The sequence below is a fragment of the Myiozetetes cayanensis genome, unplaced genomic scaffold, assembly GCF_022539395.1.
Source record: "Myiozetetes cayanensis isolate MyiCay16 unplaced genomic scaffold, myiCay2020 scf7, whole genome shotgun sequence".
NCBI lineage: Eukaryota > Metazoa > Chordata > Aves > Passeriformes > Tyrannidae > Myiozetetes > Myiozetetes cayanensis.
Genome location: NW_026087964.1, coordinates 42339107 through 42400054, shown reverse-complemented (window position 1 = coordinate 42400054; position 60948 = coordinate 42339107). Strand labels below are relative to the sequence as shown.

General features: G+C 47.7%; 5 protein-coding genes across 10 annotated transcripts; 3 read left to right on the top strand and 2 right to left on the bottom strand.

The window, feature by feature from the left end:
* Window positions 1-388: 388 nt before the first annotated feature.
* On the top strand, window positions 389-14280 carry SRP72 (signal recognition particle 72). The gene is made up of 19 exons (XM_050338203.1): window positions 389-553; window positions 1532-1652; window positions 3460-3583; window positions 4350-4493; window positions 5248-5359; window positions 6398-6429; window positions 6978-7102; window positions 7197-7254; window positions 7435-7566; window positions 7970-8098; window positions 8610-8682; window positions 9260-9324; window positions 10313-10408; window positions 10879-10982; window positions 11602-11679; window positions 12320-12457; window positions 12699-12736; window positions 13055-13214; window positions 14027-14280. Exons 1-19 carry the CDS (start codon window positions 445-447, stop codon window positions 14199-14201), a joined length of 2013 nt encoding a protein of 670 aa, XP_050194160.1. The 5' UTR covers window positions 389-444; the 3' UTR covers window positions 14202-14280.
* Window positions 14281-16433: 2153 nt separating this feature from the next.
* Window positions 16434-22132, top strand: ARL9 (ADP ribosylation factor like GTPase 9). 3 transcript variants are annotated; one of them, XM_050338205.1, is made up of 4 exons: window positions 16434-16561; window positions 16955-17175; window positions 19698-19873; window positions 20954-22132. In XM_050338205.1, the coding sequence occupies exons 1-4, from the start codon at window positions 16434-16436 to the stop codon at window positions 21131-21133; spliced, it is 705 nt and encodes a 234-aa protein (XP_050194162.1). In that variant the 3' UTR covers window positions 21134-22132. The 3 variants fall into 3 exon arrangements, with proteins under 3 accessions (XP_050194162.1, XP_050194163.1, XP_050194161.1); XM_050338206.1 differs by having other exon boundaries at window positions 16434-16599; window positions 17014-17175; XM_050338204.1 differs by lacking the exons at window positions 16434-16561; window positions 16955-17175 and adding an exon at window positions 18293-18367.
* A 407-nt stretch (window positions 22133-22539) lies between these two features.
* Window positions 22540-32052, top strand: THEGL (theg spermatid protein like). 2 transcript variants are annotated; one of them, XM_050338601.1, is made up of 8 exons: window positions 22540-23215; window positions 25381-25431; window positions 26422-26544; window positions 27519-27632; window positions 27943-28054; window positions 29161-29292; window positions 29807-29982; window positions 30547-32052. In XM_050338601.1, the coding sequence occupies exons 3-8, from the start codon at window positions 26471-26473 to the stop codon at window positions 30659-30661; spliced, it is 723 nt and encodes a 240-aa protein (XP_050194558.1). In that variant the 5' UTR covers window positions 22540-23215; window positions 25381-25431; window positions 26422-26470; the 3' UTR covers window positions 30662-32052. The 2 variants fall into 2 exon arrangements, with proteins under 2 accessions (XP_050194558.1, XP_050194559.1); XM_050338602.1 differs by having other exon boundaries at window positions 22540-25431.
* A 657-nt stretch (window positions 32053-32709) lies between these two features.
* On the bottom strand, window positions 32710-40269 carry HOPX (HOP homeobox). Of its 3 annotated transcripts, none has more exons than XM_050338604.1 (3): window positions 40006-40269; window positions 35341-35516; window positions 32710-32958 (listed from the first exon to the last, which is right to left on the bottom strand). In XM_050338604.1, the coding sequence occupies exons 2-3, from the start codon at window positions 35482-35484 to the stop codon at window positions 32881-32883; spliced, it is 222 nt and encodes a 73-aa protein (XP_050194561.1). In that variant the 5' UTR covers window positions 35485-35516; window positions 40006-40269; the 3' UTR covers window positions 32710-32880. The 3 variants fall into 3 exon arrangements, with proteins under 3 accessions (XP_050194561.1, XP_050194562.1, XP_050194560.1); XM_050338605.1 differs by lacking the exon at window positions 40006-40269 and adding an exon at window positions 35807-35890; XM_050338603.1 differs by lacking the exon at window positions 40006-40269 and adding an exon at window positions 35764-35809.
* Window positions 40270-53530: 13261 nt separating this feature from the next.
* Window positions 53531-57990, bottom strand: SPINK2 (serine peptidase inhibitor Kazal type 2). The gene is made up of 4 exons (XM_050338373.1): window positions 57931-57990; window positions 57551-57588; window positions 56877-56986; window positions 53531-53693 (listed from the first exon to the last, which is right to left on the bottom strand). The coding sequence occupies exons 1-4, from the start codon at window positions 57977-57979 to the stop codon at window positions 53618-53620; spliced, it is 273 nt and encodes a 90-aa protein (XP_050194330.1). The 5' UTR covers window positions 57980-57990; the 3' UTR covers window positions 53531-53617.
* Between the last annotated feature and the right edge of the window lie 2958 nt (window positions 57991-60948).

The following is a 60948-nucleotide window of genomic DNA, read 5'->3' as shown; positions in this document are numbered from 1 at the left end:
CTGGACGCTCTTTAAGAGCTTAATATCTTTCTTACATTGGTGGCACCCCAAACTGCACACAGAGCTCGAAGGTGAGACCATCACCGGTGCAGAGCAGAGCAGGACAATCCCCTCCCTCGACCGGCTGGCGATGCTTTGCCTGATGCCCCCCAGGACATGGCTTGGCCCTCCTGGCTGCCAGGGCACAATGACTCAGATTCAACTTGTCGCGGACCAGGACGCCCAGGTCCGTTCCCACTGCTCTCCAGCGTGTCGCTCCCTAACCCGTCCGCTACGCTCAGGATCGATCCCCGAGTGCCCGCTGCCCGGGCGGGCTGAGGGCGCTGGGGGCGGCGCTGGGGGCGGGGCTGTCAGAAGGCCGGGCGGGGGGCGGGGCCTCTCTCGGCTGTTCCGGTTCCGGCGCAGCCACCGCCCCCTCGACGTGTGTGTGGCCCCGGTGCCAAGATGGCGGCGGCGGCGGCGGGGCCGGCGGCGGCGGCGGGGCTGTGGAGCGAGGTGAACCGCTGCGGGCAGAACGGGGACTTCGCCCGCGCCCTCAAGTCCGTCAACAAGAGTGAGTGCGGGCCGTAGTGCCGCCCCGCGGATCCGCGCTCCCTGCCCGGGCGGGCTCGGCCTGGTGCAGGGGCGCTGCCGTGTGGCGGGGAACGGGGGGTGTCCGTCCGTAGGCTCCGTGCCGGGAGCAGGGCAGCGGGCAGAGGCCCCAGCGGGTCCGACTGGGCTGGGGGAGAGGCGAGAGGGGCTGCCGTGACCAGTAGGTGCTTCTGTTGCCATCGCATGCATCCCAAAACCTCGGAGCTGCTCGTGGGGTTTCCTTCCGTTTTGATCGTGGGAGAAAGGAGTGCTTTTCCCCCTGGGAACTGGAGGAGCGGTGCACTTACGGGCCGACTGGCTTGGAAGCGCCAACTTGCTCGGAGCCGAGAGTCCACTTCGGGTTGTGTTTTTTTGATGTTTTGGCTTCCAAAACGGGATTGTTGTATAAGGCACTTAACGGTGAAAAGTTCTGTCTTTGCTGCTTGTGCAGAGCAGGGACTCCTCTCCTCTCCTGGCAGAGCTGGGATCACATGAAAAAATCAAATGGTAAAACCTGTGCCTCTTTCCTAGTTCTACTTCCCTGTATTCCAGTGGCAGAAATTGATAGTGCGTAAAGTGCCTCCCTGTCTAGAGCCACACTGTTCTTCTGTACCAGCTGCTGGCCTTCCTCAGTATGCTTTATGAGGCACTCAGGCCTTGGCACTGTGCTCTCTACCTGGAAGTGAAACGCCAGTGGAAGGTTTGTCCAGGTGTTTGTCCAGTCCCTTTGGTGCAAGCTCTCTTCCAGGCATGTTAGCACAGTGGTCACTTTGGGTAACTTCTGTATTTATGCTGAATTCTTTTATGAACCAAACTAAGCCATGCCAGGGCCCTTTTCAAATTGACCTGACCGCTCTCTGGGGTGGGTTTTTGCAGCTGTAACAACACGTGGCTCTTAGAGAAGCCTTGGTATGTTTGATAGTGAGTTGGATCACTGTGTTGAAACTGGTTTCCCCTCCAGTACTGCAGATCAGCAAAGATGACGTGACTGCGCTTCAGTGTAAAGTAGTGTGTCTTATCCAGAATGGGAACTTCAAGGAAGCCCTCGGCATAATCAATACCCACACTAAAGTGTTAACCAGGTGAGTTGTGTTTTGCTGTGCTCTACAAAAAGTGAAATCCTAACTCCTTGAGAAGCTGCCACAGCTTCAGTAGAGGGGTCTGATAAGGCAGCAAAATAGAGTGCAGGAGGTGCTCAGAGACACTGGGATTGGTCTTCTCAGTGAAACTGATTTATTGTGGGTCTGGATGAGTTTGAGGCAGTCTAACATCTTGCTCTCACTGCTGAAGGGATTGTCCCTGATGTAGCTCAGCCACCTCCATGTGCTGATGCTGCCTGTTGGTGTGGCTGAGTATCACAGATGATAGATACAAGGGAAGGGGACAAATCTCAGTGAGAGTGAGGAGAGAAGGGAGAAGCCTTTGTCAGTGGCAGGGAACTGTTGGCTTTGCTTGGCTATCTCACCATACTGCTCTGTGGGGTCCTTATCCAGAACCTTATCCTTATCCTTTGCCAGCCTGAAGGTACTGCCTCAGCCTTTGTGGTGGTGCAGCCCTTTGCACATCCTCTCAAAATCAGGACCTTGGAGACAACTTGTGTCTGAGGACAAGTCAAACTTTCCATTTGAGTCATTAAGAAGACTGATTTTTTTTTTTTCCTAATAAGGATGCTCTTTTTGCAATGACTAGGGTGAAAATTTCTACCCAAGAACTGCCTGGCAGCAAATTTCTTGTATTTCAGATGCTGCTTTTATTAAGGAACTTCCCAGGAAAGTGTGTTGAAGTATCACTGTGATGAAACATACCATTAGTTTACAATTATTCACATCTGAATAATTACCTTATTTGCTAATTCTTTCTTTCCTGGGACAGAAGGGGGTTAATTCAAGTTTTTTAGCTTAGTTTTTAATTATATGATAAGGAGGAGGAATATTTTCTTTAAATCCAACTGTCTTCAGAATTCTTCCTGTAATTTCTTTAGCCTCACTCTGCTCTGTGTCTGTCTCTGTCCTGCAGAGCAGGGAAATTGGTGGTTCCTTCTCTGTCTTGAAGTTGTCCCGTCCTGCGCTGAGGGTGGCCCACTGCTTTTCTTTAATTCTGAATGCCACTGATTTGTTTTCAAACTTCCTTAATACTTGGTTGAATCGAGATCATTTTAAATAGGCAAAGAAAAGCTGATAGCAAGTGGCCCCAAGCATGAACTAAAGGAATTACTAATTAATTTTCCTTTGGTTTAAGTGGTAACCCAGGGAGTAGGTGGAACATAGCATTCAAGGCTCTGCTTTTTTGAGAATGCTTCCCTGCTGGTGTGAGCTTGCTTTGAAGCCCATTTTACGTTAGCAAACGTTTTTGCTGCAGTTCTGCTGCTCTGATGTTTCAGCATAGGTTAATGTTATGTTTGTCTTCATATCAGAATGTAAGAGGTATTTGTATTTTATACCTTTTTCTTCTTCTCTTTGTGTGAGTAAATTGTCTTTAAAAATCAGCAGTAACAACCTTTTGTTGTAATGATACACCTTCTCCTTAAGGAAGAGTCATGGAATGAAGTTTGGTATTGTTCCACCTTTTAAGCATTTGATTAGCATAATCAGTAGGAGGTGGGGGGCGGAGAGGACTTGGAATGCTGTTTGTCTGGAGACACCATTAAAAAGGAACCTCTTTTTAGTTGAAGTTTTGATATGCTTTCTCTGTTGAACACTAAGTAGATTTAAGGTATTTTCAGTGCTCAACAGATACATACTTCAATAATCTGGGATCATGTGTTTGGATTTTGGGTTATGTAGCAGTCTGTGACTAATTAGGGCTGATTAAACAAGTGTGCTTATGTGGGTGAATGCTTTTGAATGCAAACTACAGTGCACGCTGTCAGCCTTTGTCTTGTCCTTGCAGTGACATTATTGCCTTTGAGAAGGCCTACTGTGAATACAGGTTGAATCGTATTGAAAGTGCTCTCAAGACCATTCAGAGTGCCAGTCAGCAGACAGACAAGCTGAAGGAGCTTTATGGACAAGTGGTAATTACAAGCTTTTCTTCCCAGTGGGAGTTTCATATGCTGGATGCCTTGTCGCTCCTCTAATGGGGGGCAAGTATGGGGACAGAATTTCCCTCTCTGCCTTGAAGGTAAGGACAGGTACAGTTCCAACTGCTCAAACTCCTGTGGAGCTTCAGTTGCCTATTGCTGGAGGCAGAGTCATCGTTTTATCCCCACTAAACCAAAGCAATTTGTGACTCCCACTCCCTCCCTGGGTCTGGCCTGGTGTTAGCCATATGGCTGAGGATGCAAGAGATCTGATGGGATTTGTTTGTGTTTGAGCCATTTGTCCAGAAATGGTTTGTGGGACCCGACATCTCAGCCGTTAAAAGTGAAGTAGGAAAGAAGTTATGTTTTTTCTCTCATTTCTCCCTGGTTGATCAGATCAGTTTTGTGAAGAATTCTCTCAGCTGCATGAAAGACCATTCATTTAATTTCTTTCTTAGAGAGGCGATCTAAGTTGGAAGAAGGCTGTTTGAGGACAAAACTGTGTAAACTGCTGCTTTTAAAGAAGCTGTTTTAGGAGTAAGAGCTGTGTCATTTTTTGCAGGTATCTGGTGTCATTGCTTGAGTCCTTGCAAATATAATCTACATAGTTTGCCCTTAAAGGTAGATGCAATATTAGTAATGTTCAGCATATCGTATGATGCTCTGCTGCCTCTGTCCATGGGGAGGGAGGAAGGAGGCTGTAGTTACCAGCATGCTCAGGAAAATACTGTTCCAAAGGCTAATCCCTTCCCTTTCTCAGTTGTACAGACTGGAGCGTTACGATGATTGTCTGGCTGCATACAGGGATCTCATCCGCAACTCCCAGGATGAGTATGAGGAAGAGAGAAAAACAAACCTCTCTGCTGTTGTGGCAGCACAAAGCACATGGGAGAAGGTGGTGCCAGTAAGTGAGTGTGTGTGTCCATGTGTGTGAGAGCCAAGGAATGAAGGATATGGAATTATAGATATTGAACGGGACAGAAATGTGTTTCTCTCTTAATGACTTCTGAGTGTACTGAAGATCACCTAGTACATTTTCCTGTATGGAGTAATAAATGCTGTTATTGTTCATGAGTTATACTTCACCTTTGATCTCTAGGAGACTTGTAGATGTTACAGCAGAGCACAAAGAAGATCTCTCTGAGCATGCATTGGGCAGAACACCTGTGGGTGACTAGAACTTTTTTTTCTCATTACCTTCTTGCCCAGGGTAAAAGCTAACTGCTTGGATCACACAGCCATGCTTGGGAATATTTTTTTAATGAACAGTGCAGATTGTAATGTTCACATCTGTTTGGAATTCTTTGTCCTCCAAGGTGTACATAGCATGCTCAGCTTTCTGTTCAGCACTGTACATCCACTTTCTAACTCCGTAGAGCAGCAGTTCTGCCCTCTTGCAGCAGTGTAAGCAGTCCTCAAGTTCAGGCTGGAGTTTCATTTCTGCCTCGTCAGTTACCTCTGATTTGTACAGTGTGAGGGAAGGTCCTTTACACTGAGACTTACTTGCCAGGTGTGTGCCCTGTTAAAATTGCCTCTTACATTTATTTTGCAAGGATTAGTTTAAGTGTACATGAAAACTATAATTTTTGTCCATTGCTTGTCAGATCTGTATGGATCAGTTGGTGTTTATCGAATGTTACATTTGCTTTTCATTGTAGGAGGATTTGGGCCTTCGAGAAGCTACCTACGAGCTGTGTTATAACAGTGCATGTGCATTGATTGGGCAAGGAAAGTTGAATGAAGCAATGAAAAAACTACAGAAAGCAGAAGGTAAAAACATGGTGAGGTTAGAGGGAAGGTTTGTGTGATACGAGTAGTTGCTCTCTGTAGACACAAATCAGAGGAAAAGAGGTTTTGAAAATTTGAAAACTGCCCAGCATCAGGATTTGTTTTAAGTTCCTGACACAACTAGTGTTTTTGTAGAACTGTTCCTCTACATCTCTTTTCCAGAGCTGTGCAGCATGTACCATCTCCTGGCTGTCTTGCAGCCCCCTGATTTGTGTTCAATAACTTTGTGCAGTGTTTTAAAGTAGGAAGTAGATGTGAGTGTAATCTCTTCTTGTAAGCGTGAAATGTCTCCTCTATTCTAACTCCTGATTTTGTTGTTATGAATGCATATTTAAACGTATGCTATAAAAATTAAAAATACTTCATGGTATGAATTAGGTATGAAATTAATATAAGCCAATAAATGAGCTTTTTTTGCAAAGAGTTTTTTTTCTATGGGGTGGAATAGGGATTTTATGTGTTAAAAAAAGGGGTGAGAACTGGAAAGGACTAGTTTCAGTCTGATCTAGTTGCTCTTGCAGATAAGTAGGTCAGTTCTGTCCCAATTTTGATGAAGAACCTATATGCTTTGACAGTCATCCTTTGGAGAGCAAACAAGTGATGTTCTAGTGAAGTATATGAGAAAGTTAAGAAGCGACTAGTATGGGTTCTGAAAACTAACAGAATTGCTGTCCCATAAAGGGTGATATAATCTCAATATTGCAGGCTTGCAGCATTTAACTCCTAAGATGGTGTGCAGTTGTAGCTGAGTGATCTGTATGGAAAGGATCAGGAGCCAAGTGTAAGGAAATTTGCTCAGGGGAGAAAACAAGTGTATCACTTTGCTCTCAGAAGGCAGCTCTAGGAGGGACGGTATTCTCAGTCCCATCTATCATCAAACTTGAAGTCTGCTGTGTCCTTCTAGTGCTGCAGAAGTTTCAGCAATACACGAAAAAAGTTATCTATTCCTCTATGCTTCTAGCCTTTCTTTCCCCCCTAAAGCCTTCTAAATTGTGGTTTTCAATTTGTTTTTCCTTCTAGAGCTGTGCCGCCAATCGCTGTCAGAAGACTCTGTAAGTTCTTGATGTTCTGGAGAGTGTTTGCTTTGCATCATGTGGTCACAAAGTGCAGAGAGCCAGTGCTGCTCTGCTGGTACCAGCTTGCTAGGTTGGGGCAGAAATCATGAGTGTTGCAGAAGGGTAGCAATCACTGCAAGATGTTTGTGGCTGTGCTCCTTGCAGAGTTGCCTGTGCTGGTGCAGGTACGATGGGTATAGGTTGTCTGAAACCTCCCTGTGACCTATTCCTGCTGTGGATGAACATGCTGAGTGGGTGGTGAGAAACAGGAAATTTGTAATCAGTCACTGGTTTGAGCAGAGGGGCAGATTCAATGCACAAGTTAGGAGTATTTTCAGGTTCTCACAGGAGTAGGTGAAGCTTTTTCTCCCAGTTTAACCCACATATGCTTCTGTTTGTGCTGTGGCTACTTCATCTGTAGTAGCTGAAGTACTTTCCTGCTAATACTGCCCAAGAGAGCTCATAGACATTTCCCAGCAGACAGAAGCCAGGGTAAGAGAGGTGAGATAGCAGCTTTTTTACTTTTTACTTTGATTTGTCTTCAGGATGTGACAGAGGAAGACATTGAGGCTGAACTGGCTATTATTCATGGTCAGATGGCTTATATCATGCAACTGCAGGGTCGTACAGAGGATGCTTTACAGCTCTACAATCAAATAATCAAGTTGAAGTAAGGCGATTTTTAAAAAACAAATGCTCAACCTCCCATCTGTAGAGAGACCACTGTTTAATAACAGTATGCTTTCTGCTTTTCTTGTTTGCAGGCCAACAGATGTAGGACTCCTTGCTGTCATTGCAAATAACATCATCACAATTAACAAGGTATAGAATTACCTTGCTGCTTTCGATGCAGTTACTCAGCTTGCTTCTTTGCTTCTGTGGAGAGAAGGGAAATAACCAGGAAAGATTTTTTTCCTAAATAGTAGTTAAATTGCAGACCCAGGGACCTTTTCTTCTTCAAGGAATATAGTGAAATCTTCTCATGATGTGCAATTTCCCCAGGACCAAAATGTCTTCGACTCAAAGAAAAAGGTGAAGCTGACCAATGCAGAAGGTGTTGAGCATAAACTCTCCAAGAAACAGCTCCAGGCGATTGAATTCAACAAAGCCTTGCTGGCAATGTACACTAACCAGGTAGGGGAAACTGATCAGCAGTAAGTAGCTACAGATTTACTCCACAGGAGTTTGACTGTGCAAAAATGGAGATGCAGCTGTTCTGTGTCAGAAGACAAGACCACTTGGTTTAGGCACATAAGTGAGCAGAAAAATAAAATCATCCCTAAAAGCACAACTGGGTGACTGTTTAGTGACTTGAGTATTGCTGTAGGGAGAACTGTGTGGAGATTACTAGAAGATAAAAGGGATATGAGTGGTCTTAGATGCATCTGAAGTGCCACTAGGAAGACTTGTTCTTGGCTCTGTGTACTCCTTTTGGGGAAGTCATCACCAGCATATCTGAGGTACTGCTGGTATGTTAGCCCTGTGTTAGATTCTTGCAGAGGTTGAGATAAGTGTATTTTCTCTTCCCACTCCTCAGGCAGATCAGTGCCGCAAGCTGTCAGCGAGCCTGCAGTCGCAGAGCCCCGAGCATCTGCTCCCTGTGCTTATCCAGGCAGCCCAGCTGTGTCGTGAGAAGCAGCATGCAAAGGCCGTGGCGCTTCTGCAGGTAGGTTAAAAGGAAGTCTTGCAAAGGTCCATTTAAACTCGTGCTTTGTGTTCTCCTTTGCCGTTTTCCTTTAGTTTGTTTTGTTTAAATTTCCAGGGGTATCTGACTGCTTATTTTGGTTTGGTTTAATGCTGTTGGAAGGCCTTCACACCCAACTCAACAATGCTGCTTTTAAAGGGAAATAGTTCCCTTACACCTCTGATTTTTATGCTTAAGAAGCTGTAGTACCCTTCTTCTAGGGTAAGCAGTAGTCTTAGCTGCTCTGCTTACAAGCAGTTTGCAACACCCTCCTTTTTGGAGGGAATGAGTGGCTTGGGACAGAAAACTGAAAGGACAATGGCTCACTGGCACGCTTCGGGACCCTCTTCTGCTGTGTGCTGAAGCCTGCCTGCGCTGGAAAGCTTCCCTTGGTTCTTGCCAGCTTGCTGTGACTGAGCATGAGATATGATTCACCAAAGCAACAGCCTTGTGCCCACACACAAGTTGAATTGTTCTTTCTTCTGACTCTCAGGACTTTGCAGACCAGCACCCTGCTAATGCAGCTGAGATCAAGCTGACGATGGCCCAGCTAAAAATTGCTCAAGGTATTAATTGTCCTCCTTTGTTGGGAAGTGTCTGTACATGATAACACTAAAAGGGATGAGAAAAACAGACTTCAGGGCAATCTTTGCTGCAGTCACTGTTGTGACAGAGGTGTGGAGCAGAGATGCTTTCAGTCAGGTAATGTATATACATGGCTCTGGCAGGATAGTGCTTATAGCTTAATGGCCAGATATGCAGGCTCCACAGACCACTGCCAGAGATGTCCACAGTCTTTGTGCATAATAGGGGGCAGGAATCTCTTCTGGGGCAGGATAATCTTGGGAGCAATATGGGGCTCCCTAATGGTACCAATCAATCCTGCGTACAGTCAAGCAGCACAGAGTTGCACCTGGAAGAGAAGACCCTACCTGCAAAAGCTTGCTCCTGAACCCTTGTGGAATGTGACAAGGGCAGAAATGTCCACTGTGTGGAGGCCCGTCCTTAACTCTGGAAGTGGGGAGATGATCTGAAAAGGGGAAATTGCTCTGTCCTCATTGTTTACCTTTGGCTCGAAGTTTTCTGTGGGGATGAAGTGATGCCATGCCACTCAGAGTGTGTTCTTCCCTGTCTCTCTTCTAGGCAGTGTCACCAAAGCCTGCATGATCCTGAGGAGCATAGAAGAACTGCAGCACAAGCCTGGTATGGTAAGCAAAACTCAGTCTGAACTGTGTGAGGTTTTTCCCTTGTAGGACAGCTTTGCACTGCCTGCTCCCTTTTGCTTCTTCCCTGTGGTTTTCACTTGACCTGAGTGTTTGCAGGGATTTTGAGCCCATCTTCCTTCTGTTGGAGAAAGGTGGGATTATAACTTGCATCAGGTGGCCTGAATTTAGCCAAAGAAGTACTCTACCTGTCAGCAGGGATGCTCTCTGCCTATGTTCCCACTCCCTCATAGTCTCTGAGACCTGCATGTTGCCTGGATTTACTTGCATAACATGACTGGAGCAACTCGTTCCCTGGTATGTACTGTGAAGCAGCTTTAGGACAATAGGCCTTAGGGAGAAAGTGCCATATGTTTCATCCCCACAGCACCACCCCAGTCTGCATGCATATCCACACCTGGTATCCAGGAAAGCTTGATGACCTTGTAAGTGCTCACGTGCTCAGCATAAGTGTCTTGAGCAGGGGGTGGGTCTGACAGCTGTGGGTCTGCTCCAATTGCAAGGGCAAATGATCAAAGTAATTTGTAGGGGCAGTCAACAATAGCAGCTCCTTGCCCTGGATCACCTCTGGTTGTGCCTGGGATGTAGGCAGACAGATTATGTCTGTATTGTCTCTTCAGTGCTGATTTCTTTTTTCATGGCTCTTGGGATAGAGAACAGAGGAAGAAAAAGGGTTTCTAATGAAAGTGTGTCCAGTGGTAAGCAAATAAAGTGGCAAGACAAGAAGGTTTGTTCAGTGGATGCAGTCGTAGACTTGTACCATAGGAGAAAGATGGTAGGGACATTTTTTGGGGAGGGACCTGGGTAGGAAGATCTTGGCCTCGGTATCCTGCCTGTTACCACAGGTTTTTTTAGGGACAGAGCAGAAAGTTCACATCGACTCTGCTTTTGGAAATCCCATCATTTAACTGCTGACCTCCTGGCTATAGACAACTTGCATGAAGATCCGTATACTGCTCTTGAATGTTTGCAGGTGTCTGCGTTGGTGACAATGTACAGTCATGAAGAGGATATTGACAGTGCAATCGAGGTCTTCACACAGGCTATCCAGTGGTATCAGCAATTCCAGGCAAGTCAGACCAGAGGAGCTAACATGCAAGGATGTGTCCCAGTTTTTTTCTAGCTAGTCCAACTCAGGTTTTCATGTTGGTGCATAGCCCAGCAGCTATGCAGTTGGATTTATGGAGACCTGTGAGCTTCTGTTTTGTGAACTTGTGAATTTGTTTTATCAATGTTACATTATTTTAGATGTTTTGGAAACAGGAGCAGCAGTTCCTGTCAGATTAGGAGAGTGGTGGCAATGGATGCCCGAATGTAGCAATCAGAACTTCTCCCTGATGAGACAGCATGGTGGAACAGCAAGCTGCCTTGCCCCATGCAGTTCTGCCTCACATCCCAGAGTGCAAAGGCAGTCTCTTTTCTGCACTATAGGATGCTAACTCAGTTCTCCTTGGCCAGGTCTCAGGGCATTAAAGCCAGCTAGAGCTGGGCTCTATGCTGTGAAAATAAGGAACTAATTATGGCTGCTCTGTCTTTCAGCCAAAGTCTCCTGTCCATTTGTCACTGATAAGGGAAGCTGCCAACTTCAAACTAAAGCATGGCAGGAAGAAGGAAGCAATCAGCGACTTGGAGGAGCTATGGAAGTGAGTTGGGTGGTTGCTGAGCAGCCGGTCTCAACCCAGAGTCCTCTACAAGCTGTCTGGTGGCAGGCAGTATCTGACACAATTTTTGTTGACTGGTAGCCATCCTTTAGAGTTGCTTCTGCACAGGGGCTTCAATGCAAAGCCATATTTTGGAAGGAGGAGAGAGAATTAATTTGATCTACAGTTGATGTTCACTTGAAAACCTGGTAGACTTGTCCCAGAGGCCTCTTGTGTACAGCAAAGATTGCTTTGGGGACTGGGATGCACAGTTTTTTCTCGTGCTACATAAACATGGATGTTTACGGTTTAGTTTTTATTGTGCACTTGATGGGGATTTTTTTTGGGGGGAGGGGAGGATCTGTTAACTTGCCTTTGCTATTGAGTTTTTCATCTTTCATTGCCTGCTTCATGACACTGTGGGGTTGTCTGCACCTCCTTTTGTCCATACCAGTGATGTTTGGTGATGTGCTGTGGAAGAGACCACAGGCTGATATGCCTGTCCCCACAGACAGCAGCTGTGCTGCAGCAGCAAGCTCTTGTGGGGTGATACCAGTCTTTGGGATGAGTAACATTGGTCACTCGGTCCTTTTCTGTTTTGTCTTTTTTTTCCCCTGGAAAGGCAAAACCCAAAAGATGTGCATACTCTGGCTCAGCTCATCTCTGCCTATTCCCTGGTTGACCCTGAAAAAGCAAAAGTGTATCCTTTTGATGGTGGTATCAGACCAAAGAAAGAGGCATTTGGGTACTGCTCCCTTGAATTTTCAGCTCTGTGGGGACTTCAGACTCACTCTCGCCTGAGGAAAGGCAAGGAACATCTCCAGAACAGCAGCAATCCAGGTCAAGTTGTCTGGAGCTACATTATTCCCCAGTTGGCTTGATTACAGTGAGATCTTAGGCCCCTTTTGTCTTTGGCCGCCTTCTCTTTGAGAATTGATAACTAAAGACTCAGTGGAACAAAAAATAAGAACACCTCCATCTTTTCTGTTGGAATCTTAAACCTGTGGTAGTAATGCAGGACTGTGCCTGATAAATATGACTTAGGTCTCACTCACCCAAAATAGGATTCACACACTGCTTTTGTCACTTGAGCTGCATTCATGGGAAGTTGTTCCTTCTGTTCCCATATTAAAGAGGGGAAAATGAAGCAGATGGCAATTAAGCAGCTCATCCCAACTTGTGTAAGAACCTGGGGAGAGAGAGGCAGAACTAGACCAGTAGGCCTGTCTGGTGTCTGCATTGTTAACAGAATTTATTCAAGCTGAAGTTGCCTCTGGCTGTCTGGGAAAACCTGGGTGTTTATGCTTGCTGGTTTGCATCCCTGAACTCTTCCCTTGCAGTCTTAGCAAACACTTGCCTTCCTCAGACACCATGTCACTGAAAGTAGATGTTGATGCGCTGGAGAACTCCCATGGAGCAACCTATGTGCGGAAGAAAGCTGGGAAGCTCACTGGAGACAGCCAGCAGAAGGAGCAAGGGTAAAGCAGGCTACTGTAGCTCTGGTGCATCCTTCTTTGGGGTGGCACAAGAACCATACCTGGTGTGGTGGGGGCATAGCTGTGGAAGGCAGACTGGTAAAAAGGGAGCCTTGTTGTTTAACTGCAAGAAGTTTCATGTAGCAGCAGACCAAGTTCTTAGAGAGGTGGTAATGGTTTTTAGTTGACTTGTCTGCTCTGTCCATGGTGTGTCACAACGTCTGTTCCCCTTCTTGCTTTTCAGACAAGGTGAAGTGAAGAAGAAGAAGAAAAAAAAGAAGGGTAGGTTGCATTTCCTGGCTTTTGACATAGCACAGCTCCAGAGAGCTCTCCAGATTGTTTCTTCAAATAGCCAGACTCCAGCTCCTCAGGTGCTAGAGCCCCTTGTTAGGACTGGGTCCCTGTGAACACAGATCTTCATGATTGCTTGTTTGGATGGGGCGTTTTTTCACAGAAGTGAGAGCAACACCCTGATAGGATGATATGGGTTGCTGGGCTCTTTGCACTGCCTGGCTGCTGACATCCCATGCATGTTCCTTGGTGATGCCTGACTAGTGTGTTGACTCCAGTCTCATTCTCTGACACTCGATGTTCTTGCAGGAAAGCTGCCTAAGAACTACGACCCCAAGGTGACTCCTGACCCTGAGCGGTGGCTTCCAATGCGGGAGCGTTCCTACTATCGTGGACGGAAGAAGGGCAAGAAGAAGGAGCAGGTTGGCAAGGGGACTCAGGGTTCAACCACAGCTGGCTCCTCTGAACTGTAAGTACCTATTTTGCAAAGCTTGATATGGGGAATCAGTCTTGGGCTGCTGGGAGGGCTGGGTTTGTGCTGTTTTGCTGCAGCTCCTTCCCCACACCCAACTGCAGGTAGCACAAGTGAAATTGTATTTTGCTGCTTCGATCTGCTACCAGCTGCTCTCCACAAAAATCCCTAGAGGTTGCTGAAAACCAAAATGATGTGATAGGCATACTTGAAGATGCCATGGTGCAAATAAAATTCCCATAGTCCTTTAATGTGCTATTTCTAGCTTTGATGATAAGATGAATTTTGCATACTTTCTCTTGAGCTATTTGCTTTCAAGTCTTTTGGCAGCTGGAGAACCAGTAGCCATGATTTGAGAAAACACTGTACTTCCTTCTAAGTTGACGCATTATTTGAACGGGAATCAGGGATTACCTTTAGCTATGGACAGCAAAATGGTGACTTACTAGCATCTGAGAGAGAAAGGATGCTAGATTTCCACTGCCTAAGATTGAGGGCCTGAAAGGCTTCTGTGTTGCATGAGCTGTCACATATTCAAAAGTTAGACTTACTTTTGTTGTTGAGGACTTAAACTATTAGTGAACATCAACTAGAAGGTGACTGCATTGTCTTTGAGACATGTTCCCATTATCCATCAGCCCCTTCTGTATGTTCAAGCTTATTTAAGATCTTGCATGAGTGCCTTCCCCACACGTAATGCTGTCTTATGGGGCAGCTGTATATTTCACTGTCAGCTTCCTGCATTAGTACCAAATCTTGCAAGGGGTTGTGAACCCACGTGGTATCTCCTTCTCTTGTCTTCCCTGCAGGGATGCCAGTAGAACTGCCAGCAGCCCACCTACCTCCCCTCGGCCTGGCAGCGCCGCAGCTGTATCGGCTACAAGTAACGTCATCCCTCCCAGGCACCAAAAACCCGCTGGTGCTGCAGCCACCAAGAAGAAACAGCAGCAGAAGAAAAAGAAAGGGGCTAAAGGAGGGTGGTAAAAAGCAGGATGTGTAACCTCTCTCCTTCAGTAGGTGATGCTGGTTGCAGAATAAAGATCAAAAGAAAGTGCTGGTGAAAGACTCTTGGCATTGGGATCTCTGTCCTGCCTGTCACAGTGGTCTGGGAGGAGGTGGGCTGGTATAGGTGCCGTGATGTCTTTGTCCACAAACCAAGTTCCCTTGATCACATTTGCCCCCATCATGCCTTGGATTGTTGCCAAACTCGAATGTAGCCCCTATGAAGAAATCTTTCCAGGTTGCCAAACATCTGAGAGATGTAGGATAATCCAAGTTGTTCTTGAAATGTAGTTTTATGCTCCTCCTGCATATGTTAGGTTAGGCCTTCAGCAGATTTATCTGATAATGCATCTGATGGTGTGTGATGAAAGCACTGTGTTTTATGTCTTGTCCCAGACAGTCGTTGACCCGCTTAGAGCGCAGGCACAATGCATCTTGGAAAGCATCGTTGGTGCTAGATCATGTAGGAGAAGATAGATAATCTGAAGGGGGATAATGAGGCTGTTAAAGAGAAAGCATGGAGAAGTGTATGGCAGCTGACTCAGTGTCCTGTTTTCTGCAAGCCAGCTGTCTTATTCTAATGGACTTGGCAAAACAAGGGGGAGCTCAAGGTGTGTTTTTTCCTCCTTTGGGCTCAACCATAGGTTTCCCATAGTAGAGTCTTAGGTGTTGGGTTTATAAAAATAAATAATTTGAATGGTACAGCAGCAGGTCAGGTCAAGCTGGTTGACTCTGGAGAGGGACCCAGAACAAAGAAATCCCCAAGGAATTATACCTTTGAGACTTATGCACCTGCCCTACATGCACCTTGCATGTGCCTCTTGGTCAATGGGTATTTTTGGTCTGGATCTTTAACACCTTAGTGAGGTATTTCTCTGTGTCCATGCAGGAAGGCTGTTAAGGGTTCTTGTGAAGTTGCAGCTTCTGCTGATGGTTGTTGTCTCCTGTTTTGTGCTTCTGGTACACCTGCTTGCTGGAAAAGCATGTGAAACTAAAAAAGCTGATTTAGGATAAACATATTTATCAACAATGAAAAAAACAGTGTGTTATCAATATGCTGCTTGTACTATAGACAGAACAGCAATGTACCAGCTACTAGAAAAATTAGTAAGAAGACTAACTCCATTCCAGCTGAAAAGGTATCTAGGTGTAAGTTCACAGCTTGTGGCCCGAGGCCTCAGCAAATCCAGCTAAGCAAGTAAAGCTAAGCAAACAGCATACTAAATCACACAGAATTATAACTCTCTAACTTTTCCTGCCAAAAACTTATTCATGCTTAACAGTTAACTCTCAACACCTGTCTTGAAACTTCTGGTTTCATCTGAACATAGCCAAAACATTTTTCCAGATATGGACTGTCAAGGTGCAAGAAATACCACCTCAGAGAGAGCTGCCAGATGTCAGCCCAAAAAGGCAAAGGCTTCTGTTTCTGAAAGGATTTAAAGCAAAGGCCTGAAAAGGCAGGGGGCGAGGGAAATGTTACTGTGGCTTAAAAAAAACCCAATCCTGAGTCCTCACCAAGTAAAGATCTAGTAAGTAGAATTCAGTTTTTATTCCCCTTTACCCTGGGAGTATCTGGAAGGGGGACTGACACTGTGTTGTCTGAGTGAAAAGAACGAGCACAGAGAAAACAGCTGTATGAGTGGCTGCCAGAGTCATTTGCTGCCAAGTGAGTGCTGAACAAAGAGTATTGTTTTTAAATTACTTCCCTGGGCGAGGTGCCTCTTCTTAGCAAGCAGCTGGTGCCTACAGGAGAGAAAGCATTCCAGTTTCTGGAGGGTGGTTAGGAGCGGAGGAGATACTGGAGGAGAATGCAGCTCTGTTCAAAAGGCGCTGAAACTGGCCTGATGGAAACACTGACTGACTTGTGGCACTGCTGGAGCCCTGCCTGTCCCGGTGCCTGGACGGTGCGCGGACTGCTATGCCAGAGATGGGCGCGCAGGCAGAGGCAGGCTGGGAACAAATCCCGTGGGACAGGGGTAAGGAGAGGGCAGCAGCAGGCGTCGGGGAAGCGTGGCCTCCCTGACAGCGGAAAGCCACCCGTGTCACGGGTCGCTGCTTCATCGCCGCTCGCGTGTGCCCAGCCTGGCCCTGGGAGCGCGGCGGGCGCGGCGCTCGGGCTGCGGGGGGCGCTGTCCGTGCGCGGCGCGGGTGCGCGCTGCCCGCGGTGCCCGCGGTGCCCGGCGCGGTGTCGGTGCACAGAGCGGGGCAGCGATGGGCTCCCGCCTGCGGACGGCCGCGCTCTGCGGGGCGGCGCTGGCCCTGGCGGGCGGCGCGGCCGTGGCGCTCCGGGCCTGGGCCCGCCAGCGGAGCCGCGCCGCGCTGCTCGCCCCAAGTCTGCCGCCGCTGCCACCGCCGCCACCGCCGATCAGGTACCGGGGCCGGGTCGGGGCAGCGGGCGAGGCCGCGGGGTCGGGGAGCACCCACGGGGACGCCCGGGGCCTCCGGCGTGGCTGCGTCGCCTCGGGGCCGCCGGGCCCTCGGCCCCGCCGCTCCCCGCAGCTCGGCGGCGCCCTGGGCCGCGCCGGGGCGGCCGGGCCGGGGCCGCTCTCCCCGCTTTCCTCCCCAGCACCGCCCGTGGCCGGCGGGTGTTCCAGGGCTCCCCCGTCGCCGCGGCCGAGCCCTTGTGCCGCAGGAGCCCGGCGGGCATCTTCCACCTCCTCACCACCAAGTGGCCTTTGCTGTGCCCTCCAGGCCCCTTGTTCAGCCTCCTTCTTTACCCTAGCCCTGCTTAGCTTTGCACTTGCCCCGGCTGCCCGGATAACGGTGCTGCCTTTCGCTTTGCAGGGAAAAGGATACAGTAAGCAGATCCTGGTGCTGGGCCTGGACGGGGCTGGGAAGACTAGCGTTCTCCACTCCCTGGCAACTAACCACGTCAAGCGCAGCGTGGCTCCCACCGAGGGCTTCAATGCCATCTGCATCAACACCGAGGAGTCCCAGATGGAGTTCCTGGAGAGTGAGTAAACCTGTTTTAGTGTGGAACATAAAATAAGTTCTATTTTGTGCCCTAGGGATCAGGCACATATTTTAAAAGCTCCACGTTCCTGCATGCCTACTCCAATAACATGGAATTATGATTATTTTCACTTTGGGGATCCTGTTTTCCTTCCCAGCCTCTTTGAAGGACACAGTGGTGTTAGGTCAGTTTTCACTCAGCCCTGCCCACCGGGGAGCTCAGCTTTCAGAGAGAGAAGGGTAACAAGCCTGATTGGCTGAAACCAGCCCAAAGGAGAGGTTTCCCCTGTAAGGCCTGTGTTGAGGTCCATAGCTGTCGTACAGCTTCTCCTTGGTGCTCATGCCTGGCCAGGGGCAAGAGCCACAGAGGAATAAGTAATAAGTGAAAGAAGAGAGGGGGAAGAGAAAAGCTTTGTATGCTTTTTGTTCAAAAGCCTCATAAGTGGCGTTTTCTAGTCTTTAACAGCTTTTGAAGATCTGTAGCATTTTGCTAAAATTTCTGTATTGTCCTTTGCACTGATTTTGGGTGTACTGTCCACGCCTGCAAAGGGTATCTCCTGTGATGCTTTTGGGATGTCATAGCTGTTCAAGGTGCAGCTAGCTAATGGGAAAGGTGGAGGCCATGAAGTCAGGTCAGTCCCTGGTACAGAGAGGCTGGCATCCCAGCCTCATCAGTGCCTGCTTTCTGTGGAGGAAGAAGCTGCCCACTGCTTCTGCTGTTTCTGCACTGTACTGTACCACTGCTCGACTGTCTCAGTTGGCAGCTAGCCCATAGATGCCTCTGTACCTTTGTCAGCAGGCCTAAAGGAGTTGTGCTATTCCCAGGTAAGTTTTTGGGGTGTGAGGATGAGACTGTTAAGGCAGAGTTTCATTCCCTGTCTTGATAGCATAGGAGTCTCTGCAGTGGCTTGGGGAAATCATCTCTGTAGATATGCATGTGGTCTGTGCCCCTCACCTAGTAGGTAAGAGGATGTTTCCTACTGGGATGTGCTTTGCCTGTCTGAGCCCAGAGAACCCCACAGTATCTCTTTTCCTGCCTGGGGGTGGTCTGGGCCCAGCACTGCACACCCCACAGCAGAACCTGTTGTTTCTGAGTCGTCCTTCCCTCTCTGGTCCAGGTTGGTAGTGACTGAGATGTGATGGCTGCGATCTGACCCATGGGAAATGCAATGTCTCAGGCCAGTTTCAGCCAGGTAAATCCGTGCATGGCTCTCTAATCTGGTTACTTAGTCTGTACCATCGCCTAGTCCTGGGGTTAGCAGCCTATGCTGTGATCACATGGCACAAGTCGATCAGCAAACAGCAGGGGTTTTATTTTGCTGGCTTAGACAGATAGAAAACTATTCTATTTTTTTCTTTGTACCATCATACAGATAAATGGGTGGTATTTAGTCTCTGCAAGGCACAGGAGCTCCTTGCTTCTGCTCAGTTCCTACTGGTTTGGGAAAAGAAAATGTGAGGTTGCTGACCCCTGGGTTATGCTGTGCATGAATGTACTTAACAAAGGGAGTGGTGCTGAGCCCCCACAGTATCACAGTACAGAATCAGAGGCTTCTGTCCCAAGTGTTATGGGTCTGTCACAGCCTTTTGGCTTCTTTCCACAGTGGCAGACTTGCAGTTCTGCCTGCAGATACACCGGGGTGCTTGAAGAAGAGGCAGGCATCCATAGCGGGAAATGTTACTTCCCTTTCCATATTCTTGAAACTGCTGAACCCTTTTGACTTTTAAGTGAAATTGCTTTGAAAGAGAACAAAGTCACAGAGGGCAATAAAAGATGGTGGACTAGCAAGGCAGGAGACAATTATATGGAACCCCAGATATATTGCTTTGAGAACTTGCTGCTTTTGAGAGGCTCACCCATGCATTTTGAGCACCTCAGTACTCTTTGAGCAAGTGGTCCTGCAATATAGCTGGAGAAGACCTGGAGACCTGAAAATACATCTGAAATACTTAATACTGTTAGTTGTTGAACTCTTTTCCCCAGATGGGAACAACAATCTCAAACAACTTGCTGCCACAGAATTGTTGTAAGGTGAACAGCTTTCCTCTGTACCAGAGAAGAGCTCAGGTAGAAATGCATCCTGTGCGAAGATTACTCGGGTTGCCTGAAGAGTCTGCTGGGACTTGATTTTCCTCTCTTCCTAAGCACCTCTGGTTATTGACAGTATTAAAGCTGTGGGAGTTTTGAACTGGTTCTTAGCGTCCTACAAATATGAGAGAGCCTCATATACAGAGAGAGCCTCTCAAATATGAGAGCCTTCCCCACATCAGAGCTAAACTACTTCTCTGGAAATTGTAGACCTGCTTTGTCGTAAGATGAGACGGGTGTGTTGGAGGTAGGTTATATGGGGACATTCTCACATGGTGTTTATGGACACTGAACCTCCTTCTACTCTCCCTTGAGAGCAATAACCAACAGGCAGAAAGCAAATATAAAGCAACTGAACCCAACTGAACTGCACCTCTGGGAGCAGTGTTGCTTGAATCATTTGGTGAATCCTGTGCTGCTGTCTTCTCTTCCAGTCGGGGGCGGTGAATCTCTGCGTACCTACTGGAAGATGTACTTGCCCAAAGTGCTGTTGCTAGTCTATGTTGTGGACTCGGCTGATCATGCCCGACTGCCTGTGGCGAAACAGCTGCTTCATCAACTGATCCAGAACAACTCCACCCTGCCCGTGGTGATTCTGGCCAACAAGCAGGTAAGAGTTCCCTGCTGCTAGCTGAGCTTGGGCTGGCAGCAGCTCTGGAAACAGCAAAAAAGCCTTTCAAAGGAGGCTTTGTGCCTTTAAGGAGGCCGCATGGCTGGGAGTCGTTCTGACACACCTGTTGACCACAAAGCAAAATAATCTGAGGTTGAGTTTTGGATCTGCAAGATGCAGGTCCTGTGCTTGGTAAAGATGCAATCAGAGCTGTGGGTGGAAACTGCTGCACAGGTTAGAGAGCTGCAAGGGAGACCACAGTCAGATCTGAATTTAGGTTTCTGTTCTGAGTATCTGCCTAGAAGTGCCACTCTACCTAGCAGCAGCTAAAGAGTGAAGTACCATTGTTTGCCTTCAGATTGTCCAGTTGATTGCTCCTAAGGCTGCTGCTGAAATCTGAGAGAAGGAGCAGCTTTCTTCACAAGGCAGTGCTTCCTCCTAAGATCTTTGTGAAAGTGTTGATGATTGGTACTGTACCTGGAACAGAACTGAGCCTCTGGAACAGGCCAATGACAGAACAGACCAAGGCTTTTAATCACAGATTTTCTTTTACCACGGCTGTGTGCTCAGTTTGCTGTACATTGTTACCTCCTAAGTTTCTAGGAACTGAGGCGTGTTACTAGTCATTTGTGTTACTCTTGAACACAAGTGCAGGCCTGGGCTTCATCAAACTCAAATGCACCAGAAACAGTGGTGACTAAGAAGGTAGGTAGGGCACAACTGTTGTACGTTTGCCCTGGTCTTATAACTCTCTGATGGACACTCGGGGTCTTGGACCAGCCAGGCTTTTGTTTGCCTTTTACAGGTGGTCTTACACAGTTATCAGAAACACTGGAATTAGTACAGAAATAGAAATCAGAATTTTACCCATATTTCTTTGTGAAGAACTTAGGTTAGGGATAAACTCTTTTCCCCAAAGCATTTTAGGGCATGAGAACTCAACCTCGTAGAAGGTATGTAAGAATGGTGCCCCAGGGCCTTTGAGATCCTTCCCCTCCCTGGACAAAAGCAGTGGCTCAAAATGGGAATAATGATGCCACCTCTTGCAACTAACAGGCTTGTTTTATTTTTGTGTATCAGGACGTTGAAGGCGCATATTGCATCACTGATATCCACGATGCTCTGGCACTGTCTGATATTGGGGACAAGAGGAAGATGTTCTTGATTGGTACCCACGTGGCAGAAGATGGCTCTGAGATCTCCTCCAGCATGAAGGATGCCAAGGAGCTGATAGCGCAGCTGGTTTTGGAAACACAGTGACAGCTCTTTTCCTACACGGTGGTGTTTGTGGCTGAGGGAGAGCAGGTGTTACTGTACGGTCAGTTTGCCATGTGGCAACTGAAATGTACAGATATGTTTTCCTTGTGGGTGTGGAATTCCTCTGAAAGCAGTGTCTAGTTGGTAAGAAAATCTAATTTATGTAGTGGTTTGAAAATACATTTGAGAAGTAGTCTATTTTTAGCATGTTTTTAGGGGGAAATTAGTCTCTCAGGCAGTAGAGTTCAGGGGATATATGGCTTAGATGGGCTAGATAGCTTCATGCCAGGTGGGAATCAAGAACTGACGTCAGTGGAACAAAGTTGCATCCAGTGAATTTAACCTGGCTTGATGTCTCAGGCTTAAACTGAAATATGTTTACTTCACAGATTTTATAGAATCCTGTTAACAGGTGTTCTGTTAAAAATGAGACCTCACTTCTTGTCAGTGTCAGAAATTGAAAGTGCTGGGACTAGTATTTTTGACAGTGACAATTCTTGTTGCTGTATTGGAGCCGGCTGTTAAGGGAGTGGCAAATTGGTAACCTCTGGAAATTGGGTTGGTTACTGCTTGTTTAGTGGGTTAGAACAAGAAAATGAAAGCAGTAATACATTAAGCGTTTCTTTGCCTACAGGCAAAAAACCAAAATGGTGTCATTTGAGGTAGTGACTGGAAGCATTTAAGTTAAATTGGCACCAAAGCTGGGAGATTCCTTCTTCAGGCTGAGCGGCTTATTTCAGCTTAGTCCGGGATGTCCTCGAGCAAGCAGTCTTAAGTGTGAAAACGCTGTTGTTTCTTGAAAGTGGTCTCTGTTAACACAGCAGGCGGGGATGGTGATGAGCCGCTGACAGTGTCACTCTCTCAGTGTCCTCCTAATTATACTCGAAGGAGGGACCGTGAGCAGTCCCGTAAAGGACCTGTTTTGCAACCGCGTCTATTGTACGAGGCTTTTGTAGTTTTGTCCTTTGTAACAGATGCATAAAGCAGAAAATTCCACTCTAACCCGTGGTCCGGGCTTCATTTACCCGAACAGCTGGGCTGCGGGGCACTCTCGAGGCGTCTCTGGGTGAGCCGCCGTGGAAACAGCCTTTGTCACCTTATCGCCATCGGTGGGGGCCGGGCCCCGTGCGCTGCCGGCCTTCCCCCCGTGCCTGTGTGCGCCCCGGGCCCGCCGGGAGCCGGGCGGGGCGGGCGGAGCCGTTGGGGCGGGCGGGGCGGGGCCGGGCCATGGCGGCGGCCGGGCCCATCCGAGGTGCGTGGGGGCCGGGGCCCGGGGCCCGCGGGGCGGGAGGGGCGGCCCCTCCGCTCCGGCAGCGGCTCCGCCGAGCCCCGGCCCCGCCCCGCCCGCCCCAACGGGCCGCGGTGGGGCTCGGAGGGAGGGAGGGTTCCCGGGCACGGAGGGGCTGTGGTGCTGGCAGGCCCCTGGCACCGCAGCTGGGAGTGCTGGATGCCGGGCCCGATCCGTGGCCAGCGTTGCCCTCGGGGCACGTGGATGCCTGAAATCACCCCTGGTTTTCCCACAGTGCGACTGTTGCACTGTCACTGTCTTTCCTGTCATCCCATACCACACCCCCACACTTGCCACCTTAAAATACGGCCGGTTGTTTTCTATCGGCACCAAGTCCCAGTTTAATCCAGCTGCTCTTCCCCCGAAGCTCTGAAAACCTCCCCCTCCCCGGAGGCTACTGAAGTCAGTAATTAGGGGTAGCGACACTGAGTCAGGTGGGAGCCCGCGGGTTGGTGGCCACTGGTGCCAAGGAGGAGGATGCTGATGAGTGAATGTGATGTTGGGGGTGCTCTGTACTTCAGCCTTGAGGTCTGCCAGCATCCCCCAGTAAGGGGCATCCATTGGTGAGCACTTCAAGTGCAAGGTGCATTGCCAGGCAGCTACACTGGGAAGGGACCAGGGAAAAACAATACAAATACCTGCTGAGCAATTGTATTCTAAGAAGATGCACAAACTTCATCTGCCATATGATTATTTCATGCTAAAGAGCAGGCGGCCCAGGCCACAGGTGTTACCAAGTTTTTGAATTTACCTGTTCTTGTCTTTGCAGTTTCTTCTTATTCATCTGTACACACCAGGTAAGAAACCCTCCCAGCCTCAGCCCCCTGGCTGGGTGTTGAGACTGTGCCCCGTGTCTCATGGGAGGGCTCAGTCAGGGATTTACACCGCACAGTGAGTCAGTATATTGGATGCCACAGTGGTAAACACTGAGAGGAAACGATGCCTGGTTTTCCCCTTCCCTCGGCTTTTCATGACAAACATCTGATCATCCTGCTCCTTAAAAACAGAAGCTGTGACTGTTTGATTTACAAGGAATTGATCTCAAAGGGAGTTGATCCCCCTTAAGCAATGAGTCTGAGAGCTCAGGCAGCAGAGGGGAGGTGTTTCTTTGTCTGGCTGCAGCAAGGCCTCGTTTTCCTTACTGGGAAGCATGAGCAGGACCAAACGACAAAGCGCTCCCCCAGTGCTCTCTCATTGTCAGTGAGGTGGCTTAACTCCTTCAAGTTGCACAGCTTCTGCAGGTGCATCCTGTATGGGGATGCCTGTCTGTCTAGAGATTTTGCCATGATAAAAAAGTCAAAAGTAATATTTTTTCTTATTAAATGGGAAAAAAAGATTTAATACTTAATGATTGTCGAGATGAGGGACCTGATTTGAACATAACGTGCGACTCGTTCATTGGCTAGGTCATGATGCGAGCCTTGCACAGCAGTGTCCAAGCCAGCAGTGCAGGGCACTAGGACCGTGTGCACGCTGTGCTAGATTTGGCTCTGGCCGTGGGGTGGGTATGTGCCAGCAGCAGAGGAAAAGCAGCAAGCTTGCTTGCAGAGATAGTGCTAGCTCTGTGGTGCAGCTAGGCTGGGGAGACCTCTGCCTGCTTATCCTTCACCCTCTTGCAACTTAGCAAGGAAAAGCTGCTGGGGAGCCACTTGGGAACTGTTTTTTGGCTCCTGAAATGATCTCTGCCTTCCTGACTCTGTCCCATTTGGAACTGGTGGCAGGGGGCCAAAGTCCTGCAGGCACAGTTCCCTGTGTGGGATCTCAGTGGGAGCTGTGTTTCCAGTGCTGTGGCTGGCAGTTGGGTGTGACAGGGAGATAAATCAGCAGGCATCTTGCATGGAGTGTGTGGTGAAGGTGCTGTAACAGCAGCCTGCCATTGTTAGGATCTCTGATGTTGAGTGCTCTGGCAAGCATTTGCTGGGACTTGGCATCTCAGTAGAGGTATTAGCCACATCAGAGAAACCACAGGTGTGTCCCCAAAGCACAGACTATTTTCTACCAGCAAATATCTCTCTCTCTTGGTGTCCTTGTTTTCTCTAGGTCTATGCTACCTTATTGAAGGGTGATACTGAGGAGGGAAGCAAGGCCCCAGGATTTCACTTTCTGTGCTTTTTCCATGATAGGACACTTCCACAGCTGCCTGCACAGTGTGGTTGTTCACCAGCTGGCTGGGGGCAGGCACTTGCAGCCCCAGTGGGTGGGTATGGGCTTGGTCTGTGACATCCAAGTGTTGTGCAACACACTTGTGGCACTGGGTCATCTTGTTGTTCCCTCTGTACCAAGGCTCATAAAGCACAAGCACTTCCCAGCCACTGGGATTTCAGACCTGGTACTCTTGATCAGCAGGAACAGCAGTGATATCTTTATGAAAAGTTTTGGTCTGTTGTATATTCAATAAAAACATTTTCAGAGCTGCTCCTAGGCCAGAGCCCATGTATGTTCCTGTGTCTCTAAACATCTAAGACCTCTGTGCTAAATGGACTGAAATAAAATATGCTTCTAAAGCCATGTAGCAACACTGCTGTCTCCATGATGCCTCTTAGTAAACCACAACAGTGTTGATAACAGGTATTTTTGTTCATCTGGGCTCCCATAGGCTGGGAGATCATCCCTCTCCTACCTGCAGAGGTTTCATGGCATATTATTAACCACAAAAGTTCCTCCCCACTCTACCTGCCATGTCCCAAAAGGACCTTGCAGTGAAGGCAGAATTGCAAATTTGCATCTCTACAATCCAAGAGAAAGCACAAAAATTCATGGGCTGGTGAGTTCCCCAGATTGAATGAATGGAAAGTGCTTGAAGAGAGAGATCCTTAAATGCCCTCTCTCAAGGGAATGGAGGCAAAAGCACAGGGGTTTTAGAGTGTGTTATATGGCTTTGAGTAGAGCAGTGGCTTCTTTATGCTTTGTTTGTTTAACTGTATGTTTAATGACTTTTTGTCCTTTTCTGCAATTTTGACAGGATACATGTACTTGCAGAACCCAAGCAAGTGGCTTATGAAAGCAGTCCCAGGTAAGCAGGTGCTGAAACAGCCCTTGTTCGGGGGCTGGGGACTGATGGGGCTCAGGCAGATCAGACCCTTGGCCATTGTCTTGCTACTGCTTTCCTCTCTGTCTCCAGGAAAGCAGACTGAGAAATTCAGTGCTTGAAGGGCTCACTCCATTTTGCCCCTTCTTGTGTTCAGTCAAAAAACTGGGCTTGACTTGCATCTTGCCTTTGTTGCCCCATCTGAGCTGCCTAACTGAGATGCTGCAGGGTAGGATGGTGCTGTGGTGCAAGGTGACTGGATCTTACTGGAGCCACAGGCTGCTGTATCCTGGAGGACACAGTCCAGCTTTAGTAACAGAGTTGCTGTCTGCATGATGTGGTCAAGCTATAGCTTGACAAGCTAGGGCAACAGTCTCTTGATAACATCTCTTCTCCACTGTCTGGATGGATCTCAAAAAAGGCTTGACAAGCCCATTGCCCTGGTGTTCCCTATCCTGACTATTCTGAAACCCCCTCCCACTATGGCCGCTCTCTCACTGGTGGATGAGCAACTCCAAATTAGCCCTGGGCACAGAAGAGTAACCACTAACATGCTGTAAAACCTCACCCACTTTCCATGGCACACCTTGACTGTAACATTATTACTGTTTTTACTGTCATACCTGTGGTGTAGTTAGGTGGTAATAGTGAGGCAAAAAAAATGTAATCATGAAACTCCCTCAGGGGTTTCAGAGATGTAGTGAAATGACCCTTTCTGCACATCCTCCAGTGACTAAAACCAGACATAACTTGAAGGTTCTTTTGTTTTTGAGTTGACAACCACCACCTGGAGAGTGTTAGGAAGTTCAGTGCCACAGAAGGTGAATGCTCAGGTGGTAGTAGTGGCACTTTAAAGCTGTGGGGAGCCGTAGGGAACGTGTGTGTTGCATCCTAGGAAGGGAAGGACAACACCAGCGAACACATTTCACCCCTGTGCATATTACTAAAATTTCACACCCTTTCTGTTCTTTCTAGGCTTGAGTGGGGAAACCAAGAGACCATCTGGCCCCTCTCATGGGGGGCTATGACAGCTCGACCATCTTCAAGAATAACGTTACTGTCCAAGTCCAGGATAGAGTTTTGCAAACACCAGCGAAGGTCAGTGATGCAGTACCCCAGCCTGCAGAAGGAGGCAGCTCAGACATGCTGTCTCTCAGGGGAAGGGGAGATGCCATCTCCTCTGCTGCCACCACTGCCCCACAGGGAGCTCCACTGTGGGCATTGAGACTCACCAGACTGTTTTGTGCTTGGAACAGAGGCTGCCTATAGTGGGGAAGAAAGTGCTATGGGAGCATAGTCACCCTGAGTGCTTGACTTCCAAAAGGGTTAGGAACTGGGAATTGCTAAGTTTTGGTGCCCTTTTATTTCCTCATGCCCACTTCCTGGTTGTGGGAAGGACTTCTGCAAGACATGGTTGCTGATCTGATGATGCGGTTCCCATCAGCGACCATAGGAGCTTGCCTTGATCTCAGTCTTCTAGTACATGCCACTGTTCACCATTTATGGGTTCTCATCCTCTTGAGAGCTTCTGCCTCTTGCTAATGGTGTCCATCTGACAGCCCTTTCTGCCTTTCTGCTTACCTCTGCTTACTTCTTCCCTGGTGATGACAGGCATCTTCCAACAGTTATGCCTGATGGAAAGTTGGATGGACAGACCACTTTTTGAGCCTGGGGAGATGAAAGGAGCTACAAGGGCACAAGATACGAGATACAAGATCAGACCATTGCAACAAAGAGGTTTCTAAATTGGCAGAGCTGACCAACAGCTGGGTGTTGGTTGTAGAGTGGCTTCTTGAAATGATCCAGGAAAAGCCTAGCCTTTGAAAGCAATGCACTGAGGGTGCTTAAAAGAAAGCTCTTCAGATTCGAACAGCATTTACCTTTTAAGTGAAGAAAAGTCAAGTGTAAATGCCTATTGGTTTGTGGGTTTTCCATGTGCATCAGGGCCAGCTTTTGTCCATGCAGCAGGCATGGACCCATCTTAGGAAATCATTTGCCAGGATCATGTTCTATGTCAGTTGCCTTTTGCTAACTCTTCTGTGCTGTTCCTCAAAATCCTTCTTCTTGTACAGCTACAGATCAGTGATCGGTGGGCGTCCCCCGCTAGTGAAGTTTGCCTACCCTTCTGAGCGGCTGCTGAAGTTGTCTGAACCTAAAAAAGTCCACCCGGCCTTCCTGCAACAAAGGTGAGAGGCTAGAAAACCTATAGGGTGCTACAGGTAGGCCCTTGGGCCTTGCAGCATCAGTGCAGCTTCAAAGTAATAAATGCAGGAACAGAGGATGGGTGTAACAGAGGGCAAAATGCAGAGCAGGGTCTGTGCTGGGATTAGAACTTCTGGAACCTCTCCCGGGATGAGTTCTACACTGGAAATGGCCACAAGACAAAGCTGCCTTCTACTGCAGCAAACATGAGGCTTAAACGCCCCAGCGGCAGCCTGGTTAAACCAGAGCGGGGGAGTGTTTGTGAGTGGTGGTGCTGTTACTCTCTGCTTCCAGATCCCCCGAGTGGCCCGTGTCACTATCCGCACTGACCTACAATGCCTCCCCGCGGATCCTCGCGCTTGCCCGGCCAAAGTCGCTGCACCCACAGTTCGTTCCGCCCAGAGAGGTGAGGAGGTGGTTGAGTGAGATTTGGAGGGAATAGTGATGCAGCAAACTGTCCTGAGTTTTTACATCCTGTATCCTGCCCCTGGATGTGCCCAGTGTGTGCTATGGAGGAGAGAAGCTGTCTGGTTCTGCTGGGATTTATAATACTGAGAGAAACTGCCTTCTTGGAGTGAGATACTGTCTTTGCAAATCTCCCTGCTGAGAGAAGGAAAACAGCCAGGCTGGAGCAGCCTAGTATAGCAGGAGAGCCAAGGGAGGCATCTGGGCTGCATCCCCTGATAAAGCAGCCTGGGGAACTGGAGAAACCTGATGGGAATGGCCTGTTTAACTCTTAGAGAGTACAGTCATGTTTGTATTTGGGCAGCTTTCCTCCTATCTATGTATATAGGGGGCGTGAGATTGCAAACAATATGTATATTTTAACAATGTTTTACTAGAAGCCTAATTTAGAGACTTATTTCTGAACTTGTTCCTTTTAGGTGGGTCATTGGTTTGGCAGGGGTGAAAGGGCTTGGAGCAGTCTCACATTACACTCATTTCTGTGGCAAAGGCTAGTCTGCATGAATGCAGTCTCTGGGGCTGGGAAATGGGAGGCTGCGCTGGAGCAGGATTTGGCAACAGGAAAAATAGGGAAGAACTCCCATGCCGGAGCAGCAATCACTTTTTCCATAGGAATGCAGTTAACTGTATGAACACTTTTACCCTGAAATCTATGTGTCTCTCCTTAGCAGGGAAATCATTTGATTCAGCCAGGAAGATATACGTGAAAAACACGGAAGAAATTTCTCTGCTACAGGGAGAAATTTACTTGGCTACACAGGCTCTCATTACTGGCATTCCTCTCCTGGCTATGAGTAGGCAACAGTGGGGAAAAGAAGTGATAGTGCCTATAACATACAAATCCCTATAGCACTGAAATTACCTTATAGTTCAGGTGAAAAAAGAACAGTGAGTGCTGGGGAAGTAAGAGTGCTCCTTCTTGTGACCATGTTTGCACAGGAAGGGTCCTGAGGTGCTCATCCTCGTGGAGGAGGGAGTGTGTCCCTGTGGGCTGCTGTGGACAAGTTCTGTATCTGCACATCCTTCCTCTATTCTCAACCCATGCAGGTGCCAACACAGGTTCCAACTTCTGCGACCTTGGCCAGCGCATCTCCACGGATAGAGCGTCTGGCAGAGCCCTGTGTCAGGCAGACGACCTGCTGCTATAAGCACAGCTATCCTGAATCTGTCATTCGTCAGGTAAGGCAGCATCACCCGGGACCCTGTACGGAAGGGACACTTGGCAGAGGAGAGGACATGGGTGCTCAGTCCCTTGTGGCTCTCTTCATGGCAGCCCTGAATGTGCTGCTCTCTATAAGGCTAATGAACTTGAACTGTAAAGCAGGACTCATCCTCCATTCAGAGCATGAACTGACTCCCACAGATGTCCCCAGAGAATGGCAGAGCTGAGCCTAGCCTGCAGTTGTGGGAATGGGGAGAGGGGGACAAGTGTCTAACCAGGATCTCCAGTGCTGCGGGGTGGGTTGGACAAAGGGCTATGGGTAAAGGGAGGCTGGAGGGTAGGTTGTGGGAATGGCCAGGCAGAGATTTCTGCTTCTACAGTTTGCCTGGTGCCAAACACATCTGAGGACAGATCGTCCCATCTGCTTGTAGTCAGTGGCTGTGAACCTGGGTACACTGAGTTAGTGGAGGCTGACCACCCATGAATGCCAGGAGCACCTCTAAGGACCTTTTACTCCTAATTCTTCCACAGGTTTCCAAGTCAGCTCAGCAGGCAGTTGCGAGCCCTCGGACCATTGAGCTGGCTAGGCCAAAGAAACTCCATTCTAAGTATGAGGCCCCACGGAATCCTGAGTGGCCAGTGTCAGAGGCTGCCAAACGTGCGGTGGCTACACCAAGGATTGTGGAACTGGCCCAGCCTGGCAAAAGGTAGGTACTGCTTCCCTGTCACGAGGAAATTATCAGCTGCCAGCCCATTTTCTGCAGGCCATAGCACCTTGTTGATTTGCATTTGGCCAGTGAGATTAAGCCACTGTTCTTCCACTTCCAAAATGCGTGTATTTTCTCTGTCTGGATGTGGTAATGATACATGGGTTGTGCACTTTTGAGGTGGAAGGAGAGTCAAAAGAGAAGAAATAGGAACTTTCTAATTCCAGCAGGAATTACTGGTTGGGACTTCTTATTAATGACTATCATAAAAATCACCCAACTGGCACAGGGCACAGTGTAGCACATTCTTGTTGCCCAGCACGATGCAGCTGGCCTCAGCCTAGCCTGCAGAAAGTGCTGGATAGGATGTTTCACAGAGGGTGGGGGAATACCTGGCTGTAGTGACTGCCAGACACATCCCTCTCCTGGTGAGAGCAGTGGAGGCATGACTCCTTCTATCCTCCCTTGACAGGGAGGGGCAGGGCGCAGGTGGAGATGTGTCAGCTGGCAGGCAGCTGGCCCTGCTCTAGTCAGGACTGACCGTCCCCATTCTTTCTCCCCCAGGCCTCCTATGGGCTTGGCTCAATTCAACCTAGATGCATTCAGAGTGAAGGAGACTGCTATGAAGGCAACTTGTTCTGATCGGATCCGAGAACTAGCTCGCCCAATTCAGCGCTAAGCTCCCTCAGAAATGCACCTGCCAGCTGCTCCCATCACCCCTTGGAACATCACTCTCTCTGGGATGTGCTGTGGGTAAAAAATCTACTCGAACACAGTGCAGAGGCAGCACTCAACAGAAACACTTTCTGGGAATTCAAATAAAATGGTCACTCCTTATGAACACTCACCAGGGGAAATGAACAGAATTTGACCTAATGTGGGAAGCCTCTCTCCCTATGAGAGGTTATGTCTGCAGTTTCTCTCCTTATTGTTTTGCTGTAATAGTTAAAGAAGTAATGAATCAAGTACTGGGGGAAGGCAGCACAGCACCTATTCTTTCACACAAGAAAGCGTGGCAAACCAAACGCAACAGCATGCAGTAGGGTGATGCAACACAACTCCTGAACTTGGGTTTAAAAATTTTTGCTAAAGTTTAAAGAACTTCTTACTGACACTCAAAGTTTTGCTCTTGTGACAGAAGTAGAGACACAAAAGGCTGCAATGTATGTTGAGTTGGCTTGGATTTGGGACCTGTTTTCTCAAATGCCTGGAGAACAGGCAGATCCAGCATTTTCCTTTGCATGCATCTTTGATATACATTATGCATCTGGGTAAAATCTGTGCAGTTCAGATACTCAGTTGTGTGACCCTGAGCAAAATAGGGGAGTTCTGCATTGGGATTTTTTGAGCCTAACTCAAAAAAGCAGAGCTCCCCTCAGTGTAAGAGAGAAAGCACATTGCAAAGGCTAAGAAGAAAACAGATATTGATGCCAGACTCTGCAGAACAAATTCTGAGCTCCAGTCGGGTCTGAGAGTGAGTCAGTTTGGCAGCTGGATTGCAGGGGAACAACGCAGCCTTTGCGGGACATGGCACAGGGAGAATGCTTTTATCTGTTTCCTACAAGTTTAGTGTGCTTTGCACTGGCAGCCCAACCCCTGGCGATGGGCAGGAGATACTGAGGCAAGAGGGATGCTCACCAGTAAGGGACAAAAGCCACAAATGAAAGCCTGTGGCAGTTGCAGAGTCAATGTATTTTAATCTTCCCTGTGTTAAGCTGATTCTCCTTCCAAAGAAGTAGAGGCAGGTGACCACAAACCAGAAGGGGATTAATCGGAGGATCCATTAATCAATTCAGTAATCCACTAAGCAGAGAACTTCTGAACCCTTTTGAACAAGGTAAGGTCACTGGGAAATGGTGCTGATTATTTTTAGACCATGCATCGTTCTGTACCAGGATGGATGAGAGCTTGGGTTTTGTGCAAGAGCCCAAGCACAGCTGCATTCCTCAGTGAGAATGGCCAAGAGGAGGCTGGAGCCTGCCCCCTACACCCCTCACCCTGGGGGGGAACCCCAGCACCACCAGCCCCTGCCACCTCGGGGCTTAGGGTGTGCATGGGGCTGTATGGGCTGCTGTACAGGGACCCATGGGTGTCCTAGAAGATGAGGTTGCCCATGTCTGCAGGCTGTCCCTGTGGCAAGAGGGAAAACCCACAGTGGCCACTGAGGCCATCTTGGAGAAATGTTGCCCTGCCAGAGGAAGGAGTTTGCCTCCTGCCATTAGGGCAGGGAACACAAGTAGGGACATAACACAGCTCCTCTCATCAAAAAACACTGGGTTTTTTATTATTGCATTGGGAAAAAAAAACCCAAACCAACTCATTCTTACTCTTTGTTGACCTTTAACAGAAAGGTAAAAAAGGCATTCAAGTGGGGCTTGGCTTGGTCTGATTATGGTGTAGGCACTTGGTTTGCCAAGATCCAGAGCTGACTCTGGCATCTTGAGCTAAACAAGGTCACCTGAACAACACATCTGGTTTTCCAGGTGCCTGCTCTCTGGATTATCTCTGCCTTAAAGCTAGCACACATACTTTGCCTCTGGGGATTGTAAGGAAAAGGAATCTTTATTTCCTCCTTCTATATTCGAACATGTTTCATGGCAGCTTTTCTGCAAGCCTGGGACAAGAGCATGAGATTGCCTTGTCCTGTGGAGCTGCTGTTAATGGGTTGGAATCAGTAGGCAGGTTACCAGCCATCAAAAGCTGTATACACACACACATACATATATATATATATAATGTTCTTTTTTTGGTTATGTACATGTTAAATAAAACTTATGTTAAATAGCAGAGTATTACTTTGTATCGCAAAACCTATTGCAACAGAAGAACCCCAGCAAAACCCACTCTGAAGAGCTTCACCATCATTTATAGGAGGCATGGGGATCAGAGCAGCATCCTCTAGTCCCTGACAGATCCACTTTCAGAGGGCAGCCCTTCAGACTTCCTCCACTCTGCCAGGCGCTGCTTGAACCATTTCTGGAGAGAAAGAACAGAGCAGGGGTTGAGTGCACTGGGCTGAGCAAACCTCCAAATAACTTTTCTTAAGGTGCAGATGTGATCAGCATGCTGGGACCAGGCAAAGGAAACTCATGCTACTGCTTCTTGTAGCAGGGCACTGTACTGTTCCCAGGCAGTACAGACAGTCACTCCTGACCAAACGGTCTTGTTAAACTACATGTGCACCTCTTTCAAACTCACTTCTCTTGCTCACTTCAGATTTTGACAGCATGGATGACTTCTTATTTTACTGCTGTGAGTCCAGGGCTTTCTTGCAAACGGAATAAGAGATTGGCTGAGGAGCTGGATGATGTCTGTTTAAATGATTGGAGCAGTGAAACAATCACTTGTAGGTCCAAAACTGACAGGAATCAAAAGTTGAACTCCTTCAGAAAGGATGAGAGGGACAGCACAGTGGCTTCTCAACAAATTAAGAATAGATTTTAAAAATAGTTTAAAAATTATCTTAGTCTTCAAGCAATATGCATGTCTATGTTCTTCTTTAGTAACTTTGCATCTATAAGTCAACTTCAAGAGCTGCTGATGCCATTTCAACACAGCCACAATTTAAAATATTAGAGAAAATGCATCTTGTTAAAGCCACACTACCTAAGAAGAAAAGTAAGAAAAGAAATAAAACTCATGTGCCGGAAACACAGCTCAGCCTTTTGTTTGGCAATGTGCCTGTGATTCCTTTTGTTGCAGCTCATCTTGTTGCTATATTTGTTCATGACTATTTTTGAAGCTATTATGGTCCATAGTGATACAACCACAGTGCTCTGTACAAGTGTCTCTTGCACTCACACTGCCTTGGACCACATCCAGTCAGATGATCGACAGCTAGCTTCCTCCCAAAAATTTCACTTTCTGTCCTAAACCATCATCTCCGGTTGACTCAGTACCTCTTTGCATCTCATTTTTACTGAATTTTTTATTAAAATGGCTGCTATTTCTAGCTGATAAAGCACTCCAGATGTCAGGAGCAATGATTCTCTGTGTTATGTGCAATGCAGGCACTTTGCAGCTCACCATCGCAATCTTGATCTTGCCCCTAATGTGACCTTCATCTCCAGATCTCTAGGACTACCCTGGATTTTTAGAAAAACAGGGCTATCAGGGAAGATTTTAAGATATCTGCAGAGGTGTTCTGGGCATATATGGCCTGGTTTTACAACTTGCTTTAGGAAAAAAAAAAGGAACAGTGCCATTTCTAAGGAGAAAAAGGTATTTTAGGGGCACTTAGGGCAGCCTCCTTGCTGCCTCAAATAAGCAATGATACCTGTCTGTCACCAAAGCACAGTAGAGGAGGTGTCCCCTTTTCCACTCCAGCCAAGGACCATCAGTGCAATGGATGGTGCACCAGCATCCTTCCCTGGGACAGGCTAAATGCTGACATTGCTTGCTTGGCTCTTATATCCCTTCGGCTTTGCTGAGGGAAAGCCAGGCTTGGCAGCTCTCTGCAAACTGCTGCTAACTTTCCACTGTATTGGATTTCTTTTCTATACCCATCAATGCTGCTATGAGTCTAGTAGCTTATAAAACACCTTTATCAAAATGAGCTGCACTGCAACCTGAAGGAATTGGGAAGGAGCCACTTGCTTCTGAAGCTTGTGGTAACCTGCAGGTAGGCAGATGGAGCACAGAGCTTGGTGGAATTCCCAGACAGCGGCAACCTGGCCCTGTGAAGGGTTATTTGGAAGCCTCTGTGTCTCCTGGAAAGGCTCACAGACTTGCCTGGCAACTGGGCTTGGGGACGCTGGGGTATCTAATTGCAGTGAGAGGGAGTGTGCTCAGCCTGAGCATGTCCCACAGCACATCCTGCAGGCATTGCATCTATCAGGTATCTGTTTTAAAATGACTGTAGTTTCTTCAGACCATAAAGTCAGCAGTGGTTTGGGCACCCAAGATTATCAGAAATGGGTTGGAAGAACAGCATGCATGGGTTGTATATTCAGGGGCAGGAACATACGGGGTGCAGGGATCATGTGGGTTACGGGGATGTGCTGTGTTGCAGTTAGAACTCTGTGGGTGCAGTGTGGGACTAGGGGTGTGGTGGGGGTTACAGAGGTGCAGAGAAAATTGTGGGTGCAGCATGGGGTACAGTGAGCAACATGCAGGGTGCACAGTGGTGCAGGGAATGCAAGCAAGGAGCGCATGGGACACAGAGGAGTGTAGAGCGTGTGGGGGGAGCATGAGAGGTGCAGGGGCTGCTGCAGGAAGAAGCCTGTGAGGGAACAGACAGGTGCAGATGTATGATAGAGACCAGGACAGGCAGGAGATGTGGGGAGAGTGTATGGGGCAGAGAGGCATGCAGGGGGAGCAGGGCTAGAGCCAAGGGAGAGATGGGGGCCATACACTCACCAGGGTCTGCTCCTCAGAGAGCCCGGTCTCAGCCGCGATGAGGCACAGCGTGGTGGGGTCAGGATGCTTGTTCACCTTGCAGAAGTTGTACTCCAGGATCTCCAGCTGCTCCTCAGTGAGAGTCACTGGCTTTTCCGTGGCCATCTCCTCCTGGGGCAGGGCTATGGGGCCAGGCACTACAGAGAGGGGCCAGTGTCATTGCTTAAGCTGGAAGTGGTCAGTGGAGCCACACTTTGCTGAGCCCCAGTTTTACCATCCCTGTCCCCACCAGCTCCCCCCTTCCACAATGGCCTCTGGCTGCGGCAGGGCACAACTGCCTTCCCAAAGACATGCCACAACTGCCTTCCCAAAGACATGCCACGGAGCTCAGCTGGGAGTGCCGACCCCCCAGCCTCCCAGCAACTCCTGCCTCGGTTTCCTTACTACGGCGACCGCACGCCAACAGCGCCCAGCTGAACTGTCTCACCATTCTTAGCTGGCAGGAAACTGCAGGCTGCTCAGCACTCTCCTGGTGCTGTATTTATAGCCAGCGTGTCTCCCATGGGGACGATTCCTGTTTACAGCCGTATTTAGGCCTGGGCGGCACTTGGGAGTGATGTCACAGCAATGGGAATGTTCAGGGGGGTAATTTAAAGACATTAGTTAAAAAACATTATTTATCCTCTGGGTGAAGGGACAATATCTGGCATCCAGCCTAGGGGGTTGGGTTTTTTCCCCCCCTACTTTCCAGTGATCAGGCAAGTTTGTGCAAGGGAATCACAAACCAGAGAATGCAGAATCTTTTAGGAGCATGGTCTTTGATCCAGCAATCACCCTATTTCCCCTCCTGATCAGTGTTCTAGTTCTCCTCTGGCAGCGTGGCCAGACAAGACACAAAGCTGGTGATGAGTGGGTGAGCTGCTTATTTTTTACTAATATTTAATATTATCATGCATGGGCATAAACAGTTAGTCCTACTATTCCTGAGCATCACTAAACTATTTGTTTGGTTTTTGGTGTATAAGTGAAGAGTCAGTCCTCAGAGGACTGCACCCCATGCATATCTATTGCCCAAGCACTTACTGGCTTTGGCTGTGGTCAGTGCTAGGTGTTCCCAGCAATGGCAGAAACAAGAAGCCCATATTGTCCTCCAGAGTAATGTTTGTCCCACTTGTGTTTTGCATAAATCTCTGGAAGGCTTAGCCCAAAATCACAAGCAAAACAAGTAAGTGCACCTTGGGTAAGTCCCACCCTCTCTTCTGCTGGGCTTCAGGTTTGCTCCAGTGTGGCACGGGGTCGAGCTTGCCAATTCAGTTAACCAAGACACAAGGCGTTGCCCCCACAAAGCATGCAGAAGTCCCTTGATGCTGAATCATTTTGGTGTTTTCGAAACCAGGCTGTGGGGTGTTGGTGGGGGAGGAGCTGGATGCAAAAATGTGGCCTTTCTTGATCTGCTCTCCTGCTGTCCAAGTTGCCTGGCCCATCTCTGTCAGGTGGACTGGTTGGTGTTGCTGGCTCTCCAGTACTGCCAGGAGCTCTTGGCCCACCTTGGGACTCCTCTGGGCCATCCGCTGCAGACTTGCCCTCCCTCCACACTGCAGTCCAGCCTCTCCTCTCCTTTGGCTCTGGGATGTAACCCAGGCACCTCCATCATGCTGCACCCCTACTGAATAGCTTTAAACCCAAGCACTTTCTTGGCTGACTGATAACTCACCTGGGTACCCTGGGATACTGAATGCCCCAGGGCTTCCAATTGCTGACAGAACTGCTAGGATGGGGCTCAGCTTCAAAACTGTTTTGCAGCTTTCAAAGAGCCAGCTCTGCTGTTCATGAGAGTCCGGAGAGATCCTCTTCTTTGAGCTTTACCTCATAAAGCAAAGGCCCTCCTGAACCTAGTCTGCAGAAGGTGCTTTGACTAACAAAAGAATCCTTTGGTATTTGAGTAGGGGCTTATAAATAGACCAGGGCTGGTTGTGAAACAGCCCACTCTGCTTGAGTCACATTTGGCAAATACTGATTGTAACATAGTGATTGCGAAAGGTTGCAGCACCTCTGAATGTGATGGAGTGCTGGTAGACAGTATCATCCACTAGCCCTGGATGGACTGGGGAAAGACCAGCTTTAACCCCAGGTGCTGCAAGCTGAGCTGGCCTTGTCTACAGAGAGTTGCAGGCTGCCTGGGCTTTCTTGGGGCCAGCTCAGTTCAGAGGCATCCATACAGGAAGGGAGCAGCCAAAATTCAGTTCCTCAAGCATTTGAGGTAGTGGAGGTCTGCTGAATGCTGCTCACCTACTTTGGGCGTTTGGGGTCCTCTGGAAAAGATGCAGGGGGAGAAGGAGGTCCCCTGGACTTGAGGTGTTGCTCTCCAACACCATGGCTGCCATGCTCTCCATGAGGTCGAAGTGCAGATGAGGCCAAGCTCAAGCCATAAGTCCTGCCTCTCCTCCTTGATCAGCACTCCACTGAGCCATCTTCCCTTCTCCTAGAAAGCCCAGCCACCACAGGGCTCCTTATCACCTCTGGATCACACATCTAGCTTGGGCCAGCAGCAGCAACATGTCTTGGCGGTTCATAAATCATTGTTTGCAGCCTACTGCATTAATATACATTAATGTGAGTGCATTGATTTGCATAGGGAGCATGTGCTTCAACTTTCATGTTTCACCTGCACAGCTGTTTCTGTTTATCTCCAGGTTCCTGAGGCATTTCCCCGTAGGACACAGTATCTTCTGCTTGCTGGCAGCCCAGGGTGCTCCAGCATGCACAGTGTGATGCCCAATGGCTTTTCCTTGTCTCCTCTGTAACCCTGCTCTGGAGGGACAACAAATCCTACCTCTCAAGGTTGTGAGATGGCTTTCAGGAAAGGGCCAAAACCCTGGGGCTCCTGGAGGACTCTGCAGGTCTCCCCACATCGTAGTCCCTATGCAACATGCAGCATCCAGTATTTAGCACCTTTTGGGTGCTAAAAACTGGGGTTATACAACTGGACTTGAAGGTACCAGGAGTGCCTAAATGCCCTGATTGGCCCAACCTGGACCACTTTTCACCTGCCTTCTATTTAAATGGAGGCTCTGGCCTTCAGGCTGCCTATAGGACCCCTCCCCTGTACAGGGAAGGTACAAATGTCTTGCTTACACTTCTTTAAGCCTGGCGGAAAGATAGAGACTCATAGCTGTTTGGCTCAGCTGCTGAAAATCACTGCTGCTCACTGCTTTTTTCTGCCTGACGTTTTGAGGACATTGGAAAAAAAAATTTGTTTTCAGTGCAAATGTTAACCATCTATTTGGCTTTCAGAAAGGCTGTGGGGCTGCAGTTGTCATTCAGCTCTGTGAGCAGTCCCCTGAGAGCTGTGTGTCAGGGGTTTACTCACACAGGCAGAAATGACAATGCCAGATGCACTGTCACAGTGAAACCACCACAGCTTCGGTGACACCTGCTCTGTCCTAAGTGTCAAACTAAAAACCCCTGGGAAATTCACACTTGGCTCTGACTATCTTGGTTTTAGGTGGAGCAGTGTAAGAGCAGAAGTTTGCAAGAGGTTCAGTGGTTGCCTGTGCTGTGGGTGGCTCCAGCCAGCCTTGCTGTGTACATGACAGCACCTGGTGCTCTTAGTGTGGCTGATAGGGCATTGAAGTGGACCTCCAGAGCCATTTTGGAGTGAGCAGACAAAAGGTAATGGCCAATGGACACAAGCTGCAGCAAGAGAAAGTCTTACTGGATATAGATATATTGTACTGCCTGTGTCCTGTGGTTGCATCCAGCTCCTCAGAGACACCCCGAGTTACTAGCAGGACTGCTAGCTCTGGCTTGAAATGGAGAGGACATCCCTTTGTCTCCCAGTGTGCTTGCCCAGCACTGCTACTGCAGTCAGCATTTACTATCCTGGCAGAAATCTGCTGCTTTTCCAGAAAAGACATGATCTCTGTTTGCTCAGCTTTGCTTTTTTGAACAGTAGTCACAATAGCTGGCTGGCTGTGTAACTTTCTAACGATTTACTGCACCCAAAGCCCCTGGAAATCTCTCTGAGCAGTAGCTCCTGCCAAGCTTATGGGGTCCCCCTAGCCCCTGTTGGGCTTCTTGACCCCTTCCCCAGTGCTCCCACTGTCAGGGCTGGGATGCAACTGGAGGCATCTGCATCTGGTTTTAGCTTGCAGCTATTTCCTGCCACTGCAGGGATCAAAATAGCAGTTCTCAATGCAAACGAGCCCTCTTACCCTGCCCTGCTCTGTTGCAGAGCCATGTCTTGTCCTGAGCTTTGCTTGGCCTCCTGCTGTGAAGTGGCTGTGGATAACATCAGCCAGCATGGTGCACAGGATAAGGTGGGACAGAGGCTTTAAAAATAAACCGGACCCTGCCATAAATAAGGAAAACCCACCTGTCATGCATCCGGTAAACTACCGGTTGAGCCTTTTAGAAGATAATATCGGACGGGAACAAAGCAAACAAGAGCACAGCAGCTGCTGCAGCGGAGGCAGGTCCCCGTGGTAGCTCCCGCTTGGGGTCTCTGTCTGCCTGTGCGCCCCTTGCCCAGCCCCGGGCACGAAGCTTTCTTACCCAGCCTGGCTGGGTGCAGCTCCAACCTCAGCAGCACCAATTCTCACAGGTCAGCTCCTCCCTCCATCCCCCACCTCCCCATCCCCAATAGCAAATCCACCCCAGCACCCCCAGCTCAAAACATGTGCTTACCTGGAGCTGGCAGGGGCCAGAAGGGTGTAAAAGAAGAACCCCGCAGGTCCTTGGGTGACTGCTTAAGTATCTGCGTGTGTGTGTGACAGGCGGGGACCTGAAAAACCTGCCGCAAATCACAGGAGCTCCCGGGATCCACAGCCACTCTCTGGGCTGGTAATTCAGGTTTGGCATCCACTCTCCTTGGCAGGGCTCAACGCATGGTTGTACGCGCTGCGGGGCTCTCGGACGGGTGGCACTGGGAGCCGTCGGGGCTCGTCCCGCCACTCTCCGGGCTGATGGACACCGTCCTAAGGGCCCCGGGCGAGGGCTGCTGGGGCTGTTTCCTGCAGGGGTACAGGAAGGGTTGAAGGCGGGGTGCGGCGGAAACTGCGCTGAGCTGTTCGTTCATCTGCACACCCTGTCCTGCTTGGCCAGGCTGGATCCCGCTCCCCTGCCGCGGGGAGCCCCGCTCCTGGCGTTGCTGATGGAGTACGCCGGCACTCACTCCTTTGCAGGGCTGGCTTCTCATCTCACTTCAGTCTGTTGCAAATGATGTGTCCAGGTTTAACATTCCTGACTCTGCCGTCGCTTTGGTCAGCTGTGTGATCCGGCTGGGTATAGGGGCAGGACTGGTCCTGGATCTGACCTGCTGCTGTAGCCCAAGTGCCCTCAAGAGGCACGGGACAGGAGCCTGGCTGGGGATGGGGAGGAGGGTAGAGCATCCTCTTCTGCCAAAGACCTATCATCTCCTCGGTTAAAGTGCCCAGGAGCCTGCAGTTCCCACTGAGGTGGTCTGGAAGCAATAGACACCATCTTAAAAAGAGTCAGCTTGTGGGGTGGGGTGCATTGGGGAGGGGCTGATTTTCCCTCAGCTTATAGACGGCTGGAAGGGGATGCTGGAAAATCAGAGAGGCTGGAGAAAGGGCTCCTGAAACATTGAGTATGGTTTGCAGTGGCTGAGATTATCTGCCAGAGCAAAATGCAAACTGGCACAGAATGCAAAAAGCTGTGGAGCTGGCTGGAGCCCTGCCCCTGGGGAGAAGTGGCTGGACAAACACAAGAAACCTGCCATATGTTTAGCAATGAGCCAAAACCATCCCAAAGAGGTTTTTAATGTTGGGGGAAACATGGGCCAAGGCAAGGGGACTGCAAAGAGATCTGTGCCGAAGAGCAGGGAGACCTGTGCCAATTTTCCTGGTAAGATGACATTTATGAAACAAGAGTGCTTTTGCTACAGGGATAGCTTCAACGCCTGATAAACCAAGTGGTCCTGTTCAGTGGCTGACAGAGATTTTTTGGAGAAGACTTGATCCTGCATGCCTTGGGCAGGCACCTGGCCAAGGGATTATGTCCTGTTTATCACAGGTGTTAAGCAACAGGAGCATGGGTAGCAATGTGTGCGGACAGACAGGTTGGAAGATGTGTCCGACAGGATGGCTCCAGCAGCCATCAGGGTGCATTCAGAGAGGCTGGAGCAGACCCCTGCAGCAGAACTCAGCCTTGGATTTCAAATCCAGTGTGGGAAAATCCAGGAAGAGGTCCTGAACTGCATACTGTCATGTGCTTGGGGGAGCTCTGGTGGGTATTGCTACTTACCTGCCCCATGCCCATGCTCTGCTCTGGCATCTGCTCTTGGCTAACCTTGGAGACAGGACAGATGGGAAAATACGCTGCCCAGAAATATTTTCCTATGTTTGTATGCTGTTTTTTATTTTTTTCCATGCATGTGCCTCAAGCATTGCAAAATGTGAGTAACCTGGCCCGCAGGAACAGGATGGGCTCCTCTCTTCCCTTGTTTATTACTATCAACAGAAAGAAAGTCTTTAATGTGGAAAAACCCTTTTCCCTTAGCCTGTGAACCCAGCCCAGACTTGCACTGGGAGCACTGGCAGTGACGTGTTTCAGGCTGAGACACACCTCTGAAATGGTTTCAGAGGTTCTAGGAGTCCTGAAGTGGTGACAGCACTAAAGTCACGTCATGAATCTACCCACATGTGGCTGGCACATGCTAATGCTTCTCTGATCTTTTCTGAAATCTTTTAGGCCCTGTTTCTCCTCTTGAGAGAGGGTCAAAGCACTGCTGGAGTTTATGCCTCACCTGGTATGAAGAGATTCTGTCCCCAGAGGATGTCCCTTTGTCAGCTGAACTAGGTTAAATAGAAACAAAATGCAGGGTGCATCCGGGCCTATCACAGAGATTTTTTCCCGACAGGGGAAGAAGTACAGTTGTTGTGTTGTGCATTTGACAGTCTTGCAAGATACTATGGCATTGCAGGGAGGAGTTGACAGCTGCAGCCTGCATTCAGCACCCCGCTCCTCTGGACCCCTCTTGCAGAGGCTCAAATATCATCCATGTTGCTCCATGGCAACATGTTGGCTGCAGTCACTTTGGGGAGAGCATTGGACACATAGCTCATGGCTATCCAAATGTTGTCCCCCTAACGCTGCATGGAGACAGAATGGAAAAAAGATGAAGAGTAGAGGAGGAAAGCAACTTGTCAAGCCATCAGGATAGAATGGGATATAATTTAGCTTTTCTAACTTGTTCATATTGGTTCCTTTTCATGCCTCTGTCTCTCTTGAATTTTGACATGTATTCTTTCCTGAAAGTGAGGCTTAGTACCGGCACCTCTTGTCTGGGCATTAAGCAGAGATTCTTTTTCTTTTTCTAACTGTGTGAATTAAAAAATGTGCACTTTCCAGAGACTCCAGCCCAACCCAACTACCAGAGAGCAAAACCTTCCTTTCTCCCTCTGAACACACCAATGCAAAGTAGAACCTCAAAAGCCATCTTCTGTTTTGTTTTTCAGTGGTTTTTTTTCCTGGTATGCTGGACTTTTCTGGCTACTAATCCAAAAAATGTGGCTGGAAACAAGGCTTTACTGAATATTTTGGCTTCCGTTCAGTCAGAGAAGAGTTTCCTAACCAGGAAACTTACTGGACAACTCTTGCAGTAAATCAGATGAGATTTCTACCTGCATAGGCCCCTTGTCCCAGAACAGTGTAAGAAATCTGTTGCTCTTCTAGGTGCAGCTAATAATTGCCTTTGATATCACAAAACACAAGAACGTGACTGAATTGTTGATCTTTTGATCAGTTTTTCCCTAGGAGAACAGCAACACTAGCTGCAGCCAAAGAGCCAGCAGCACACAGTGCTCACTCAGACCATGCCCCGGACAGGAGGAAGAGGAGGTGGGCACAGGTGGCCCCTTGCTGCTGGAGCAGGGCTGCCTGCTGCCCACCTGGGCTCAGCAACTGCCTCTCCTGCACTCTCTTTCATGCATTTTCCTTGGTTTTTTTAGTGGGCAGGTTCAGCCTCTCTCTCCTCAGCATTAGAACGGATCCAGGCCAGACAGATACTAATCAGATGTGACTTCCAGTAAGATCCCTGCCTTTACTTTGTCTGTGGGATACAGATGGATGGAAACTGCAATGTTTTATTATTCCTCCAGTTGTTCCAATACTTCTCAGAGAACAGTGTCATCTCATTGGTATTTCCATGTGCAATCTCTGCCTGGGGTACAGTCTTCCTCCCTACTCTCCCTCTTACTAACCAGATTGTTTTGAAGTGACTAAACCAGGAGCTGATACATGCAGTTCCTTGCCAGGAGGATTTTCAACAGCACTGCCATTGCTTGTGGGCAGAGCGTGCCCCAGCACGCAGAGACAGCCGGCAGGGCATCCCACGTGTGAGCTGCCTGACATGCCCAGCCCAGGGAAACATGGGCTCTGGCACTGGGGAGAGGCAGGGAGGAGGACAGAGTAGACATGCAGAACTGCTTTCTACCCTGGAAGTGCCAGAGGTGTGCAAAGGAGAGTGAGTGCCCTTCCACAGATTTGGATGGCCATGTGCTTTCAAGGGAGCAAGTCAGGGAGGCAACTCATGGGTTGAGATAAAAACAGTTTAACAGTTGAAACAAAGTAAAATGTAATAATGATAATAAAATACAACTACAACTAATAAAGAGTTATAATTATAATAATAATAATGAAAAAACCCAAACAAGAAAGACAAGTGATACACAATACTATTGCTCATCACATGTTGACCAATGCCCAGTGTTCTGAAATCTGTTCTATTCTGAATCTCTAGGCTGAAGGTGCTGGGTTTTGGAAGTCCTGACTCAAATACTTCAGCAATCAAATACTTCAAGTCAAATACTTCACGGTCAAGGGAGGAACTTTATCCTTCCCCGAAGCAGGGATGAGCTCTCCCCAAACACTTGCCTGCCACCAGCACAACCCTCTCAGTTGCAAGCAGGCATGCTATCCAGAAGCCCTGCTTCAAGGCTCTCAGTGGGGTGAGCAGAGATGCTGACCATCCCCTGGCTGTCATGGAGCCCAGCCACTTTTCTCAGCCTTCACCATGAGGGACAAAGACCACGTTTTCCCCTCTTGCTGCCCCGTGCCAGGCAGCCCATGGGTGCTGTGAGGGGCAGGCAGGGAGTCTCTGGCTGCAGGGGGTGCCTGGCCCTTGCACCCACCTTGCAGCAGCAGTGCCATGCAGCCAGTCCTGTGCTTTCTGTCAGACCAGTTTGAGTGGGTGGGAGAGGACCTTGGTGGGTTCCTACTGAGAGGTGACCCTGGTGCCACCAGCTGCTGAGGCATTGCCACAGGCGATGAGCAGGATGGGTCATCTCCATGTGATACACACCACACCCCCTGTGGCACCTGTGGTACCCCATGGCATGGGCAGGTGACCAGGATGACTTGCAGAGTGACAGTGAACAGGGATGGGATGTAATGGAGACTGGTCCTCTTCTCCAGCTGCTCTGTTGGGTGTCAGGGAGTGGCTTCAGGGGCCCTATGCAATAAACTTTAAAAATGTTTTCCACTTTAAGAGCCTGGTTGCTAAAGAGGGTTCCTGGGAAGCTGGCACTGACAAAGGTGTCACAGCTATCTGGGTGCCAGCTGCCAACAGTCTTCTCTACACAGCTGGCCATGGGGATGGTGAGTGAACACAACAGAGGCACTTACAGCTGGCTTCCTCACTGCTCTGACAGCCTCACTACCCCAGGGAATGGGTCACCCACAGTGGGACATCCCCTGCTCCTGGGACCTCCCCCATGCTCCAGCTTTGGGGGCTGGGGCACTCCGCTGTCAGAGGGTCGGTGTGTGTCTAGCAGAGAAGCTCCAGGAGGGAGGAGGATGCTCCTTGCCATCTCTCAGGATACAGTGACTGGGCTAGTGGCTGGGGATGCTTTCCAGGGAGCAGAGTGCAGTGCAGTGCTGCACAGGCCAGCAGCTGAAGAGTGCTCAACCCATGGGAGAGCCCAGCAGGCTCAAACAAGCACAAACATCCTAACAAACCCGAGCTAACAAAGCTGTGCCTGTGCCGCTGCTTAAGGAAGTTCTTATTGCAGAACTTCTTCTTAAGGAATTCCTTCTCTTAAGGAATTCTTGTTGCAGCATGTGTTTTTGCTCCTTGTCCTGCTGGAGGGAAGTGGTTTGGGGGACACCAGAGGCTGGAGGTGCCAGTTCCCATCAGCAGTGAGATCAGGTTCTGGAGGCTCACAGCTAAGCTGAGGCTGCCTTCTGGCACTGGTGGAGATTGCCCTTACGTTGCTCCAGGTGTCTATGTGCCCGTCTCATGGCTGGCTGGTACTACATACAACCAGTGTGTCTGGCTTCTCTGGGTGGGTTTTTCTCCTTTCTTCAAAGACTTTCTCATCTCAGGCCTAGTCCTAGCTAGTATGATCTTCTCCAGAGAGGACTTTATATAGAGCTGTGTCTCCTGTTTCTTAAGCTTCTTGAACTCTGTCAGGCTTGGTGTTGTGACTGCTTCCCTGGGGAGCCTGTTCCAGTACCCAATCACTCTCTGGGTGAAGAAGTTTTTCTAATATCCAACCTAAACCTCCCCTGACACAACTTCAGGCCATTCCTTTGAGTTCTGTCACTTGTCACCACAGAGAAGAGATCAGTGTCTGCCCCCAGTCTTCCCCTCACTAGGAAGGTTTAGACTGAAATGAAGTCTCCTGTCAGTCTCCTCTTCTCCAGGCTGAACAGACCAAGAGCCCTCAGCTGCTCCTCACACAGCTTCCCCTCAAGGCTCTTCACCATCTCTGTTGCCCTCCTTTGAACGCTCTCTAAGAGCTTAATATCTTTCCTATATTGTGGTGCCCAAAACCATACCCAATATTCAAGGTGAGGCCTCACCAGTGCAGATCAGAGCAGGACAATCACCTCCCTCAACCAGCTGGTGATGCTTTGCCTGATGCCCCCCCAACACAGTTGGCCCTCCTGGCTGCCAGGGCACTGCTGACTCATGTTCAACTTGCCATCAACCAGGACCCCCAGGTCCCTTTCCGTGGCACTTCTTTCCAGCATCTCATTCCCCAGTCTGGATGTACATCCAGGGTTGCCCCATCCCAGGTGTAGAATCCAGCACTTCCCCTTGTTGAACTTCAAAGAGGTGATTGCCCACCTCTTTAATTTGTCGAGGTCTCTCTGCAGGGCCTCACTGCCTTTGAGGTAGTCAACAGCTCCTCCCAGTTTTGTATCATCTGCAAATTTGCTCAGTATCCTTTCCAGTCCTGTGTCCAAGTCATTTATGAAGATGTTGAAGAGCACAATGCCCAGATGGAGCCCTGTGGAACGCCACTAGTGACAGATCACCAGTGTGATGTTCCCCCATTCACTATTACCTTCTGTACTCAACCCGTGAGCCAATCACTCACCCACCACAAGAAGTGTTTATCCAGCTGTGTGCTGGACATTTTGTCCAGAAGGATCCTGTGTATGCTTCAAACTGGAGCTCAAAAGTGAACTCTGGAGCTTGGCCACATTGATATTCACAGCAACATGCTTCTCAACCCTCTTGGGACTCAGAAATTCTTTGCGCAGTTAGAGAGCAAACACACATGCCTGAGGAAGAGTTGTGCCACATCATTATTTCCTGTGATGACCAGGGTCCTCCCAAGGGAACTTGTCCAGTTGAGTACTGCTGATCTTTTTCTGTGTTGTGGCTTAACCCCAGCCTGCAACTATGTACCATGAAGCTGCTTGCTCAGTCCCTCTCCTGCTAGGATGGGGAGGAGAATTGTAAAAAGTTAGAAAATCCTGGGTTGAGACAAGAACAGCTTAATAATTTAAACAAAGTAAAACATGATAATTATAATAAAATATACCAATGCAACTAATAAATCAATAGTAGTAATAATAATTGTAATGAAAGAAACCTAAACAAGAAAGACAAGTGATGCGCAGTACAATTGCTCACCACATGTTGATGCCCATCCCATTCCCTGGCAACACCCCCACCATCCTTTCTGGCAAGTACTCCATGTATGTACTAGGCAGGATACTCTGTGGTATGGAATAGCCCTTCGGCCAGTTCAGGTCAGCTGTCCTGACCGTGCTCCCTCCCAGCTCCCTGTGCACCTGCTTGCTGGCAGAGCATGGGAAACTGAGAAGTCCTTGGCTTAGGGGAAGCACTACTGAGCATCAGCTAAAACATCTGTCAGTTTGTTGTCAACATTATTCTCATACTGAATCCAAAACACACCACTGTGCCAGTTACTAAGAACAAAATGAACTCCAGGATATCCTGTCACGCAGTTCTGATATGTGTAGCTGATAAATATATCCCTTTTTTCAGGGATGACTGCAGGACCTCCCAGGACACAAAGGGAAACCCAAAGATTCATGGTCTGTCTGTATTAGCCTGCTGTTGCTCTGGAAATCTTGGTGATCTGCGGGTAGGATCACACAAGTGACTATGTACTCTGCCTGGAGAGACCTGGTGTGAGCTAGGAACTGCTCACAGTGTGCTGGTTTGTGTCAGATGAGGTTCAGTCCTGCCATTTCTGAAGACCTGGGGGCATTCTTGAGTCTCTCAGAGTGCACTATCTGTTCTGAGTAAAGTAATTTTACTAGTCCCTAATGGCTGACTGTTGACCCTAAGCACATATTTTGTGAAGTTTGCACCCAAGAAACTTAAATGCAAGAGATGGGAAACTAAGCAGAAAGTTCAGAGGCATTTTTCTGCTGTGTATGTACACACAGCACTCTGGATAACTTAGGTGCTTTCTCATAAATAGTCAGACCTGTCAGGGTGGTTCTGGTGGTTCTGATAACACCCAGCTTTGGGCAGTGCAGGTACTGATTGCGAATGCAACTGTTGCTATTACAAACTAGTGAAGTGGAAATGACCTCTCAAGGTCTCTAGTCCAACCTCCTGCTCCAAGCAGGGCCTTCTAGATCAGGTTGCTTAGGACTGTGAGCAGCAGAATTGTTGAACATCTCGAAGAGTGTTGGATCTAGAACCTCCATGGGTCCCTGTTCTATTATTCCTCATGGGTAACACCTTTTTTGCTAGTATTTAATAAATTTTTGCATGTATACAAGATCCCCATTCTAGCATGTTATTACTTATGTGTGGGTTTTTTGCTTACTGGTGCATAGCAGAGTCTAAAGGCAGTGTTTATCAGGGGACAATGAATGCTGCTTTCCCTCTTCATGTGCCCAAACACATTTTGGGCATATTCATTTCAGAGTTAAAAATCTCCTTTTCCTCTTCTGATTACTTTTTTAAAGGATATCCTTCTTCCTCTGTGTAGGAGTGGAGAAAGTCCCCCAAATATTCAGGTTTTTCTTCTCTTTGGACTCAATCACATAGCAACAGATGCTCCTATGAGTTTACAGACACATATACCCTGAGTTTAGGAAACCTTTACCTTGGCTGATCCATGCAGATGACTTGCTTACTGCCTTCTCCTGTTTGACATGAATAATATATAGCTCTCAACTGACAACCATATATACAGTCAAGTTTTAAACTTTGATTATGGTTGCAAATCCCTACATTCTACTGGAAAAATTAGCTACTCATGGCATGGATGGGAGCACTGTTTGACATGTTAAAAACTGGCTGGAGGGCAGGGCCCAGAGAGTGATGGTGAACGGTGCTACATCCAGTTGGTGGTCGGTCACTAGTGGGGTTTCCCAAGGCTCAGTGTTGGAGCCAGTCCCGTTTAATATCTTTATCAATGACCTGGACAAGGGGATCAAGTGCACCCTCAGTGCAGGGGGCAAGTTGATAGCAGGATACAGCACCAAGGACACAACCTATATTTTGCCAGATTGTCAGAATTTGAATTTAGGAACACGGCTTAGTGGGACTTGGCTGTGTTAGGTTTATGGTTGATGATCTTAAAGGTCTTTTTTAACCTAAATGATTCTATGAGTCTTAGTAGATGAAGTTAATCACTGATATGACTTCTCATTCACAATTATTCCCCTACACTTTGTGCATTCTAGCTATATTTATGTCTCCTAGCATAAGCTCAGGGAAGGTAGAAACAGCATGGGGCAAGCATGTCCATAAATTTACAGAACACCACCTAAACCATAAAAAAAAATTCCCCCAAAAAGCTATGAATCCCATGTAAATGCAAAGTTAAATTTTTAGTAATTCACAGAGAGAAACAAGCTATTTGCAGTTTCCCAGTGCTTACCAGGAGGTAAAAGTGTGCATGCAGATAGCTATTGTAGAGCAGCCCCAAAGCTTCCTAGAGAACCCACTCCTCTCTTTGACAGATGCTCTTCAAATGGAGATGAATAAAGAGGGCTCACTTCAGGTGTCCATTTACAGACATCTGCAGCTTGCTGGATATCCAAAATATTTGAAGAGGACTGGCAGATAAGAAAAAGGACTTTCAGGAAACCCAGGTCCTGCCAGGGCAGCAGTTTGGGGCTTGCTGCAATATCCCACAGAATGCACAGTGACAACGGATATTACCAGACAAGTTAAACATCTCAGTCCCAGCTCTATTCTCTGCTCCAGAACGCTTCACAATAGGTTTTTCAGCTTCTTTGCCTCAGTCACTGGGAAAGCCAAAACAGACTAGCTTATGTAGGAACAGTTTTAGGTCAGCTCTGAACACTTTTGCATCTCATGTCAGGAAGAAGTATTCAGAACTGCTGAAAAGGTAAAATAAAACACATGTACCAGATTCTTACATAATTTCTCACCAACTGACAAAAAAACTCTTAAAAGGGTTAATTTTTCCTCAGTGTAAAAGACGAAACACATTCACAGAGGAAAGTTATTTTTTGAGGCTATCTAGCTAAGAATGCCCTGTCCAGAAACCTATGCTGCTTCTATAAATGTTTAGGGTTTTAGAAAATGAATCAGCAGCTACATGACCAGCTCAGAAATCATAAAGCTAAGATAGAACACAATGCAATTCCACACATGGCAGTGAATGCCACAAGTTCATCTATGAGTCATCTGCCCACAGAATAAAGTTGTTACAAAACTGAGTACTATAGAGTCTCTTTCAGTAAACATATTTGGATTCAATGATCAGGAAAAAGGAAATTAACTCTGCCAAGTAAATGAGATTGATTGTGTATTAGTGACAAATAATAATACAGATAAAAAGAAACAGCTCCTAACAGAACGTTTATGCGTACAAACCATACTGATTTATAAAAAGCTTTTCCTACACCCCCTACTGAGAACACAAAATGAAATTTAAAAGAAAACAAATGCCGCCACCTAGGGAGCAAGGTGGAAATCCACAAATTCAAGCTCTTCGGACTGTCTCCCGCAGGATTCGGGTCACGGCTCTCCCTTCTGCTTTTGGTCATGTTCCTGTGTCACCGAGGACAAATGGAGCAGCGATGGGTGAGCAGTGGCTAACGCTGCACTGGTATCTAGAGGAAGAGGGAAGTGTCTCCTGGATCACTGCTAATTGGTAGCACCACTGGATTACGTGTTCTCCAATACACAGGGGTTTTCAATAGCTAACAATATCTTTTCAGCCTTAAACGTTTCAGTGGAAGCACGGTGGGTTTGACACGTCTCTGTGATACACAAGACAACTTCAGGATTCCCTATCTTGAAAGGCTCTGCCTGCAATAAAGGAGAGATGTTTTTCTCCTTGTTCAAACTAGATATCACCTCTGATGGAGAAAGCCTGCATACCCTTCAAAGAATGCCTGAAACAAAGGGGCTGAGCACTTCCAAATTACTCACAGCTAAGCTGGGAGCTGAAGCCCAGATGCCCCAGAAAATACACGCACGGTGTCTGCTGTGCAACAGTATGTGAAGTCCAGGAACTTTTTTTTAACATGTGTTTCCTGGCCAAATGTAAAAAAAAATTCCACAGAAGGGGGAGTTGGGAGTTTAATCGATTAAAAAAACCCTTCTTGTAGTTCAACCAGGGAAAAAAACATTCATCTGTACATTTTATTAGCAAAAGCCAGTAAGACATCTTCTGACCTTCCTTTGACTTATATGGATGGCTGCACATTCTCCTCTCAGTCAGATCAGGACTGTGCTGATCCTGTCAAGCTAAAAACTATAATAAAATCCTAATCAATCAAAATATTATCCTACAACCTGAGCTCAGACAGGAAAGAGATCCTTTCTTTTTTCACAGTCATGCCATTCAGCTAGTATAAATCCTTATTAGCTTCATGCATGTGTAATAAGCTAACAAGAAAGCTTGCCATAAGGTTGTTGATGTCTAAAGGTTTCAGTAACATCCTTCTATGTTACTGAATAATGTTATGTAGCTGTTATTCTTATGTTATGTTAATATTATGTTATTATTATGAAGGTGTGTCAGGGGAGATTTAGGTTGGATATTAGAAAAAGGTTCTTCCCCCAGAGGGTGGTTGGGCACTGGAACAGGCTTCCCAGGGAAGTGGTCACAGCACCAAACCTGGCAGAGTTCAAGAAGTATTTGGACAATGCTCTCAGGCACATGGTGTGACTCTTGGGGATGGTCCTGTGCAGGGCTAATGGCTGGACTTTGATAATCCTTGTGGGTCCCTTCCAACTCAGGATATTCTATGATTCTACTGATTTTAGCTAGTACATTTTAATGCCATGAGTAGATGCCAGACAGCACTTTGAGCGATCAAAGTGACATAGAGATTTTAGTGCATCTGATAAATCAAGCATGGTGGTCACCAAATGCTGGTGCGTAGTCCTGTACTAGTCAATTATAATTTCAAGGAGGCTGGAACGTTTTCAAATCCTGTGCTGTATAACAGTCTCTCTGTTAAAGAGAAATACACTTCTTTGCTACAGCTGGAAATGCATGTTTAAACAGTTTGAACCCACTGTAGTCAGTGATTCAAGATCCACAGGTTGTCTCTCCCTCTTTGTCACTTAATTTTACTGCTCTGTTATCCAGATGACTTCCTACCTCACCTGTATATAAAATGGACCTCTAACAGCACCACTGAAGGCAATCAGATTAAGCCATGAGTGAGTACTCTTCATACAGTTAAACCTTGTACTGAGGCTTCATAGGAAGGCTTAGAGTCCTAGTCTAGAAGCGTGAGTCCTACTCTTCATATGAATAAAATGTAATGTCCTAAATGTAATTTACAGTTTTTAACTTAAAACAAAAAAAGTTGAGCTCATCATACTGAAATTCACCATCTTTTTGATCTATAAAGGTTCATAAACACCTGACTGGTGTACATTATTGTTATGTTTCTGGTTTTTTGCTTCCAGACCTCCCGTTGTGTCACACGACATTCCTCTGTCAAGCGATTAGCCCTCGCTTGAGGAAGATGAAAGCAAGCATGTGCTGGAAGGTAAGTGTAGCTCTGACCCTTTAAAGGAACTGTAAGACAAAAGCATTATTGTTTTTCAAAAGCGAAGTCACTGACCTGAGAACGTTCCTCAGGCACAAAGTGTGCAGTACATCGCTGCCTGTGCTGCGGCTGCCCAGCAAAGCCTGACACAGCCATTGTCTGGGGCCAGCGTTAGAGCAGGTGCTGCTTGGCTTGGATCAAAGGTAGAAGCCACCTGTGCACTACCAAGCAGCACAGGGCAACCCAAATGCAGTTAATTTCAATCAACATGCAGAAAACAGAAAGGAACAAGCCTAAGAAAGGCCATGTGCCCATATCCATTACAAGTACAAGGAAAGGATCAAACTCCAGGACATGCACATCCACCCTGTGGGACATTCCACCAGACTCACTCTGGAGTGCACGCTTTTACGTGAGTCTTGAGCTTTCCAATTTTGCTTTGATGTTTGCTACAGGAAGTGGTTCTTGGGTGCCAGCCGGGGCAGTGACACTATTGCCTCATGGAGCAGAGCCCAGAGGGATGGGGACCTGGATGGTAGTGCATGTCCCCTGCCCATGCCTCCAGCATTCCAAAAGAGCCCTTACTTGCAGCAGGAGCAGAGGGTGCCCAGGTCGCTGCCCTCCGCCTGGAGGACCTGCAGGTAGGGAGCCAGGGGCAGAGGTTTGGTACATGTCAGGTCGCCATCACCGGTTTGGTAGCTGCCACAGGAAATCCCCTCCAGTGGCTCCTCACGGGTTGTTGGCACCTGTGGGCTCAGAATATCCAAGAAACAAAGAGCACCGTCTTTGACAGAGGTGCTAGGGCCTCCCTGATCCCAGGTGGCGCTGCGGGAATGGCGCCTCCATTCGAACAACTGACCTACTGGTATAGAATCAGGAAATCTCTTTCTTATGATCCATCTTTCATAAGAAAATAAACTTGGGTTCCAGTTTTAACTGTACTATGCCTATGTTTATAAACACTAGTTTAATACAGTAACAATACTTTAAACATGCAAGCTTGTTTATTAAGACAGGCTACATAGAAGGTACATTTAAAGAACTGTTTCCATTTGGACCATCTGTATCCCTCTCATTTTCTTGAAAATTTGCCATCTGCCATGTCGCAAGATCCCACTTGGAAAATTTCAACATTCTTGTTTTCTTCCCTGCAAGCAGAAGAAAAATATTTTAGAAGAGAAACACTATACTTGACAGACAAATTTTATATAGTGGACTCATCCTTGTCTTTCTATGTGTTCAGTTAAAAGCAGTGATGCATTTAATTGCATCACTTGTGGCAAGATTACCACAAAGTAACCATGATGCAAAGATTTATGAATCACATACACAGAGTGAGTAACTTACCAGAGGCAGCCTCACATCTGGCTTTGTTACCTATAAAAACCTGATAAAACCATCTGCAAATCTGAGAACTATCAAACCACATGACAAATCTCACCATGAGGACTAACATGTCCATTACAAAGCACTAATGCAAATTAAACCTCACAGTCTTTGAGGTGGGAGCCAGTTCTAATGCCTATAAAATTTTCCCCTTTCACATGGGAATTCAGTAAGAAGGGCTTGCATCCTGATGCATCTCTGCATCTGAGGCTTCATTAGAATTTGAATGTAAGGAACTTTTAGCCAAGTATCCCTTAGTTTGGAAACTTTTTTTTTTTTTTTTTGTATTTTGGAGTGCTCCATGTGCAAATTTCACCTTTGTTCCAGGTGTTTCACGTTATCATGGAGCAGTCACAGCAACCTCTTCTGCAATACTCATAATGCACACAGTCTTGCATGGCTGAAAGAGCCCATGGACAGTACTGTCTTAGCCATCAGAGAAGTGCAACTCCCTCTAAAAAGTCCTTTCATGGGCTTAAGTATGGGCTAGAACTAACCTGCAAGTTGTCTGTTCCAAATCATCTGAGTTAACCGAGAAGTGAGTTTTTGTAATTTAGTACTGGATGTGCCCATATATCTGTTTCTTTATCACCACATTACATTATTTCAGCAACTGGTCATGCAGCTGGTTAAGAAGGGCAGAAAGAACCCTTTGTTCTCCCCTCCTAAGGAGTGTGACAGACTGTACCTTAGACTGCTTGGAGTGAAATGACCAATGCTTATGATTATGAACTGTTTTTCAAAGCTGAAATTCTTCCAATAAGGCAAAGTGTTTTATCTGTGTTGTGTTCATGCCAAGTCAAACACTTTAGAACAATAACTCCACACTGAACTAGAAGGTCCTTAAATATGCCAGCTACTAACCTACTAAAGAAAAAAATATCAGGAAAGTATCTGACCACCCTGTGTCACTTCAGACCAAAATATATGTTTCTGAGCATGTAAGAAGACAGCAAAAAATATGCTGAGATAAAATTTTATCTTGTGTGTGTAATTGGATTAAATCCCATGTATCACACAAAACATATACATTACATCTTATACTAAAAAGACATAAGCCTCATCACAAATTACTTAAGAAATCACTTAGAGAGCTGAAATAAACAGCATATTTGGCTGGAAAACTCTTTGTTCTGTGTGCCATGCTGTATTCAGGGATCTGCCATTCACCCATCTGGAACTGAGAGATCATGCCTAAAAAAATGAAACATCCTAGAAATGTAAGACTGGATCTCGAAGCCCATCCTTCTGCTCTGAAAGGATCAAAGATACTGTTTAGGTCATTAGACGTTCTTCTGCCTATACCTCAACGATATGAATTTGCACTCTCTGTGGGCAATACTTGGCACTTCTCTTTGTCTTTTATTGTACTGATTCCATCCATTTCCCCATATCCCTGGGAATTTTGATGCTGTCCTGCTCAGATCTTTGTATCCATGCCATTTTGCAATTTTTATTGTCTTGTTTCCAATGTCCATTTTAATTACAAAAATACTTAATTATATGCTACACCTAAAGGATAACTCATTTAATAACTCTTTCCAGTTTGACTGTAAAATGCTGATTGCTGCTTTTGAACCACAGCATTTCAAACTTCTTTGACTTCATCCATTAACAATTTCAGCAGGAGAGAGAACTCACAATCTAACAGTCTGTATGTCTGATGCTGTCTGGTCTATGTTGCCAGAAGTCATTTCTTTCCACCTTCTAAATTCCTCTTCCTCGTCCAGGTTACTCCCAACAAATAACTGTTTGTCTGTTTATGTGAATGTCAAGTGGAGATATGTAAAATGTTCTATTAACACAATGCAGCAGCACTTCTGTTTCCTCCTACATGGTTTGGCCAGTTATCTTGCCAAAAAGTGAAATCTCACGGATTTGATCGGATTATTTCTGACAAATCTATATCAGCTTTGCTTACTTTCTTTTTCACCTCTGGTTATGTACAAAGCCAATCAATCACTTAATAACTTACTCCAACATCATTCTAGGCAGCAAAGATGGGTAGGCTCCTAATATGTAATATGCCAAAAACTCTTTTCTCCCCTTTTCACAGATTGTACTGTGCGTGAACTGTGATTCCTTGTTTTCTTTTTTTGTTGTTTTGCTTATTTTCCCTTGGTCATTTGAATTTTGTAAATTATCTGGTCACAATTAATTTTTCCTCTGCCCCAAAGCCAGAACACATTTCAACCTTCCCTTTCTTGAGATCATTCTGTTAATAATTTTGTAATCTGTTATTTCATTAATATAGATTGCCTTTCACCATTAAAATTCTATCCACAAGCAGTTCCTTTCAGTTTGTACTGAGAGAATACTCTATAAAGGTTTCCAGTCAATCGTAATGGGGGTAACAATGCTCATTACATACTGATTTTCTATGGTTTCAATTTGTTTTTAAAAGTTATTAAAGAATAAAATACCTTCTATCAGACAATCTTTTTCTTGATTTTTAGGTAACCTGTAAGATACTATTGTAAAATAGTATTTTCTCCTAACACTTGGCATTCTTACTCTTCTCTATGAAAGTAAAGACAGGAGACTGGACCTTAAATGTAAACTTTCTGTTTTAAAAGCTGCATTTTGGTTGGGATCTTTCATGTTTTCTGATGGAGAGTGTGGAAGAGTATGGCATTATATTTAATGGCAATATGGTACTGTATGAACATAACAGGCAACCTCCTCTAAGATGCTTCTCCTTAGGAATTACAAAAGAGAATATTCAGTACTCCCCAGCTAACTAAATCCATTCAAAGCTATTTACAGGTGTCATTAGAAAATATTTTGCAAGGGATTTGCAGCTGAGAGGACACTGCTGAAACTGCAGTGCAACTGTGCAAATGACCCACAGCCAGTAAAGGATCTATCAGTTAGCTGGGATGTCAGGGTGAATATTCTGCTTGCATATAGGGAAGGGAAGGATAAAATGTCAATTAGGTGACTACCTGTTTGAAAGGCAGAGCACACACTCGTTTCCGTAGGTTTCTCCATCAGTGCCACAAACTGGATGGAAGTCCCTTGGACAACCAGACAAATGATACTTGGAGCAGTCCGGCTAGGGAAGACAGGTACAAAAGAGGTCTAAGATACACCATTTGAAACAGGTTTCTGCTCAGCTTCTGAAGAATACTAGCATGCTCATGCACAGGGAAAAAAAAGTGTCCCACAGGAGCAGACACAGCATTTTAAAGTGTCACGGTATCTTTCACACTTCTATGTGAATTTATCAACTGAGGCTTGGCTCCTGCTGCCTGGCACGGCTTGAGCTGTGGTGTTAGGACATATGCATGCCACACAACCCAGCCCGTCCGACCTCCGAACGCCAGCGGGACACACGGGCAGCCCGTCCCCATGAAGGGCAACTGCGGATGGAGCTGGTAAGGGACGGGAAATCACCACCTGGTGCGCTGCAGCCCGAGCAGGCGGTGCCAGCACCTCCCGGGTCCTTCAGCTGTGGGGAGAGATCCCTGCTCAGCCCCGCGGCTCCGGAGCCAGGGCAGGTGCAAATTCCCCACCGTCAGTCCCGGGGCTCTGGGAAGGGGGCAGCCGGCACCGGGAGGGCGGGCTGGGTGCAGGGAGGACCGTCCTTCCCGGGGACGACGGGGCGGGCGGCACTCACCGGGTAGCTGGCGGCGGCACCGGGACACGAGAGGAGCCCTGTGGGGAGCAACGGAGTTAACGGAGCCCGGCCCCGCACGGATCCCCCCCGACCTCGGCGGGACCAGCCGCTGTCCGACCCCGCACGCCTCGGCCCGCCGCTGTCCGGTCCCGCTCCCGTCCCCGACCAGCCGCTGTCCAGCACCGTCCTGTGCCGGTTCTCCACCCTGCTGATGCCCACCCCCGGCTTAGATCCCACAGCCGAGCCGGCCGGGGCACCGGTACCAGTGCAGGCTTCCCTTCCCCTGCGACGAGCCCGGCCGGGGCACGGTACAGTCCCGCGTCCCACCTCCGCCGTACCGGCTCGCCCTTCCCTTCCCCCCGACCGCCACCGCCCGGTACCGGCGAGGAGCACGGGCAGCAGCACCAGCACCGTCAGCGGCCGCGCCATGTCGCGAACTGAGGCGGGGGCAACGGCCGAGCCGCGGGGCCTGCACGGGCGGGAGCGGGCGGCACGGGAGCGGGGAGGAGCCGGGAGCGGGGCGGCGGAGCGGGACACGGACACGGACACGGACAGGGACACGGACACGGGCACGGACAGGGACACGGACACGGACACGGACAGGGACACGGACACGGACACGGACACGGACACGGCTGGGATGCCACGGAGGGGGGCACGGGGGCTGAGCACTGCAGGAACCTTCCCAAGGAACGTGCTCGCGGGGATGAAAGGCTTTATTACCGTCAGGGCTGTGCGGGGTGGGCAGCACAGGTAGCGGTGGGAGCCCGGACTGTGATTTTCAGCATTCGCCAGGCTTGCCTGCTTGACTTCCAGCTCGCTAGAGCTGCGTGTTTGTGCAGAGTGTCCTGGGCAACTCGGAGAAGTTGGAAGTACTCGTGGAGTGCCATACAGCTGCTTAGGTCGTAGCCCCTGTCTCCTCAAGAAGTGACATGAAGTGGCTTGGGCAGAACTATGAGTGCCTTCCTGCCAAGAGGAAGAAAAAAATTCATAGAATCATAGAATCAACTGGGTTGGAAAGGACCTCTGAGATCAAGTCCAACCCTTGATCCACTACCGCCGTGGTTACTAGACTATGGCACTCAGTGCCACGTCCAGTGTCATCTTAAAACCCTCCAGGGACAGAGAATCCACCGCTTCCCTGGCCAGCCCATTCCAATGCCTGATTGCCCTCTCTGTAAAGAATTTCCTCCTAATATCTCACCTAAACTTCTGCTGGCAGAGCTTAAGACCATACCCACTTGTCTTACTGATAGTTGCCTGGGAGAAGAGACCAACCCCCACCTGGCTACAACCTCCTTTTAGGTAGCTGTAGAGGGTGATGAGGTCTCCCCTGAGCCTCCTCTTCTCCAGGCTAAACAACCCCAGCTCCCTCAGCCTCTCCTCACAGGACTTGTGTTCAAGTCCCTTCATCAGCCTGGTTGCTCTTCTCTGGACCCACTCCAGCACTTCAATATCCTTCCTGCCCTGGAGAGGCCCCAGAACTGGACACAGTAAATAATACAGACCCAGCAATAAAACCATCCTGCCTGCCTCCAAAGGCATGAGAGCACAGGCTGGCAGGGGCTGGAAAGTCTTGGTACACCATCGCGCTAGCATGGCTCGGTGTCTTAGCAACACTGCTTTCCAGAGTACCTCATCTGTTGGTCCCTGGTAAGAGTGGTTAGCTTTGCAGAGCCCAGAAGTTGTCTTTACACAGGGTCTGGCACTGAAAATATTTTTATGCAGTTTACTAAAATATAGGGTATGGACTTCTTGTAAATTGGCCTATGGCTCTGTATATGAGCTGGGGTTAGACCTGTAAAGTGTTTTGGTAGGTCCCATATAGGTACATATACACATCCTTCTTGTCTCTGTGTCAGCCTCTGAGTCCTTCCAAGCATGGTTTTTCTTGTCCTGTATGTTTCTGACAGTGCACCCTGCTCACATGGCATCATTAGTAGGTTATTGTATTATCTGCTTAATATGTTCCCACTCCTCCAGGTAACCCCTGTAAACTGTTTGCAGTGTTAAATTTTCATTCAGCACACACCTCTGAGATTACTACTCATTACTACTTTTGCTTCATGCAAAAGTCTCTGGCTTGACTATCTTAAGCAAGATGGCCAACCAGAACATCTTGTGGCTGGTGAAGCACTTAGAGGGGTATTTCTCTCTGCTTGATCTCCTTCCCTATCTTTTCCTAAGTTTTTGACCAAGGTTTGCCTGCTAAGCCATTTGAGATGGGGGCATCTTTTTGTTGTCTTGTTATTGGTGGGGTGTTTGCTGGATTTGCCATTCATGGGGGGACCTTTACGTCCCAGAGAAATTTCCTTGGAAGAAGGAGCATCAGGGGGTTAAATATTGAAGAGTTAAGCTGTGGTGGGTTTCCTTGTTTCTTGAAGGTGTGATTTTTTGAAGGAAGAGGTGCCAGCGGAAGGTGAAGAAAGCACAAACAAGGGAAAGGTGAAGAAAGCAAAACCAAGGGTAAGAGTTATTTCTTAAGTTGTTAATTTCTGAAGTTCATGTCACTAAACAGTTAAGTGCAAAACTCTTGCACAGAAAAAAAAAACCCTGAACATAACAAACCAAGTAAGAGTTCAGTGTAACTGTTGGTAGCAAAGATGAGCTTTCTCCTGAATAATTCTAGCACAGCAAGCACAAAATGGGTCTGTACTGTCATCATGTCACCTCAGAGAATACTTGCCCCCTAAAAAATATCCTCCACATTAATGTATTTTCCAATGAGTTAATGATATGGTCATCTGTATGTTGTATTTGATCTCAAATAAATGGTACAATTTTGGTTTAATATCACTCAAGTTGTCTTTTTGTGACAGTAATATGAACTCATTCTCAGCCATGTGTTCTGTCCCAGATGCTTCCTCCTGATGTGGCAGAGAAAACAGGGAAAATAACCCACACCTGCTCTATTAACTCTCAGTGTCACAATTGTATTTGAAACTGGTCCAGTCCAGTTTCCTCAGTTCTGAAAGCATTTTATTTCACTTATTTAAATTTTTCTACTAAATTTTCCACTGAGGGTATTTAATTTTGCCTTATTTGAATAAAATTTTAGAGACAGGTCTTTAGAGAAGGAAAAATTATAGAAATAAGATTTTTAACAGAAGAAAAGATAACTTAAACATTTTTTCTTCTGGCAAGATTGAGGGCTATTAAAAGATACTAATTTTCTTTCATAAATTATTGAGAACTGGAGGCAAAGAAGAGGATAATTACACAGAGGGCTTCTAAATAGCTTTTGTATCCTGTTAACACATTTCTAATATGAATGCTGAGTCACTGGAAAGGAAAATTGCAGAATTATTTGCATATCTTCTAGAAGTTATCTTCTTGTTAACATCAGGTAGTTGATTAATAAACATGGAAGATAATAATGATCCTAGCATATAGGCTGC

Coding starts and splice junctions, on each gene's coding strand:
- SPINK2 (XM_050338373.1), bottom strand. CDS start 57,979: ATGGCGCGGCCGCTGACGGTGCTGGTGCTGCTGCCCGTGCTCCTCGCC. Junction 56,987..57,550: donor GTGCCGCCGCCAGCTACCCG/GTGAGTGCCGCC, acceptor TGTCTTCCCTAG/CCGGACTGCTCCAAGTATCA. Junction 53,694..56,876: donor GTGCTCTGCCTTTCAAACAG/GTAGTCACCTAA, acceptor TTCTGCTTGCAG/GGAAGAAAACAAGAATGTTG.
- THEGL (XM_050338601.1), top strand. CDS start 26,471: ATGACAGCTCGACCATCTTCAAGAATAACGTTACTGTCCAAGTCCAGG. Junction 26,545..27,518: donor TTTTGCAAACACCAGCGAAG/GTCAGTGATGCA, acceptor CTTCTTGTACAG/CTACAGATCAGTGATCGGTG. Junction 28,055..29,160: donor AGTTCGTTCCGCCCAGAGAG/GTGAGGAGGTGG, acceptor CAACCCATGCAG/GTGCCAACACAGGTTCCAAC.
- HOPX (XM_050338603.1), bottom strand. CDS start 35,809: ATGGTGAGACAGTTCAGCTGGGCGCTGTTGGCGTGCGGTCGCCGTA. Junction 35,517..35,763: donor GTTGGCGTGCGGTCGCCGTA/GTAAGGAAACCG, acceptor CCCTCTCTGTAG/TGCCTGGCCCCATAGCCCTG. Junction 32,959..35,340: donor TCTCTGAGGAGCAGACCCTG/GTGAGTGTATGG, acceptor CTTTCTCTCCAG/AAATGGTTCAAGCAGCGCCT.
- ARL9 (XM_050338205.1), top strand. CDS start 16,434: ATGGGCTCCCGCCTGCGGACGGCCGCGCTCTGCGGGGCGGCGCTGGCC. Junction 16,562..16,954: donor CTGCTCGCCCCAAGTCTGCC/GCCGCTGCCACC, acceptor AGCCCTGCTTAG/CTTTGCACTTGCCCCGGCTG. Junction 17,176..19,697: donor CCAGATGGAGTTCCTGGAGA/GTGAGTAAACCT, acceptor CTTCTCTTCCAG/TCGGGGGCGGTGAATCTCTG.
- SRP72 (XM_050338203.1), top strand. CDS start 445: ATGGCGGCGGCGGCGGCGGGGCCGGCGGCGGCGGCGGGGCTGTGGAGC. Junction 554..1,531: donor CCTCAAGTCCGTCAACAAGA/GTGAGTGCGGGC, acceptor TTTCCCCTCCAG/TACTGCAGATCAGCAAAGAT. Junction 7,103..7,196: donor AATCAAATAATCAAGTTGAA/GTAAGGCGATTT, acceptor TCTTGTTTGCAG/GCCAACAGATGTAGGACTCC.